This window comes from Balaenoptera acutorostrata, chromosome 2 (genome assembly GCF_949987535.1).
Source record: "Balaenoptera acutorostrata chromosome 2, mBalAcu1.1, whole genome shotgun sequence".
NCBI classification, from domain to species: domain Eukaryota; kingdom Metazoa; phylum Chordata; class Mammalia; order Artiodactyla; family Balaenopteridae; genus Balaenoptera; species Balaenoptera acutorostrata.
In genome coordinates this window covers 169,501,860-169,572,753 of record NC_080065.1, presented here as the reverse complement: position 1 = coordinate 169,572,753, position 70,894 = coordinate 169,501,860, and the positions used below count along the sequence as shown (strand labels likewise).

General features: G+C 44.7%; 4 protein-coding genes across 6 annotated transcripts; 2 read left to right on the top strand and 2 right to left on the bottom strand.

Annotated features, from left to right (window-relative positions):
• Positions 1–10,777: 10,777 nt before the first annotated feature.
• On the bottom strand, positions 10,778–11,116 carry H3-4 (H3.4 histone, cluster member). Its single transcript, XM_007169909.1, has one exon. The coding sequence runs from the start codon at positions 11,114–11,116 to the stop codon at positions 10,778–10,780; it is 339 nt and encodes a 112-aa protein (XP_007169971.1).
• Positions 11,117–35,452: 24,336 nt separating this feature from the next.
• Positions 35,453–36,618, bottom strand: LOC103000781 (histone H2A type 3). The gene has a single exon (XM_007169908.2). It carries the CDS (start codon positions 36,573–36,575, stop codon positions 36,183–36,185), a length of 393 nt encoding a protein of 130 aa, XP_007169970.1. The 5' UTR covers positions 36,576–36,618; the 3' UTR covers positions 35,453–36,182.
• A 249-nt stretch (positions 36,619–36,867) lies between these two features.
• LOC103000493 (histone H2B type 3-B) lies at positions 36,868–40,005 on the top strand. 3 transcript variants are annotated; one of them, XM_057538675.1, is made up of 3 exons: positions 36,868–37,266; positions 37,934–38,025; positions 39,299–40,005. In XM_057538675.1, exons 1-3 carry the CDS (start codon positions 36,890–36,892, stop codon positions 39,445–39,447), a joined length of 618 nt encoding a protein of 205 aa, XP_057394658.1. In that variant the 5' UTR covers positions 36,868–36,889; the 3' UTR covers positions 39,448–40,005. The 3 variants fall into 3 exon arrangements, 2 of the variants coding, with proteins under 2 accessions (XP_057394658.1, XP_057394644.1); XR_009006709.1 differs by lacking the exon at positions 39,299–40,005 and having other exon boundaries at positions 36,868–37,797; positions 37,934–37,970; XM_057538661.1 differs by lacking the exon at positions 37,934–38,025.
• A 7,289-nt stretch (positions 40,006–47,294) lies between these two features.
• On the top strand, positions 47,295–70,260 carry RNF187 (ring finger protein 187). The gene is made up of 5 exons (XM_057540442.1): positions 47,295–47,302; positions 66,751–67,453; positions 68,805–68,897; positions 69,107–69,328; positions 69,929–70,260. The coding sequence occupies exons 1-5, from the start codon at positions 47,295–47,297 to the stop codon at positions 69,929–69,931; spliced, it is 1,029 nt and encodes a 342-aa protein (XP_057396425.1). The 3' UTR covers positions 69,932–70,260.
• The last annotated feature ends 634 nt before the right edge of the window (positions 70,261–70,894 follow it).

Here is a 70,894-nt window from a genome sequence, read left to right as displayed (position 1 = left end):
AGATAGAGGGAGAGCAGAGAGCTCATTCTGTGTCTGTTTTATCTCAGTTGACTTCAGCTCAAAATATCCTATGGCAAAGAAGCATTGTGGTGTAAGCTCTGACAGTTACCCTTTCTTTTTGCAATGTAAGTGCCTGACTTAAACTTTGATTGCTGAGGCGTCCACTTCAAAGGGGGCATTCTGAAGGCTATCTCAGATAAATATACAGCCAGCCAAATGACTAGATAAAGAGCCAGAACTTGAGCATGCACCTCCTAACTCCCGCCCCCGCCCCCCAAGAGGCTTCTTTATTTTAGCGATCCTGGTTGATTTAGTTAACTGGCCATTTGGGTTGCTTGGGTTTTAGTTTTTTGGTTTTTTCCTTTTCTTTCTTTTTCTTCTTCCTGTGACTAAATTCTTGTTCTTATGTTTTAACTTCATCAATAAAGAGTGAACTAATAGAACACTAGGCCCCTACCCTTGACCCCAGTAAAAGCAGAACAAGGCCACCAGGCCATTCGTGTTCTCTCTCCACCACCCACCACATGCCTTCTATGCTCCAAGAACTGTAAGTAAAAAATTCTTTTTTTCTTCAAAGTTTCCTAATACTTATTGCTGAAGAGCATCTTGCAAAATCATAATAAACCCCACAAGGATTGGTCCAGTTGTAACACTGGTTTGGAAGGGGCTCTGTGGGAACCTCACCAGGCTCAGGGAGTGCCCCCCGCCCCACCCCCCGGCATTTCTAGCCAATAGCATTACTATTGTCAGGCTGAGACTGGCACAAAACAGGCATATTTTGGATGACATATTCGAATCCATTTCAAAGGTTATTGTCAAAGATAAAGCCGGACACTAGTTAAAGGTGGTAAAGACAGATTTCATCCAGTACTATTGTAAGAGGGGAAAGAGACCTCAGTATAGAACTGACTTCAACTCTGAATACTGCAAAGACAGCTGGGATTTGTAGCCGGTGAGTGGATGGAAAATTACTAAGAGGAAACATCAGTGAGAAGGGGGTGTTGACAGAAATAAGCAATAAGCAATCTATAATAATAGAAAAGAGCTTTATTTCAGCCAAACTGAAGACTATAACCTGGGAGATAGCCTCTCAGGTAGCTCTGAGGAACTGCTCTGGAGAAGCCTGTTTTTCAGCATAGTTTTATATCTTGTCAGAACAAAGAACATCAAACAGATAGGGGGTACATTCATTCAAGGTTTAAAAGATAAAACCAGATCAGCAGTGAGTCAGTAGGGCTTTGGTGCCTGGGAAGGGAGTCTTATCATTGAAGGAGTGCTTGTACTGGTGTCCTAAGGAAGACTAAAGATTAAATAATCTTTATCTTTTTTTTTTTTTTTTAATTATTTTATTTATTTATTTATGGCTGTGTTGGGTCTTCGTTTCCGTGCGAGGGCTTTCTCTAGTTGTGGCAAGCGGGGGCCACTCTTCATCGCGGTGCGCGGGCCTCTCACTATCGCGGCCTCTCTTGTTGCAGAGCACAGGCTCCAGACGCACAGGCTCAGCAATTGTGGCTCACGGGCCCAGCTGCTCCGCAGCATGTGGGATCTTCCCAGACCAGGGCCCGAACCCGTGTCCCCTGCATTGGCAGGCAGATTCTCAACCACTGCGCCACCAGGGAAGCCCAATCTTTATCTTTTAAATGGACATTCTTTACTTCTGAGCAATGCACCTTTTTTTTAAATGACTGAAGCAGTTGTACAATGTATGTTTGATAGACCACAAACAGGCTGTTCTAGTTAACATAAAATTCAAGTTAAATCATATATAAGCCAGAATGACTTCTCCGTACATCAGTATGTGAAAATTCCATCCACCAGGGGGATTCTTGCTTAATTGGCTGTCTTAGTCTGTTCAGTCTGCTGTAATAGGATACCATAGATTGGGTGGCTTGTAAACAACAGACATTTATTTCTCACAGTTCTGGAGGCTGGAAGTCCAAGATCAAGTTGCTGACAGATTTGGTGTCTGGTGAGAACCTACCTCGTGGTTCATGGACTGGCCTTCTCACTGTGTCCCCACATGGTTGTAGGGATGAGGGACCTCTCTGGGGTCTCTTTTATAAGGTCAGTAATCCCATTCATGAGAGCTCTACCCTACTGACCTAAGCACCTCCCACAAAGGCCCCACCTCCTCATACCAGCATCTTGGGGGTTAGATTTCATTATATGAATTTTGGGAGGCCATCAAGTGGTCTACATCACTGGCCTAGCAGGATTCTTGCTCAAGGCAGGACAAGGATGCATGTGTACACCAAAGGTGGGGAATGAAGAACTAGATCAGACATCATGGGTTGGGGGGTAGGGTATCTCTTACTAAACTGACTTAACATGATCCTTGCTAAGGGCACTGCCAGGATGAACACAGACGCCCAAGGTCCAGGCCTTGTTGAGAGGAGGGCTCAGAGGAGCCTGGCTGGAGTTTGGTCAAGGAGGAGAGTCTTTGTCATTAATAAAGCTTGAACTTGCTTTAAGACTTTGGGGGCACTGCAAGTTGCCCTCTGGTTTGTGGGAGCTGACGGGCATTTGCATACTTTGCAGTGATGTCCAAAATGACCGGGAGAACCATCAGCATTCCTGTAAACCTTAAAGTTGGTATTTTATGGAATATAATATAGGGGAAATTTTAAGTACATTCAATACCGCTTTGGGGTGTCATTTCCACAGAGCTGTGGGATTTTGGTCTACTCGCCTTGCAAAAGTGGAATCCTTTATGCAATTATCCTCAAGACAGGTACCCACCTCCTAGTGAACAAGATGTGTGTCTATCCTCCTTCGGGAATCTGGTGGGAATGAGCTTAGGTCAAGTGTCTGCAGCCCTGCAACTTCCAGGCCTGGTTCCAGTTTTGCCTTTTGAAATAACAGAGTAATCCTCTCCTTCTTCTGTCTCATGTAGCCAGCCCTTCAAATATCTGGAGGTATCCATTTTGTTATCCACCCCACACCTTCCCCACTGGCCCCTAACAAGTTGTCCATTCTTCAACCATACTACCTGCACTGCTGCCACCAATCTTACTTGGCCTGGTTTCCGGATATCTCACTAACATGATTGTTTTTCTCTGTAGTTACCACAGAGCCTGCCATATCTGTCGGGATTTTGTTATAATAACAAACTGCCCCATATTCTGAAGATACACCACAGCAAAGGTTATTTCTCACGTCCACTGCCTGTGCATCATGGGCCTTGTAGGGGAGGGGAAAAGAACGTTCCCCCGGTCCTCTTATGTTTTCCTGAGGTCTATGAATTAAACTGACATCAGGCAGATTAATAGAAGAAAAAGCATACCAAATTTCTTATGTTTTTAATTATGTATGGGAGCTTCCTAGAAAGAATTGAAAACACAAATTGGTGGTTAGACCCTGGGGCCATTATACCATTTTAACAAAGGACACTAAATTGTGGAGAAGCGACTAGACCAAGGATAGGGGGTCTGGAATTCTGGGGGAGGGGGGTTGTGGGAAGGTAACTAAGGAAATGTATGGGAGGCACTAATGACAGATAAAGGTTGTTTATGCAGACTCATCTCAGTCCCATCTCAGGTGATGAGTCCCTCTCCTTTTTTTGGTATAAGAGAGGGGGCACCTTTACACATGCAAATTTTCTTTCAAAATGGGAAACTTCTGCCCTGCTTATAGGCAGAGAGAGGGAGGACAGAGAGCTCCTCCTGTGTCTGTTGTTTCTCAATTGCCTCCAGCTCAAAATCATCAATATGCGAAAGGAGCATATTTTGGGGTGGCGCGTCCCAATTCCCTTCAGCTTCTTGGGGATTTCACTGCAATGTGTCCTCTTCTCAGGAGGCCAGTTCATGGCCTCTACCGTCTGGATCATTGCCAACTGCCAGGATGGGGATCACCAGCTCTCAAAGCCAGTTATTCCAGAAAATGCCAGTAGGTCACCCTCTGGCTTAACAAAGCTCTCAATTATTTTGAGCCACTGGGACCCGAGACACAGGGCTCCTTAGTGATGGCTGGCAGCATCTGTTGGGGCCTCAGCTACCTCAGGAAGTGGTGGCAACCCAGTGGACATCCCAGCCAGACAGGCTGAGAACACGGAGGATACCCCTGTTGTGTTTATGGGCTCATTGCAACAGCGAACTCCCAACAGAGGAGCTGTGCAGGGTCTCTTGGGCGAAAGGAAAAGACAGCAAGATGATACACAAACCTTCAGCCCATGACGGTCCAAAGTTGTTTTTATTAGACAACTAATGGATTTTCCTGTTTAGGGATCTGGTGTTACCCATTTCTGGAGGCTCTTCTTCACAGCTGAGAGCCACTGCGCCCCTCTGTTCAGTTTGCACTCTCTGTACCTGGTAAGTGATGAATGTGAGCCAGGGCTCCTTCCTCTGCTTTGTTCCAGTTTCTACCTGCATTCCTTCTCAAGGACCAGGCAGGTGGGCAATCAGAGAGGTCCTCGTGGGGTCAATTAGACAGGCAACCGATATGTCCTCATAAGGAGGTGGGCAGGCAGGGGGTGACCCATTGGAAAAACTGTTCTGCCTGAATTGCAGTTCCCAGCTTGTGGGTGCAGCTCCTGGGGAGAGGGAAGGGGAGTTGCCCATAACGTTCTGTGGGGGGGGAGATGCTGTTTAAGGTATAAACTTGTAACCAGTAGATAAATAAGTTCTAGAGATCTAATGCACAGTTTAGTGATTATGGTCAACAATTCTGTATTATAAATTTAAAGTTGCTAAGAGATTAGGTCTTTTTTTTTTTTAAGTTTTTTCGTTTTTTGTTTTTATTTTTTGGCTACGCCGCACGGCATGTGGGATCTTAGTTCCCCCACCAGGGATTGAGCCCCCTACATTGGAAGTGTGGAGTCTTAACCACTGGACCACCAGGGAAGTCCTAAGAGATTAGGTCTTAATTGCTCCTTCCACAAATAAGAACTGCTAATTATGTGATGTGATAGAGGTGTTAACTAGTGCTACGGCAGTAATTATATTGCAATATATAAATGTATCAAATCAACACCTTACACTTATGCACTGTTATATGCCAATTATATCTCAATAAAAATAAATTTAGAAGAAGATTCTATAAAGTCTCTGAAGTAAAAAGGAAGTAACAGTTCTTGATACTGGGCGGCATGTAACTCAGGAGGAGGAGAACCTCAGATTTTGGTCCCGAACTTGGTTTGAAGGAGGGCTTCATGGTGTAAATCATGCCTGTTATTTATTCTGTGACCTCAAGGCACAAGTCTTCTGCAGGTGCCATGGATGAGAAGTGGTCTGTGAAAGCTCAGGAAGACCTGTTGGCTGAGTAACCACTGGTGAGAGTAAGGGGAAAGCTGATTTTTATTTTAAGTAACTTCATGGTGTTGTCTGTTAGACATAAAACAGGAAAAGGAACATCTGATAAAGCAGACATTGGCCTTTTGTTTAAAAATGTACCCGGATCGGTTTTATTCAGGTAAAGAGTTCTGTAATTTTGAGTGATACTTACCTTGTAATAGTAGAAATAAGACATGTTTCAGAATTTACATTGCTGATGTTACTTAAATATTCTATTTATTTTCAGAAAGGAAACCATGGAAATGGTATAAAACTTACGAATTCCAAAAGGTTTATAGTTAAATTTGAGTCGCCCTCAATTGGGGGTTTTCTCAGTTCCTAGTTTCCCTTTTAAGATTGAATTCCTTGTATATTCTTCAAGAGGTGCATATTCAATCATCTAATTATTATTTTTATCTAAATGATGACATATTATGCATGCTGTTCTACAACTTGCCTTTTGTTAAACCTAACAACATATCAGGACATGTAAGAACTATCTGATTCTTCTTATTGACTTCACAGTTTTCCCTTTTGAAGCTATTAAGATTGTTTCCAATTAGTTTATCATGAAGGTGATATATTTCTCAGCCCAATAACCTGGGGCATCCAAATAGAGCATGAATGTCTGGGGCTGATGCAGCATTTTTACAAGTACTTCTTGAATATCCCACATCACGCTGGTATGGGGGCAACAGGCAAAGAACTGATGTATAAGGGAAAATACAAATTAAAAATAAGAGGCTTAATTCTGCCTGTTGAAATTAAGGGGACACTTCCCCCCTCCCCCCCCTTTTGTTTCGTAATTTTTCCCTCTGTCCTTTTCAAATGTATATAAATCTTTTCAGTGGCTAACCTTGCCAGTCTCACATCTCAAGAATGTTTCCCCAAGCACCTGGAAGCCATCTCTGAAATGTAATTGTAGAGGAGGAAAAAACTTTCCCTCTGCCCTCTTAGATTCAGTATCTGCAAACATGACAAAAGATAGATTAACAGGGGAAAAGGCATACAAATCCTACTGATGTTAATATTTTTATATGCTTGGGGGCACTCACAGAAAAGAAGTGAAAATCCAAGAAGTGGTTAGACTCAGAAGCTTATACACCATTTTACCAAAAGGTGTTAAACTATGAAGGCGAATAGGAAATGTATGGCAGATAAGTGTTGTCTAATGAGGTTTGTTTGTGCACTCATCTTGGTGCAACTTTCCATCTTCTTCATGCCCATAAAACTCCCCCAGAGAGGGGCTTTATGGCAGTCCTAATTTCCCAGAAGTTTCTGCTTTTAGTTAGATAAGGGAAGCTCTGAGAAGGTGTCTTTCTGCATCTATTGATTCTCAATTGCCATCAACTCAAAATAATCCACATGCCAAAGTGGCATATTTTGGGGTGGCATATTCTGATCCTCTTCATAATCATCAATGAAGATAACGTCACATCTCCCAACTTCCTCAGAGGAAATGAGCTTAACTTCAGCTATCACCTGGCTCCAAATTGCAAAATGTGCCTAAAGTATTGAATGGGTTGCATCTACTCAGCTCTGTAAAAGAATGAGATTTCTTTCTGTCTTTGTAGTCTCTTAGGTTGCTGGTGATGTACATCACGTTCTGGTTTTGTGCTTACTGAAGAGTAAACTGTTTTCTTTCTCTTCTCACTTTAAATTTGTTTTTAATTATATTTCTCCAACAAGTGCAGGTGTGCATGTAGTCAGAGTGGACTCTTAGCACCACCACTGCCCTTCCTTTCATGGGGCCCTCTAGGCACTGGCCACCAGGGCTCGCTGTACAAAAGTTAGAATGCATTTTAAGTACTTTATCTTGTGTAATTGTGAATCATTAGAGTAAACCAATCCGGTCACCGTATGTCACAATAAGGACAGTGCTATATTTCTTAGGACTCCTGGTTGCAAATGACAAACCCCAATTTGAACTGGGTTAAAAGTGTGGTACATTCATCAAAGGATATCAGAGCTCTCACCAAGCAGGCCCCCGGGAACAATGAGATCACAGCCCCTAGCACCAGCCTTCTCTGTCTTTCATCTCCCATCTCTGCTATTTCAGTGCCCGCTGCTTTATTCTGATTTTTTGCACATGACAATAAAAGCTGTGACCAACAGCTCCAGAGTCTCATGATTTTTCAGCTCTAACCACTAGAGCAAGAGTAAAAAAAAAATCTCTTTTTTCCCGGAAGCCAAAAATCCACCACTGGGTGGGAGGGAGAGAAATAACTAATACTAATGCTAATTTTAATTGTAATTATTATAATTTATTAGCCAGCTCAGGCTATGTAACGAATACCCCAGACAGGACAGCTCAAACAACGCACATTTATTGTCTCCCTGTTTTGGAGGCTGGAGGTCTGAGATCCAAGTGTCAGCAGCCCTGGTTTCTCCTGAGGCCTCCTCTCTCCTTGGCATGTAGACAGTAGTTGCTATGGAAAAACACACTTCTGTGTGTTTCCTTTACTCTCAATTCTCTAGCTCACCTCTGACACTTCTGATCACTAAATGATTGTGTGTGTGTGTGTGTGTTGGAGGGGGTGTTTCCGCACACCACCAAGCAATCCTCGACACCAGCTAGTGTCCTACAATTCAACTCAATTCTGATGCTATCCACCTGGAGATAGTATCAGACCCCATAGGTTAAGGGCTTAGTCCTACAAGACTCCTCCCCCTTCAGATGCCAATCAAAAGTCCAAGTTGTCACCTGTACTTCTGACCAACCGATGGAAATTCCCATGACCCCTCCTTGGGTTCAATTAATTTGTTAGAGTTGCTCACAGAACTCAGGAAATACATTTACTCACTAGATTACTGGTTTATTATAAAAGATATTAAAGGATACAAATCAACAGCCAGATAAAGAAATACATAGAGTTAGGTCCTGAATGCAGGAGCTTCTGTTCCCACGGAGTTGTGGTGCACCACCCTTCTGGCACGTGTATGAGTTCTTGTTAACCAACCTAGAAAATCTCCAGTAGTACTACAGGGATTATCATGGAGCCTTCATAACATAGGCACAGTTGACTGAATCACTGGCTATTGGTGGTCGAACTCAACCTCCAGCTGCTGTCGCCTTCCTGGAGGTCAAGGGTGGGAATGAAAGTTTCAAACCTCTAATCACAGGGTTGGTTCCCCTGTGAACCAGTCCTTATCCTTTCCAAAGTCACCTTATTAACATAAACTCTGTTGTGATTGAAATGGGCTTGCTATGAGTAACAAAAGACACCATTATCACTCTAATTACTTAAGAAATTCCAAAGGTTTTAGGATTTCTGTACTAGGAATGGGGAGGAAGACCAAATATATATTTCTAATTGTAAATCACAATATTATAACTGTCTTCTCCCTGTGTCATCACATGACCCTCTGTATGTCATAATCTCTTCTTTTAAGCGTGCCAGTCATGTGAGATTAGAGCTCAGCCCACCCTAGTGACTTCCTTTTAACTTGCCGACCTGAAACAAATAAACTGGTTTTCTCCAGCAAAGATGGGTTTATTCTGGATCAGCAGAGAATTGCAATTCTGGGTCTGCAACTGTGGTGAGCCTTGTGCAAGACGCCCACAAGGTAAGGGAAAGAGAATGCTTTTATAGAAAGAAAAGGAAGTTGGAAGGGTTATAGTAAAAAAAAAAAGAGTCCATGTCTTTTCATTGCCTGAGTCCTTGCTGGGAAAGAAGAGGAGTCTTTCTTTTTCCTGTTTGGCTCTGCTATCATCTCAGGGCATGAGAGCTCCCTGTTCTGGTCTCCTAACTCTATTTAATTGAGGTTTCAGTTTATTAATTTTTTACTTTACTCCCTTTTGATCAAGATCTTTCTCTGAAAACACTGCTCATCAAGCGTCAGGTTTTTTAGTTTCAGTGACTTTTTGTCTCAATGTCAGGAAGGACCGTTCCTGGGTCCTTTCTTTCACATTGGAAAGAAAGTGCACAGATTGGAAACCTATTAAGGTCACATTTGAGTAAAAAGGAGGGGTAGGAGGGAGAACTCTCAGGAACTTTTAATCTGAAATCCATATGTTACCAAGATCATAGACACTGGAGATAATCTGCAGTATGTCACCACCAAAGGCTTGGCGACCAACTTCCAACAGGCCTGGTCTGGATATCCTGGAAAAGCTTCAATTCCACATGTCATTCCAGGAAATCTTTACTTTCAGGTCACCAGGTGATGTGCAGATCCAGTCAGGGTTTGGTGCTTTCTTTAGGTGTGTCATATGAATTCAAGAGTCTGTTTCTTGCAAGATAAGACTTCATAAAGCACAAAAAAGGCACAGAGTTCAGGCTTGGGTTTATTTAAAAGGAGTCTAGTATTGAAAGTTAGAACTGACTTCAGAACCAGAACATAGCTGTCCCTGGACACTCTTGGCTTTTAGATGACCCTTCAAAGACTTGTCACCCATTAACTTACATATACTCTAAAACTTAAAAGATACTAGTTTCAACCTTCAAAAGTTTTGTGTGCATTGGGCTTCCCTGGTGGCTCAGTGGTTAAGAATCCGCCTGCCAATGCAGGGGACACTGGTGCAAGCTCTGGTCCAGGAAGATTCCACGTGCCGTGGAGCAACTAAGCCTGTGTGCCACAACTACTGAGCCTGTGCTCTAGAGCCCGTGCGCCACAACAAGAGAAGCCACCGCAATAAATGAGAAGCCCGTGCACTGCAATGAAGAGTAGCCCCTGTTCGCTGCAACTAGAGAAGGCCTGCATGCAGCAACGAAGACCCAACACAGCCAAAAATAATAAATAAAATAAATACATTTATTAAAAAAAATTTTTTTTAATAAAAAAACTTTTGTGTGCACTACTTTAATTGATGAAGATTTTGAATTTAAGTCTACTGGATAACAAACTGGGCTCAAAGAAACTTCAGAAACCCACTCTTGCATACTGACAACATTGAGCTATCACTAAAGCACGCTGCATGTTAACTGCTTCTACATACAGACGTCCTTCACTCAGCTGTAAGCATCCTGAAAGTGCAGACCAAACAGGGACAGTAGGGAATGGATTTTATCCCCTTTGTATGACTAGTGACCTGACAGTGCTTGGCTTTTATCAACTTAACAAAGCCTCAGTAAAAGCTTCCAAGCAGCACCAATGTAGGAAAAAAGCAATCTTTACACTCTTTTCCTCAAACCCATGCTCAGGTTGTCTCCACACAGCTCAACTATTGGGAGCATGGTGAACCACCGTGGTTGTAGGGTTTCTCAGCAAGTTTAGACTGTTCTACGGGGTTGGAAAACTTGTGACCAGGTGCACACAAAATGATCAGCTATTGTTCTGATGGTTAACTTGCAAGGGAAAATCTCCTCGTCTTAAAACACTAGGAACTAACCAGTGATTTCATATCAATAAACCCCAATAAGGGACTACGTTGATACACAGCTAGCTAGGCCTCTGGTTTATTGGAAAGAAAAGGCACCCGCTACTTGGTTTGTGCACAGTGCCCTTTGTGAGCAGGTAGTGGCTCTTAAAATAACTTTTGGGGTGAGATCAGCGGCTGCGTGTGCAGTTTAGGCACATAGGTTGGTGTCTTCAAAAAGACCCACCAGGTATGCCTCACAGACTTCCTGCAGTGCCCTTACAGCCGAGCTCTGGAAAAGCAGCTCCATCTTAAAGTCCTGCGCAATCTCCCGGACCAGGCGCTGGAAGGATAACTTACGAATCAGAAGTTCTGGGGACTTCTGGTAGCGACGAATCTCGCACAGTGCTACAGTGCCCGGCCAGTACCTGTGCGGCTTCTTCACGCCCCCGGTGGCTGGTGCGCGCTTCCGAGCTACTTTGGTAGTCAGTTGTTTGCGAGGTGCTTTGCCGCCGATGGACTTTCGCGCCGTCTGCTTTGTTCGTGCCATTTCTCCGCTATCCCGAGAACCCAAAGGGCTCTTACAGCCTCCTCAGTTGCTCCCTGAACGCGTTGTGGCGAGCCTGCCTACTTTTATAGAGGCTGCCGCCTTCCCATTGGCCAGGTGCCGGGCAGCGTGATGACAGGCTAAGCTCTGATTGGTCCATGGGGCAATCTGCTTAGGCGCCTGCCCCTTATTTTCGCTTTGCATGGGCTTGGCCCCACAGTCAGGTTGGCGTCCTGGAGCTCGCCGGTCAGCTCGCAGGCTGAGCTGGTCTGGGTTGGGGTGGGCGTCGGGTCTGGGTTCCGGTTGGCGTCATCGTGGGTGTTGCATCTCCGTGCGCAGCTCCCTTGTTTTTCCTCAGCACTCTCCTCCTCCTCCTCTATGGGCCAAGGAGGGAAGAAACTTCTAGAAGCTTGCACTCCGCATTTGGCCTGATAACAAGGATCCCAAGAGAAGATGACACTCAGTATGGGCGGATGGGGGTCCACCCTGCTACCTCACATCATCACCTACCTTGGAGCATCCACAGAATACATGAAGCATGAAAGTTCCTCTGAAGCACCCATTCTCCAATTTAAAAACTCTCCCAGCCAAGTTCCTTATAATGGGGTCTCCATTGTGTCTATATCCATTTTATGAGGTTCAGCTTGAGGTTATCTCCACTGTAGTGAACCCCCACTGCCTCAATGGTAAGAAAGAATTCTGTCACATCTTAAATACCCTTCCTAATGAGCCTTTGTAACTCTTTCTTTTTTTAGGAGTTTTCACTTTTGTTTAGTTTGAATAGATGGCAAGAATTTTAATTTTTTCTTTTTCTTTTCTTTTTTTGGTTCTATGAGCCACTCTGGTAGTTTGGTAAAGCTCAGAATATTTAAAACTATTTTTTAATGCATAAAGTAAAATGCCTCAGAATGTTTTTAAATGCATAAAATAAAAAATTGCAAAGAATCAATTATATTGAAATAAGTTATCAAAACATATACAAATTATCAATATATATATAAATTTGTCAGATAGTTATAAATGTACACTTTTATCAATGCATTAAATAACTTCTAATAGGGGAAGACTTGTAACTGCTGTCATTTGAGAGTGGTTATGGGCGTTAAGGATATTTAGAGATCTCTTTCATGGCTGTACTGTGATATGATTCCATACCCTATCCTCAATTTAGCATACCAATTATACTTCTTTTTAAGCTTTTTTAAGTGATTTCCTAGAGTTTGAAATATAGATTTATAACCAATCTCCACTTTCAAATGACACTATTTCACTTCTTGGGTAGTGCAGGTAACTTATAAACAGGAATAATAGAGTATTACCATTTCCTCCCTTCCATCCCTTATAACATTGCTGTCATTATCATCCAATATATTATTGCTGTTACTATTTGAACAGTAATCAGTTATTAAGAATAGAGAAATAAAGGATTTTATTTTACCCTCACTTATTCCTTCTCTAATACTCTTCCTTTCTTTATGTAGATCTGTGTTTCTGACCTTCATCATTTTCCTTCTCTTTGAAGAACTCCTTTTACCATTTCTTGCAAAGCAGGTCTACTGGTGAAATTCTATCCATTATTGTTTGTCTGAGAAAGTCTAATTCTCCTTCACTTTTGAAGAATAACTGCTGGATACAGAATTCTAGGTTGGTGACATTTTTTATATCATCATTTTACATATTTCATGCCACACATTTTTGCTTTCATGATTTCTGATGAGAAGTCTTATCCTTGTTTCTCTGTAGTTAAAGTGTTTTCTCCCCCTCTGGTTCTTTAAAGATATTTTCATGTTTTACTTTCTGTAGTTGAATACGATGTGCCTTGGTATAGATTTTTTTGCTATTTATCCTGCTTGGTGTTCTTTGAACCTCCTGGATACGTGGTTTAGTCTCCATCATTAATTTTGGAAAATTCTCAGCCATTATTCACATATTTCTTCTATCCCTCCTCTCTTCTCCTTCTGCTATTCTAATTACATGTATGCCACACCTTTTGTAATTATCCCACAGTCCTTGGATATTCTGTTTTCTATTTATTGTTACTATTTTTTTCATTTTAGATGTCAGTTTGGGAGGTTTTTATTGACATTTCTTCAAGCTCACTGATTCTTTCCTAGATCATAGACAGTTGACTGATGAGCCCATCAAAGGCGGTCTTCATTTGTTAGTGTTTTCAATTTCTAACATTTCCTTTTGATTCTTTCTTAGCATTTTCATCTCTCTACGTACATTGTCTGTCTGTTCTTGTATGCTGTCTACTTTATCTATTAGAGTCCTTAACATCTTAATCACAGTTTTAAAATTGTGGTCTGATAGATAATTCCAACACCTGTGTCACATCTGAGTCTGGTTGTATGCTTGTTTATGAATTTGGACTGTGTCTTTTTTTGCCTTCTGAAATGGCTAGTATTTTTGGTTGAAAGCTGGACATGATGTACTGGGTAATAAGAACTATGGCTAATTGGCTTTGAGTGTGAGGATTTATGTTTTTCTGGATTGGAGTGGGGCTGGACTAGAGTTGGGCTGTGTTTAGTGTTGATTTTAACTCAAGGCACCAGAAGCTTTAAATTCCCCTGAGGTCCTTATTTTTGTCTGTCCTGTTGTCTTTGAGCCTCTCTAAGAACTCTGTCTCAGATACAGTCTGCCTCTTACAGCTCTCTCAGACATGATGTGCTCTTATTATACTAGAGCCCTGTGAGGGTGGTGGTAGGCTGTGAGCAGGGGGAGTATGCCATAATGCTGTGATTAAATCTCAATCTCTTGGTGATCTTGTGTCCCTGGGATATGACCTTCACAGGCGTTTCTTAGCTGTTTTGCCTTCTTTAGGTGAGACAGGAGGGTGAGAGGGGCTGGAGTGAGAGAAATGCCCTTCCCTGGTGGGATAAAGCTCTGCTTAAGTCTTCCCCTGTTGTGGAGAACATTCTGAGTATATTTCTTGCTTTTCTCCTCCCTTGGCCAGAACCAGGAGGGGAGTTTTCTCCTATTTTCACGAAGAGAAATTGGTGGGGTCCCTGAAAGTAAAACCAATGAAAGTGTGTGTGATCTTATGATTTATTGTAAAAAGTATATATTTGGTCTTTGTTCCTGTTTCTGGCACAGAGCTCCTAAAACACCTAGAATTTCCTGTGATAAGAGCAATAAAGTTGTCTTTTGTTATCTTTATGAAGTGATTTTGGGAAGCCCCTAAGGATGGGGGCTGGTTGCCAGGGCAACCAACCATGTGATTAGAGGGTCCCACTCCCCCCACCTCAAGGGAGGGGAGAGGGGCTGGAGGTTGAATCAATTGCCAGTGGACGATGGTTTAATCAGTCACACCTAGTACTGAAGCCTCCGTAAAAACCCAAAAGGACAGTTCCAAGAGCGTCAGGGTTGGTGAACATGTGAAGATTTGGGGAGAGTGGTGCACTAGGAGAGGGCGTGGAAACTTTGCACCCCTTCCCTCATGCCTTGCCATCTGGCTGTCCCTGAGTTATATTCTTTCATAATAAACTGGTAATCTAGTTAAGTAAAATGTTCCTGTGAGCTCTGTCAGCTGCTCTAGCAATTAATTGAACCTGAGGAGGGGGTCACGGAAACCTCTGATCTATAACCAGTCAGTCAGAAGCACAGGTGACATCCTGGGGTTGTGATTGGTGTCTGAAGAGGGGGAAGTCTTTTTTAAGAGAGACGAATTTTTTTCTGAGCACGTTCCTGCCTGGTGCATTAGTAATAGGTGCTCGACCATCACTTCCAGAAAGGTGCAGACAGCATGCACCTGCTCCTGCCCAGCGAGCTGGCCAAGTACACTGTGTCTGAGGGCACCAAGTACACCAGCTCCAAGCAAGCATCAGAACCAATGGCTCTCTTCAGAGCTCCCTCCACTGTCAGGAGAAGAGCTGTGGCGCCCATCAGCTTTCACTCCAGTTTCCAGCAGGAAACATGTCAACATAGGTGGATTCAGAAAACAAGTTTTAAATTGCTTATTAATTCCTTCTCCATTATGGGTTGAATTGTGTCCCCCCAAATTCATATGTTAGAGACCTAACCGCCAGTACCTCAGAATGTGACTGTACTTGGAGACAGGGTCTTTAACAGATGTGATTAAGGTAAAATGAGGTCATTAAGGTGGGCCCTAATTTAATATAACTGATGTCCTTATTTAAAGGAGAAATTTGGACAGCTAGACATGCACAGAGGGAAGACAATGTGAGGAGAGACAGGGAGAAAATGGCTGTCTATAAAGGGGAGAGGCCTGGAACAAATACTTTCCTTGTGGCCCTGGGACGAACTGACCCTGCAGTCACTTTGATTTTGAAGTTTTGGCCTCTAGAACCGTGGGACAATAAGTTTCTATTGCTTAAGCCACCCAGTATGTGGCATTCATTATACAACCCTAGAAAACTAATACACTCCTTGATGGATTTCTACTTTAACGTGTCTCCTTTCTTATATATCGCCTATGGCCATCCTGGTGGATTCACCCTTTATCCCCAAAGGGATGTAAAATGGCCTCATCCAACACGCTAGCCAACACCATTTATGCAGTTTGCAATTGCAATTTGTTATTGTCATTTTTTAATGCATTGGAATCAGTTTGCTAATATTTAAAGTAGAATTTCTGTTTCCTTATTTATAAGTGACTACGGTCTGTAATTTTTTTTCCCCTTTGGTGGGTCATCTTTATTCATTTTAATAGCAACATTATATTTTCTTCAGAAGGCAAAAATAAAGGTTTTCTTTCATCCTTTATTTTGGGAGAATTTGTTTATCAGTAGAATTTTATATTTCTTAATAGTTTAGCAGTAATTTTCCCGGAGGCCTGGCATTTCTTCAATACTTCAGGCCTTAAAAATCTCTAACTCAGGGCTTCCCTGGTAGCACAGTGGTTGAGAATCTGCCTGCCAATGCAGGGGACACGGGTTCGAGCCCTGGTCTGGGAAGATCCCACATGCCGTGGAGCAACTAGACACGTGAGCCACAACTGGTGAGACTGGGTGCCTGGAGCCTGTGCTCCGCAACAAGAGAGGCCGCGATAGTGAGAGGCCCGCGCACCGCGATGAAGAGTGGCCCCCACTTGCCGCAACTAGAGAAAGCCCTCGCACAGAAACGAAGACCCAACACAGCCATAAATAATAAATAAATAAATTTTAAAAAAATCTCTAACTCATTTAAAATAACAATTTAGTTATGAAAAGTTTTATTACATATATATATATATGTCATGTAAAAGTTTTATTATAATCTTGCCGGAAGGCATAAGCTGTATCTCAAGCCAATTAAAGAATTTTCTTTTAAGAGAGATACTTAGAAAAAAAGATAGAATACAGCATTAGCCTAGATTAGAAACAAACAGTTTAATGACCGTCCCTAGGATTTTAAGTATAAGAAAACATCCAGATTGAAAAGGAAGAAATAAAACCATCTCTATTTGCAAATCACATGATCTTTTTTTTTTTTTAAAGTAGAGGGAAGGATTATTTATTTATTTATTTATTATTTATGGCTGTGTTGGGTCTTCGTTTCTGTGCGAGGGCTTTCTCTAGTTGCGGCAAGCGGGGGCCACTCTTCATCGCGGTGCGCGGTCCTTTCACTATCGCGGCCTCTCTTGTTGCGGGGCACAGGCTCCAGATGCGCAGGCTCAGTAGTTGTGGCTCACGGGCCTAGTTGCTCCGCGGCATGTGGGATCTTCCCAGACCAGGGCTCGAACCCGTGTCTCCTGCATTGGCAGGCAGATTCTCAACCACTGCGTCACCAGGGAAGCCCCACATGATCTTACATATAGAAAATTCTTATACTTTGAAAGAATTTTCCTGCCTTCTCTCTATTTCCTTCTAGAGAAACTTTATGACTTTTTTTTTCACATAACAAAGAAAATCCTAATGGGATTATGTTGAATTTATAGATCAGTTTAGGGGAAAATGGATTTTTTTCTTCAAACTTGTTTTAATAGACAAGGAAGCAGGTCCCTCTGTTTTATTTAAACCTTCTCTATAAACTTATCAACAAACTTTATATTTTTTGAGATCATCTTTGTTTATTTTATTTAGTATAATGAGTATAATGAGTGAAATTTTCCCAGTAGATTTTCTACCAACTCTCATCTGGAGACAGGAAAGATAATGTATTTGTCTGAATTTCTGAGTGAACCCTTTTGTTTGTGTTTGAGTTGTTTCTCTAGGACAGTGGCTCTCAAATGTTAACATTCATCCAAACATCTGAAGAACTTTGCAAAGCAGATGGCTAGGCCTCATCCTGTTCTTATTCAGTTGGTCTGGGATGGACCCAAGAGTTTACATCCGTAACAAGTTCTCAAGTGACATTGACGATGCTGCCTCAGACCACACTTTGGATATACTGCTTTAGGCTTTCCAGGTTTTAAATACTTTCAAATACTTTGAAGTGTATACCATTTGCCTAAAAAACCAAAAAACAAACAAACGAACCAAAAAAAACAAATCTTTTTTACTACATTCACTAATATTCTAGAATAAAGGTAATACTGGACTTCCTTGTCACTCAGGTAATGATTTATTTCACCATCATACATCATGCTGGGGCTTTGTTTGAGAGCTACTTGTTTTATCAAGATAAGAAATCATGAATTTATTATTATTTTACTAAATGCTTACTATTTATTAAAAAAGATAACTATCCAATATTAGTAAATATTTATTTTAAAGAGAGAACTATCCAATATTAGCAAAAATACTTCTGGTAACGTTAAAAAGCAAAATTCAACTGAGTAAATTTGAAGATCTAATTAGCATAGATTCATGCATCAGGCAGCATTCCATTTAGCAGATAGAAAGGAATTCCAAAGAGCTGTACAAAATGGAAGCCTTTTATAGGCAGAAGAGGGCGGGGCAAGGAAGTTATTCTAGCAAAGAGCTGATTGTTTCAGGCAAGGTCACCTTCCTTTGGGGAAAGGGAGTGGGGTGTCTATCAGGCAGATTACCTCACTAGTGCTGAACAGGTAATTCTTTTTTTTTTTTTTTAATTTTTATTTATTTATTTATGGCTGCGTTGGGTCTTCGTTGCTGCGAGCAGGCTTTCTTTAGTTGCGGCGAGTGGGGGCTACTCTTTGTTGTGGTGCGGGGGCTTCTCATTGCGGTGCGCAGGCTTCTCATTGCAGTGGCTTCTCTTGTTGCAGAGCATGGGCTCTAGGTGCGCGGGCTTCAGTAGTTGTGGCTCACAGGCTCGGTAGTTGTGGCGCACGGGCTTAGTTTCTCCATGGCATGTGGGATCTTCCCGGATCAGGGCTCGAACCCATGTCCCCTGCATTGGCAGGCGGATTCTTAACCACTGCGCCACCAGGGAAGCCCTGAACAGGTAATTCTACATTGACTGGTTAAAGGTCACATTCTTGGGACAGGCTGAAACTGCAATTAGGTTAGGTAGTAAGTCTTAGTTTGTTGACATGGGACTTAGCACAGGTGACTCCATTTGGGGCTTGTTATTTCTTTTTTAACCAGTAATGATTATGAACTTTTTTCATCTATCAACACCAAGTCATATTTACAGATTTCCCCATGTTGAAAAGTCCCTGCCTTCCTGTGCGTAACCCAGCTTCATTCTGATGGCAAGAGTTCCACGCAGGGGCGCTATTTGAAGGGCCTCTGGAAGTATCTGTGTTCTGATTGGCTGACATCCCTAGCTGTTTTATCCAATTAGAGAGCAGAACTGTTCATGCTCATTTAAATGTTCTCTCAAATCCAATCAGATGTTCAATTTATCCAAGTCCTCCAAGTCCTCATCTGAATGTAAACCATATAAATAGGACCTTCCATGCCATCCACTTTTTCAAGGACCTGTGCTGTCTCCACTGGAAGTACATTTCTGCACCTAGGAAGGCTTACCAGTGAGATGTGACTGCTGTTCCAAAGAAGGAAAGAGCAAGGCCCAGTGACTTTGTATCCCAAAGTACTCAGATATCCTCCAGGTTCACCAGCTGCAAGTGGACTCTTATTTCTAAAGCAAAGTAGATTCCAAGGGCCTCTCTATTAACCCAAACTCTCCTAGTTATCTTTAAAACAGACTTCATATTAGTTTTCTGTTGCTGTCATAACAAATTACCTCCAATGTAGTGACTTCAAACAAAACCCATTTATTATCCTGAGGTTGTGCAGTTTGGAAGTCCAGGCACACCTCACTCCTCTGTTGAGTCTCATTAGCTCAATTCAAGGTGTCTGCATGTTTCTTTCTGGGGGATAATTGTGCCCCCAGTCTCACTCGGTTTGTCCGGATGAGGTTCATTTCCCAGCTGACTGTGAGCACTGGACTGTCTTTTCCCCTAGAACCTGCCCACATTCCTTCTCCTGCTCTCCAGGTAATCCTCTCCACCGAGGGCAGGGCAGGTCCTCCTCCAGCTTCCAATCTTTCTGACTTCTGTGCTATATATATCTTTCTTTACTCCAGCCAGAGATAGTTCTCTGCTTTTAAGGGTTCCTGCAATTGAACTGGAAAATCCAGGATAATCTTTTTATCTTAAGGTTTGTAACTTTAATGACAGCTACAAAGTCCTGTTGGCTGTGTGACAGAACTTACTGACAGGTCCTTGGGACTAGGACATGGAGATCTTGGGAAGCGGGAGGTTGCAGTCTGCCTACCACAGACTTCTTTAGTCAAGTTTTCCCTTAGGACCTATTTAGTTGTCCATTATTCAAATCACCGAGGATATGCAGTAAAAATGAAGCTCATTCTTCCACAGGTGGTAGGGTTCACATTCTCATCAGGGACATTCACAGATGGCTCGACAAAAGGGGATATAACAAAGCTGGACGTTTCTTTTTGAAAAAAAATCACACATTGAAACTAAGTTGTGCCAGAGAACACTAATGAAGGAGCAGAAGGTATTATTATTTCTCTGAGTTTTTTGAGGGCAGGGGATTTTTGCCTGTTTGTATGAATGAATATGGCCATCACTGGAAACCTGTGGGAGGCTGGAGTGAGTGAACATTATGGTTACACAGGGATACAAACTATGTTCAAGGCAGAACTCATCTACTCTCAGTGGAAAGAAATGAGGACAATAATAAAATTACACACTCCTAGAACGAATGCTAAACATATAGATAGCCATGACTTTGGTTATGACCATATGATCAGGGTCAGGCCAAGTAGGGTGACCTCAAAGTCTTTGTGGCTGAGACTCAAGAAGAACCAGAATAATGTGTTAAATAGCTGAGTTCTTTTCTTTAAAAAAAAAAATGAGAAATTTCAAATATGTGCCAAGGTAGACAAAATAATAAAATGAACTGGACTTCAGCAATTATCAGCCTAAGACTAATTTTGACTCATTTATACATCTGCCCTCCTCTCGCTTAGATTATTTTGAAAAAAAAATCCAAAATGTTGTATCATTTCATGTGTAAATATTTCGCTGAATTCTTAGACCGTCCCAGTCAGCTGAAAGAATTTGGTTTAATATTTCAGGGACATAATTAATCATACTCATCAACAAAAGACAGATCCTGTCTTCTAGGTGTTTATCACCCACAAAACTTCTCAAGAGTATACTGCACAGAACTTATAAGCATGAGTGTTTTCAAAATGGCAATAGCAAAGCAATTTTATGAAACTGTTACCAGCAGCCGAACGTCTACCCAGAGTCCTGGTATATTAATTTACTAGGACTGACAAAACAAATACCACAGACTGGATGGTTTAAACAATAGAAATTCATATTCCCACAGTTCTGGAGGCCAGAAGCCTGAGATCAAGGTGTGGGCAGGGCTGGTTTGCCCTGAGGTCTCTCTCCTTGGCGTGTAGACTTCTTCTTCTCCCTGTGTCCTCACATGGTCGTCCCTTTGTGGGGGTCTGTGTTCTAATTTCCCCTTTTTTATAAGGACACCAATCATACAGGATTAGCCCACCCCAATGACCTCAGACTTCCTTGAGACTGGACCTGCAACGCCAACTCTTCCCTGGTCTCCAGCCCAGCCTGCAGATTTCAGATTTGCCAGCCCCACAATCATGTGAGCCAATTCCTTAAAATAAATCTCTCTCTTTATATAGGCCGTTGGTTCTGTTTCTCTGGAGAATCCTGATTGATAAAACCTGGAATCAGCATTCTCTCTTTTCTCTTTCACCCCTAGTTGTAAACGAGCCAAGGTCTTTTCTAAGCTTATCTTTTTATTTATTTATTTTTGGTAAAACCTTACTGAATGCAGCTAACAACATCCACTTGTGCTATTAACACTCTATATCAAAACAGGCAATGGTATCACTACACAAGGAGAAGTGCTGGTTTCCAGCCTCTATGAAGTTTCCTGCCATATGAGGTGGGGACCACTTTCCCTGCTCACCATTTCTTCTGTGATAATGCTGCATAAAGACAGCCTCGGTGACTTTCAGCAGCAAGCTCCAGGGCTGCTGGGCACCGTGGCTGCTGGCTCCAGGTTGCAGTTCCCACTCACTTGTTCTCTTTCTGGGCTCAGGAAGCAGATCCTCTCTGGGATGTGCAGGTCTCGGGGTGCAGGATAGAAATGTAAGGCTGGTGGTAACTCATTGCACCAGAGGCCCTTGCTCTGGAAGTGGGCACCATCCCTTCTAACCTGCCATCGCCCAGTGAGGGCCCATGATGTGCTAACTTCCTGAGGCTACCCTGACAAACTACCACAAATGGGGAGCTTACCACAGGAATTTACTCTCCCAGTTCTGGAAGCCAGAACCCAGAAACTCTAAGTGTGGGTCTTCCTGCCTCTCTCAGCTCCTGGTGGCTCTAGGAATCCCTTGGCTTGTGGCTGAATCACTCGAGCTTCTGCCACCATCGTCATCTTCTCCTTGTGTGTGTCAGTGCTCCCTCTGCTTCTCTCCTATAAAGAGACATTTAGGGCCCACTTGGATCATCCAGGATAAGCTCCTCCTCTCAAGACCCTTGATTTACTCATATCTTTTCCACACAAGGTAATATTTACAGGTTCTGGGATGAGAAAGAGAATATTTCATTGAGTGGCCAGTTTTTGAGCCCCATGTGGCTGCACCCAAGGTCATGGGACAGGGCAGTTCACCTCTGGGAGTGAGGAGTGGGGCACATGATTGGGGAACGTTTGCTGAACTCAAACTAGCACAAGCAGATTTAGTGCAAGGCAAACCCACCTACTATCATGACCAGAAACTAAAAGAAGGAAAAAGTACATTGGTGTCCTTTCTTAAATTTGTGTTGCTAAATGGAGTAATTTGGATGGAAAAAAAAAAATGCATGTAACCCAGCTGGCTATGCCAAAGAGAAAGACCATATAAGAGTTACATGGAAGGAACTTCTCTGGTGGCTCAGTGGTTAAGAATCTGCCTGCCAATGCAGGGCACACGGGTTTGAGCCCTGGTCGGGAAGATCCCACATGCCGCGGAGCAACTAAGCCTGTGAGCCACAATTACTGAGCCTGCGCTCTAGAGCCCGCGAGCCACAACTACTGAAGCGCGCACACCTAGAGCCGTTGCTCCGCAACAAGAGAAGCCACCACAATAAGAAACCCGTGCACCACAACAAAGAGTAGCCCCCGCTTGCTGCAACTTGAGAAAACCTGCGCTCAGCAACCAGGACACAACGCAGCCAAAAATAAATAAATAATTTTTAAAAAGAATTATGTGGAAGAAAGGAATGTTCTTATCATCAGTGGTGACACCAAAACCCACTGTCAGTTCATGTTGGGTAAAACCGCATGGATGGCAGAAAAACTACCAAAGTTGCAGTGGTTTTCATGAAATAATGCTAATATATTCTCTCCCTTGAATCGTTTATTATTCACGTGTGGAACAGTCGCCAGAACCACTAGGCAGAGTCAAGCTCATGCTTTTAGAAATATTTCTCCTTTGTTTCTACAATGTCCTCACTGAGACAATCAAAGGCCTGGAAATTATGGAGGACTGCCAGTGATCACAACGACTCTGAAGGTCAATCTATCTCCACAGGATGGACACATACATAACCACTGAAAGAACCATGAACAAGAGAAACAAGATGGCTGAGTCCCAGCTCTCCACACACAGACAGATATCGCAGACAAAAGCAACATTTACTTCCCTTCCCCTACAGCCAACAACATGTGTGTGCCCAGCTCTTCAATTCCGACCGTAATACTAATTTTCATGAAAAGCAAAACAAATTATCTATGGCTTGAGTGCAAAGAACAAAAACAAAATAGTTGAATTCATGTCTTAAGTCAAAAAAACCAAAATCCAATGTGTGTTTGCTAAGGTCACCAAGCAGTTCTGCAGTTCTCAGCGGACACTGAGTGTCCCACAAATTTAACTCACTTCTAACATCATCTACCTGGAGATAGTGTCAGACCTCACAGATTAAGGACTCAGATTAAAAAAATTAATTAATCAACAGTCAATGTAAGAAAGAAATAGAGAATTTTATTGAACCAACCTGAGGATTATAACCCAGAAGACAGTCTCTCAGAAAGCTCTGAGGACTGTGCCACCCATTAGAGGTCAAAGCACAATTATATAAGTTTTTGAGACAAAGTGTTATACATTAAAGAGTTATACATCAAAGTGATACATTGACAGTTTACACAGTTCAGCAAGGCAAGTGATGGGTCATTGCGACCCCTTACAGGATTAAGGAAGGAATGTTACCTCCTAAAGAGTTACCTTGGAGTCTGATTCCCCCAGCTCCATTTTTCGTTCTCAAGATTGCTTTGGCTATTCGGGGTCTTTTGTGTTTCCATACAAATTGTGAAATTTTTTGTTCTAGTTCTGTGAAAAATGCCAGTGGTAGTTTGATAGGGATTGCATTGAATCTGTAGATTGCTTTGGGTAGTAGAGTCATTTTCACAATGTTGATTCTTCCAATCCAGGAACATGGTATATCTCTCCATCTATTTGTATCATCTTTAATTTCTTTCATCAGTGTCTTATAATTTTCTGCATACAGGTCTTTTGTCTCCTTAGGTAGGTTTATTCCTAGATATTTTATTCTTTTTGTTGCAATGGTAAATGGGAGTGTTTTCTTAATTTCACTTTCAGATTTTTCGTCATTAGTGTATAGAAATGCAAGAGATTTCTGTGCATTAATTTTGTATCCTGCTACTTTACCAAATTCATTGATTAGCTCTAGGAGTTTTCTAGTAGCATCTTTAGGATTCTCTATGTATAGTATCATGTCATCTGCAAATAGTGACAGCTTTACTTCTTCTTTTCCGATTTGGATTCCTTTTATTTCTTTGTCTTCTCTGATTGCTGTGGCTAACACTTCCAAAACTATGTTGAATAATAGTGGTGAGAGTGGGCAACCTTGTCTTGTTCCTGATCTTCAGACTATATTACAAAGCTTCAGTAATCAAGACAGTTTGGTACTGGCACAAAAACAGAAATATAGATCAATGGAACAGGATAGAAAGCCCAGAGATAAACCCACACACATATGGTCAACTTATCTTTGATAAAGGAGGCAAGCATATACAGTGGAGAAAAGACAGCCTCTTCAATAAGTGGTGCTGGGAAAATTGGACAGGAACATGTAAAAGTATGAAATTAGAACACTCCCTGACACCATGCACAAAAATAAACTCAAAATGGATTAAAGACCTAAGTGTAAGGGCAGACACTATCAAACTCTTAGAGGAAAACATAGGCAGAACACTCTATGACATACATCACAGCAAGATTCTTTTTGACCCAGCTCCCAGAGAAATGGAAATAAGAACACAAATAAACAAATGGGACCTAATGAAACTTAAAAGCTTTTGCACAGCAAAGGAAACCATAAACAAGACCAAAAGACAACCCTCAGAATGGGAGAAAATATTTGCAAATGAAGCAACTGACAAAGGATTAATCTCCAAGATTTACAAGCAGCTCATGCAGCTCAATAACAAAAAAACGAACAACCCAATCCAAAAATGGGCAGAAGATCTAAATAGACATTTCTCCAAAGAAGATATACAGATGGCCTACAGACACATGAAAGAATGCTCAACATCATTAATCATTAGAGAAATGCAAATCAAAACTACAATGAGATATCATCTCACACCGGTCAGAATGGCCATCATCAAAAAATCTAGAAACAATAAATGCTGGAGAACGTGTGGAGGAAAGGGAACACTCTTGCACTGTTGGTGGGAATGTAAATTGATACAGCCACTATGGAGAACAGTATGGAGGTTCCTTAAAAAACTACAAATAGAACTACCATAGGACCCAGCAATCCCACTACTGGGCATATACCCTGAGAAAACCATAGGTCAAAAAGAGTCATGTACCAAAATGTTCATTGCAGCTCTATTTACAATAGCCAGGACATGGAAGCAACCTAAATGTCCATCGACAGATGAATGGATAAAGAAGATGTGGCACATATATACAATGGAATATTACTCAGCCATAAAAAGAAATGAAATGGAGGTATTTGTAATGAGGTGGATGGAGTTAGAGTCTGTCATACAGAGTGAAGTAAGTCAGAAAGAGAAAAACAAATACAGTATGCTAACACATATATACGGAATCTAAGGGAAAAAAAAAAAAAAAAGGCCATGAAGAACCTAGTGGCAAGACGGGAATAAAGACACAGACCTACTAGAGAATGGACTTGAGGATATGGGGAGGGGGTGGGGTGAGATGTGACAGGGTAAGAGAGTGTCATGGACATATATACACTACCAAATGTAAAATAGATAGCTAGTGGGAAGCAGCCGCACAGCACAGGGAGATCAGCTCGTGCTTTGTGACCACCTAGAGGGGTGGGATGGGGAGGGTGGGAGGGAGGGAGAAGCAAGAGGGAAGAGAAATGGGAACATATTGTATATGTATAACTGATTCACTTTGTTATAAAGCAGAAGCTAACACACTATTGTAAGGCAATTATACTTCAATAAAGATGTTTAAAAAAAAAAAAAAAAAAAAGAGTTACCTTGCTGGCACCAGGAGGAAATTGTTTTTGTTGCTGTTGTTTGTTTGTTTGTTTTGGTGAGTAAGCATTCCTGTGTTAAGGGGATCTAGTTAATGTATAACGCAGATGCATAACGCACACTAAAGGGGAGAGAACAGGGGCTCAAATGGCAGAGAGATTTTTATGTTAAATTTTTCTTGTCCTGTCTCAAAATAATTTTGTTTCATCACTGCCCTCACTTCAGAAGCCAGTCGCAAGTCCAGGATGTCACCTGTGCTTCTGACTGACTGGTTATAGATCAGAGGTTCCAATATCCCTCTTTCGGGGTTTGATTAATTTGCAAGAGCAGCTCACAGAACTCAGGGAAACACCTTACTTACTAGATTACTGGTTTATTATTAAAGGATATAACTCAGAACAGCCAGATGGAAGAGATGCACAGGGCAAGGCATGTGGGAAGAAGCACTGAGCTTCTGTGCCTTCTCTGGGCACACCACTGTCCCCAAGCCTCCATGTATTTACCAACCTGGAAGCTCTCTGAACTCATCCTCTTGTGTTTTTATGGAGGCTCCAGTACTAGTCATGATTGAGTAACTCCTTGGCCACTGGAAATTGAGTCAACCTCCAGGCCCTCTCCCCTCCTGGAGGTGGGGGTGTGGTGGGGGGACTGAAAATTCCAACCCTCTAATCACTTGCTTGGTTCTACTGGCAACCAGCCCCCATCCTCAATGAGTTTCCAAAAGTCACCTCATTAATGTAACCAAAGACACCTGTATGGTTTTCATCACAGGAAATTCTAAGTATTTTAGGAGCTCTGTGCCAGGAACAGGGGACAAAGACCAAATATGTAATTTCTTATGTCACGATATCACACAAAACAAAACAAAAAAAACCCAAATCAAAATTCCTTGATGGATCTGAAATAACTTGCTGCTGTCAGAAAGCAAAGATGCTTTCAACAATATCAGGGGCTACCCTTAAAGACAAAATAGCTGTTTTATTTGAAAGGGTCTCCCCTGGGCCACAGTTGAGAATTTGAGAATCACACAACGATAATAATGGTTAATTAGATTATGTTTAGTTTATAAAAGAAGAAAAGTTAATATATGCAATTACAAGCATACGAAAATTAAAAGACGTAAACAATATTGTGTTGAATTTTTATGGATTTTGGTTAAAGAAGAAAGCCGTTGACATATACGGGTATTTGGTCTTAGGCATATGTCTGTTAGTAACGTTTAGATGTGGACGTGTGTGTATCCCTTTAAGTAGGAAAGAGCGAACAGATATCTAAGACACTGTCTAGAACAGAGATCGCTTGGGGGCCGAACAGCGGGGAGGCGGAGATAAATGCCCTTGGGATAGCGCGAGAGGAGAGCAGGCTTTGCTGATGGTGCTGAGGGGGTACTTGGGGTGCTCCACTCCAGCGCGCACATGAACAGCGGCGTCAAGTAAACCGTCACCAGAGAAGGGAGAATAGGCCGTAGCCTTTCTGTCTCGGGAATGAGAGACCCTGCGAGAAATCGGTGACATCAAGTGTGCAAAATCCAGAGAGTGTCCGAGATTCTGAGCCCGGGGAAGGATTGGAGAGGCGGGGTTCTCGGGGCGCAGGTCAGTGGCCGCAGCCGGAGGACAAGAGGTTGGATGCGTGACCAATGCCGTCAGGCCGGCGGTCTTTGAACTGACCAACCGGAAAACGTTCCCGAGTGCAAACAAGGGCAGCAAAGGCTTTGCTGTTTTATGTAGCGAGTGCTGACCACAGCACGCAGGAGCCAGAGCCTCCAAACCCACCATCCTCCCCACCGCGGGCACCAGAAGCCGCCAGCGACTGTTCCCAGCACCCTCCACTTCACTCACCGCGGTATCTCCACCCCTCCTCCCGCATACTTTTGCACCCCTGTATCCCCGCCCCCCGTAACCTGCACTCCTGCATCCCCAGCCCCTATAATCCCCTCCTCCGTACCCCCCACCACCCCCGCATCCCCGAAGCCCTATATCACCTCCTCCGTACCCCCGCACCCCTGCATCCCCGCGCCCAGGTAATCCCCGCCCTCCGCCCCGTACCGCCGCATCCCTGCACCCCCATGCTCCAGTATCCCGCACTCCTTTACCTCTGTACCTCTGCACTTCTGCGCGCCAGTATCCCCGGCTCCCTTGCATCCCTGTACCCCTGCACCCTTACCTTTGAACTCGTGCGCACACGCACCTTTTTATCTCCACCGCTCCTCTCCCCGGCCCCGCCCCCCTCCCCCCCCCCCCACCCGGAGTCGGCCGAATCTCCCTCTCGCGCTCTGCCCTCCCAGGGCCAGCAGCATCCCGTCACCTAGGACCCAAAGAGCGAGCCCCGCTGCAATGGCGCCGCTGGAGAGGCTCTGCAGAAACCTGGCTTGTGCGCCGCCCTGCCCGGCGCGTCCACTTTGCGCCCAAGGACCCACAGCTCACGCGCCGCAGCCTCCGGGAACTGGCCGGAAATTGCGACCAGAGATCCCCAAAGACATCAAGTCCACGTCCCTTTTTACGTTTCAACAAAAACAACTCTCTCCCGGGATGGTCTCTGAAGAAGCCGCGGCTTCAAAGTCCCTGCGGGAGTGTGACCCTCATCCTTGGGTTCCTAATTTTCTTTTCTTGGTAACTTCCTCTCAACCAAACCCGAAGTCGGCTCAATGACTGTTGTGGAAAAGGACACCCGGCAGCGGGTGGCGCCCAGAGGTGGGATGACACACTTTCTCCCTGCTCTTTGGCTGTGTAGCTTTCGGAGCTCAATTCCGTTCTTTCTCTGACTAGAGGGAGAAGCACTCCTTTGGTTTTCTTTTTTCCTTTCATTCATCATATATTCATTTAGCACCTACTAGGTGCCTGGCAGAGCTCTGAGAACTTGGTTGAAAAGTGCCTTCCTGGAGTTATATCTAGTTGGGGAGGTGATGACCCGTAGAGGGGAGATAGTGTCGTAGAGATTTACACGCTGAGCAGAAATAGAGCACCATTGGCTTGGGGCGTGTTGCCCAGGACCGTGGAGACTTGAGAGGAAACTTGGAAGCCTTCGGAGTGGGAACCCGCTGCTCTGGGATGGTGGGACGCCTGGGTTTGGAGGGACAGAGACTAGCTGAGGGTAGGAGGAGCTGGCGCGGGGGAAGGAGGCGTGGTCAGAGGTAAATGGAAGAGCGGCTCCTGCTGTGCTCTGAAAGATTGGGGCTTTTACTTGGAGGGCACCGCGCAGCCGCTGCAGGGCCTGAGTGAAGTGACTGCCTTCAAGGGCTTTGCGCCCCTTTAATTAAGGCCTCTGAGGCCACACATGTGACGTTTTAAAGTGGAATTTCTACAAATAGGAGGGTGGTGAGTGTATCACACACAGCGTTCATTCGTCATCAGACTTGGTGTCCAGCACACCTGTATGGGCGCTGGCTAGGCTGCTCTATTCCAAGTGTGCAGGTGTCCTTGGGAATCAGGCCAGCCATGGTTTTCCTGCCCTCCAGGAGCTCAGCTTGAATGTCACCCCCCAATACCCAGCAGTGAGAGGAAGCAACCGAGCTGTTCCGTGGAAAGTAACCCGTCTGTCTCACCTGCCTGGGGGTAGCCTCCTACAGCTCTCAGGTGGAGGTATTAGAGGACATACCCTCCAAGGTCACTACAGGCCATGGTGCAGATGGGCTCACAGGCCACATTAGAAAGCTCAAACCACGTGGTTTATTAAATTAATTTAAAACAGGCAACAAGAAGTAAGGGGGAAGAGATGGGGTGAGATGGGGTGACACAAACATAGGTGTCAGTGAGGAGGAAAGCCACACCACCTGATCCTGGGCACACGTGGACATGTGTGTGTCCTGTTCTCCCTGCCACCTAGCCTCCCTGCTGATGGTGAGGTTATGAGGAACAGGGTCCAGGAGACACCAGGGGTCCTGGGCCAATGCATACAGGTGCAGCCACACAGGGACAGGCTCTCCTGTGGAGAGTCCCAGCAGTGGCTGCTTATGATCTGTGGAAATTGAGTGCCTCAGGGGTTCTGAATGCTTAGTAGCTATTGTATACTTAGTGATCATGAATCTTTAATGCCTCTTGTATACTTAATGATCACAAATATTTAGTGACCAGATGCCTCACATTTACTTACCTTTGTCTTGGTGTTTCCATCCCATCCATCAATTTGTGGATTATTGGCATCTTTGCTATGTTGAGTCTTCCAATCCACGAACACTGTATGTTTCTCCATTTATTTAGATCATCTTTCATTTCTTTCATCATCATTTTGTTATTTTCAGCAGCAAGTCCTGTACATGTTTTGTTAGATTTATACCTGTGTTTCATTTTTTTTGGAGTGATTTTACATGGCAATGTGTTTTTAATTTTGGTTTTCACATGCTCAGTGTTTATATACAGAAATGCAATTGATCTTTGTGTTGATCTTGCATCCTGAGACTTTACTGAATTCAGCTATCAGTTTTTGGGGTTGTTTCATAGATTTCTTGGGATTTTCTGTGTAGACAATCATGTCATCTGCAAATAGTTTTATTTTTTCTGTTCCAATCTGTATGCCTCATCTTCCTTCCTTCCATTCCTCCCTCCCTCCCTCCCCCCTTCTCTATTTCTTCTTTTTCTTTCCTTTCTTTTCTCTTCTGGTCTTTTCTCTCCTTTCTCTTTCTCTTTCTTCCTTCCTTCCTCCCTCCTCTCTCTTTCTCTTTCTTTTCTTTCTGGCTTATTGCACCAGCTAGAACTTCCAACACTACACTGAATGAGTGGTTAGGTGGACATCCTTTCCTTGTTCCTGATCTTAGAGGGAAAGCATCTAGTCTTTCACCATTAACTATATTGTTATCTGTCAATACTTTTTCTATGCTTTTTCTGCATCAATGGAGATGATTACATGATTTTTCTCCTCCTTCTTCTTTTTTCCCTACCTGTTGATGTGGCAGATTCCATTGAGTGACTTTTGGTAGATTTTATTCCCAAGGAGGGAAACTGAATTTTTGAGAATCTCACTTATGCTGTAGTGTTGGTAGCAGGAGATTAGTACAGAGGCAACTGAAGTAGTTCAGGTATGAAATGATGGTGTACAAGTTTCCTGTAGCTGCTGTAACAAACTACCACAAGCTGAGGTGGGGAGGGGGTACTAAAACAACAGAAATATTTTTCCTCCCAGTTCTGGAGGCCAGAGGTCAAGGTGTGGGCAGGACTGTGCTCCCTCTGGAAGAGGCAGAAAGGGGAGGATCCTTCCTGCTTCTTCCAGCTCCTGGAACTCCAGGAGCCCCTTGGCTTGTGGCCACTTCACCCCAATCTCTTCCTCTGTAGTCATGTGGCCATCTCCTTGTATCTCTGTGTTTTCTCCTCTTCTGTCTCTTGTAAGAATAGTTGTCATTGTATTTAGGGCCCATCCTAATCCAGGATGACCTTCTCATCTCAAGATCCTTGATTTAATTACACCTGCAAAGACTTTTTCCAAATAAGGTCACAGTTGCTGGCTCCAGGCCTTAGATGTGGACATATCTATTTTGGGGGGGAAGGGGGGGAAGCAACCTTCAGCCCACTACAGGTGGAATCCAGGACTAGGGTGGTAGCAGCTGACATAGACAGAAAGATCTGTCTTCCTGATGTTTACCAACTTGCTATTGATCTCCATGTGAGCAACCATGGAAAAGAACAAATGAAAGGCAGATCTGTTAGTGTATTTAGTTTACTTGAGTCGCTGGAGAATGGCAGGACCATCTACCTGACTGGAGAATGATGGGGAGGTGGTAGTGTGTGGGGGGGTGTCAGGCTCAGAGTGCAGTCCAGCCATAACGAGTGGGTGGAAATCCCCAGCAGGAGCATTAAACCTGGCACTCTGGGAAGACATCTGCCATCAATGATGTTTGGACATCACTGAAGCCCATCTCATCCATGACCTGGATGAGACTGTGAGAAAGAGGAAGGCTCTGGTCAAACCACAGAACCCGTGGTGGATGGCAACATGGCCAATTGCCACTCCTAGCATTGAGAGTGGAGGCTACTGGTCCACACATAGGGTCCAGTAGGCCTGGTGATTCGCCGAATCCCAGTTTGGGGCCTGAGCGCAGTGTGCAGGCCAGGCCTCAGGGGTCCTGAGCACTTTTTGTATTCTTGGGACTGTGTAAGGAAGCTTGAATTAGCCATGGGGAGAGATGGTGAGAAGAACCAAAGTGTTCAGATATGTGAGAGAGGATGCCAGACCAGCACCTTCCCAGGGACCCTCCCCCCACAATGACCCATGACTGATCGACCAACTGACCCCCCCAGCTGGCCCCAAATGCCTATGAGCCAGCCTTCAGCATGTTCACTAACCACCAGCTTTCTTGGGGGTCCAGCTCAAACTGCTGACCTACAGGCATTTGGGGCTGATCTGCCATCCTGTAGGAGAGAACAGGAAGGACATGACCCAAAGAGGTCTGCAGGTGACTGGGAGTGAGCTGAAGACAGGGCAGCTGGAGATAGAGGTGGCCTGGAGGCCCAAGGGCAGTGCTCACAGGAGGGGCTGCTGCGTCCAAAGTCGAGAGGGAGGTGAGAAGCACCAGGACCTGGTGTCCCCAGAGACCTGTGCAGGAGGCAGTAGAACTGAGCTGACCAGGAGGTGGGAGGGAGGGGAATGGGCAGAGAAAAGGATGCAGTTTTAGAGCTTTTGCTGGGCATGCATTGGAGAAAATAAAAGCCTTCATGAAGTTTTGTGAGCAATGCATGGAAACAAGACCCTGGCTGGGGGTAGGGGAGTGGGGGGGGCACTAGGCAGATTCTGATGACCAGGGCTGGGGCAGCCATGTAACAGGGTGACATAGGGGGAGAACAGCTCAGTTCAGCCCAGATCCTACGGCACTGGGAGCCGGGTGACCCAGTTCTCCAAGTTCTCATCCAGGGTCTGGGGGAGCACAGAAACTCGGGGAGAGGGGGAGGAGTCCATTTGCTTTTTCACTTGGGAGATTCTTGAATATGTTGGTGAACATATGGGAACTGATACAGTAGGGAGGAGAGATTAGATGTGCAGCAGGGGCTGGGTGCAGGCCATGCCCAGGAGAGAGGTGAGGTGGGCTATTTGACTTGGGCCAGGCTAAGCTGAGAATTCCAGAAACTGAGGACATTTTATCTGCAGGGGGCATGGATGTTTCTGAGGCTTCCCAGGCTGCATTCTTCCTCTGGGATCTCCCACCTCCTTTCTTCATCTTTCATAGAGACATGGGGAGAATGACCAAGATAATTCTGGTGAAGGGAATGTGTGACATGTGGCAGTTGGCTGGAGAAAGGGCTTGAAGCTCCATCGAGGCAGGCAGACGGAAAGGCTGTGGCCACCCAAAGGGACACCTGCCCCTCTTCCCACATGGTCTCTAAGAGATGCTACCGTGCAGCCAGGCCAGCCCCTGTCCATCCCACACTCCACCTACTGGATAGAATCGACGGAGACACCCAGTCTCCTCTTCTTTTTAGTGCATATCCATGTATTAGGTTCACAGTTCTTTTTAAATCAAGGTGAAATTCACATAAACATAAACCATTCTAAAGTGAGCAATTCAGTGACATTTAGTACATTCACAATCACCTCTTTCTAGCTCTGAAACATTTTCATCACCCCAAAAGTGAACACTCTGTATTCCTCCCTCTACCCTCCAGCCACTGGCAACCACTAATCTACTTTCTGTCTCTATGGATTTGCCTGTTACGGATGTTTCATATAAATGGGATCACGCAATATGTGACTTTTTGTGTCTGGCTTCTTTAACTTAGCACAATGTTTTTGAGGCTCATCCATGTTGTATGCACCATTCCTTTTTATGGCTGAACAGTATTCCACTATATGGATAGACCACATTTTTGTTCATCCATTCATCTGTTACAGCATTTTGGGCTATTTCCATCTTTGGGATGTTACAAATAATGCTGCTCTGAATGTGACATGGATGTATGGGTATCTGAGTCCTTGTGTGTATCTGGGGGTGGAATTGCTGGGCCATGTGGTGCTTTCTTCTTTAAGCATGAGTCTGATGAGCTTTCTCTACCAAGGCAGGCAGCTCTGCATACTTTATGTTTCTGAACCTGATAACCCTGAGAGATGATCAGATTTTAGACCAGAGCTACCCAACAGAACTTTCTGTAATGATGGAGACCTTCTATCCAATGGAGACCTACCTGTCCAATGTGGTAGCCACTAGCCATGTGTGGCTAGGGTGACTGAGAAACTGCACCTTTGTATTTAATTTTAATTAACTGAAAATTAAATAGGCCCTGTGGCTGTATTAGCTCAGCCTTAGAAGTGCCAAAAGAAGAACTGACTATCCCTTAGAGCACCTCCCACCTCACGCTTTTTAAAATAAGTAAATAAATAAATAATTAATTAATTGGCTGCATTGGGTCTTCCTTGCTGCCCGCGGACTTTCTCTAGTTGCAGCGAGCAGGGGCTGCTCTTCATTGCCGTGTGTAGGCTTCTCATTGCTGTGGCTTCTCTTGTTGTGGAGCACAGGCTCTAGGTGCTCGGGCTTCAGTAGTTGCAGCACGCAGGCTCAGTGGTTGTAGCACACGGGCTTAGTTGTTCCACGGCATGTGGGATCTTCCCGGACCCGGGCTTGAACCCGTGTCCCCTGCATTGGCAGGCGGATTCTTAACCACTGTGCCACCAGGGAGGTCCTCATGCCTCCATCTTAACACTCCACTTGAGGAATTGAAAATCTGGAGCTCCATGATGATACTTGGAAAACCCAAGATCCCTGCTCCCGAGAAACCTTTCTTTCTTAAATACTGCTGAAGGAGTTGAAGATATACAATGACCTACATGAATATCAATGCAAAGATCAAATTTAAGCTAGAATTGAAGGCTGTCACTGGAAACATAATGTATACCTCTCCAGAAGGCTCTATAATCTCTTCCTTAATTCCTTGCAATTTGTTTCACTGAAATGGGTCCCACTGGGTAATGTGGGTCCTGCTATCTCTACCTACACTGCAGGGGAGTCTGGTGTTTTTTCCATCCACATTGATAGTTCCTATCAATTTTTGGTGCGAATAGTCTCAGTGCTAGGATATTTTCTAAAGACTAGCAGATACGTGGTTAGCTCCAGATAGTGTCTAGGGAGCCCTGGTTTGAGTACATGTAATTTTAGTAAGATAACTATTTATTGTATAATATTCCTAAATTATTTTACTGGCCTGTATTTATGGTTATAATAAAAAAATTAATGGAATCACTAAGGATAATGACAGCAGGAATAGACAACATTTACTGAGCTCTTATATTGTGTTAGGGATTTTTAAACAAGGGGATTAGTATAGATTAGCTCATTTAATCCCTTCACCGCATGAAGTAGGTGCCATTAACATTCTCATTTCTCAGTTGATTTTGCAGGAGCATCTCTGGGACACTACAACCCCTATTTATAACAGAATGTGGAATCCATGAAGTCATCTTCTGAAATATCCACATATATATTACTTAATCTGGTCCTAACAATGTTCACTTTAAATTTACTATATTCACAAACGTAATTTTCCTCATAAACTCAAGGTACAAATTATTTTATTGACTTTAGCGATCAGTTTAAGGGGATCTCTGATTAACGTTTGACCAACCCAAACTTAACAATTTAAATTCTGTTAAATAATTATTCTATTTACCATGAGATTTCCTTTAGAAACTTACACCTACTTTCGAAATATAATTTGACATTTTCAAATGCTGACAAACCCTTCCCAAGATCTTAGAATTCCCAGTACATTATACAATTCTGATCGCATCTTCTCTAAAAAACTAAGTCATGCATTCATACATTTTAAAATGGAAATGTTTACCTATCAGAACCTCAAATGGTAAAGTTTCTTTCAAGATTAAACACTTTCAATACCAGATCAATCTACCAGATTTTCCCTGGGATAAAAAAACTACGTATTTGGTGTCTAAATCTCAGTGATGATACTTTCCGGAATCAGAGTAGCTTGTCACCAGTGATAACAAAGACACCTTCAGGATGAGTGGGATTGAAACCCCATGAGCTTGGTGGTGGCAAAACTCAAAACGGCCACGTGTCAGACGGCATTCCCTGCACAAAATTAACACAAGCCCACTGTGCCCCTAGGCGCACCCAAATCATGCCTCGGGGTCGGTTTCCCGCGAGCCCTGCCTCGCGCAGGTTCGCACAGGAACGCGCTCAAAAGGACACAGCCCTCGACCAGTGCAGCTCTTTTCTAGAAGATATGGGTGGCTCTGAAAAGAGCCTTTGGTGTCACGGGGCCCCCGGGGCGCACGGCCGTTGCCGGCCCGCCTCCGCGGCCTCACTTGCCCTTGGCCTTGTGGTGGCTCTCCGTCTTCTTGGGCAGCAACACGGCCTGGATGTTGGGCAGGACGCCGCCCTGCGCGATGGTCACGCGGCCCAACAGCTTGTTGAGCTCTTCGTCGTTGCGGATAGCCAACTGCAGGTGGCGCGGAATAATGCGAGTCTTCTTGTTGTCCCGCGCCGCGTTGCCCGCCAGCTCCAGGATCTCAGCCGTCAGGTACTCCAGCACGGCGGCTAAATACACAGGCGCACCAGCGCCCACACGCTCAGAATAGTTACCTTTCCGCAGCAGCCGGTGCACTCGGCCGACAGGAAACTGCAGGCCCGCGCGCGACGAGCGCGACTTCGCTTTCGCGCGCGCCTTGCCTCCCTGTTTGCCTCGGCCGGACATCTCCCAATCAGGCACAGGAAAAAAAGACAAGCCAAAAAACAGAACCCCAGGCAACGAAACTGTAATACTCAGGGAGTCCTTATATATGGTCTTGAGGTAGTGGAGTCGGCGCCTCCCGATTGGGTAGTGATGGTGGCCAATCAGAAAGGGAAGCCGCCATCCCCTAATTTGCATGCGCCTTTTCCAGTGATGACGTTGCGCTGCCCTTGATCCTATCAGAAACTAGAAGCTCTTCATTCCTCATTTGAATACAGGACGTATAAGTTGAGTTGCTGGAGGGGTATCGTTTTTTCTGTTTGGAAGGGTCTGCCGTAATGCCTGATCCGTCCAAATCAGCTCCGGCACCGAAGAAGGGTTCTAAGAAGGCAGTCACGAAGGCGCAGAAAAAGGATGGCAAAAAGCGTAAGCGCAGTCGGAAGGAAAGTTACTCCATCTACGTGTACAAGGTGTTAAAGCAGGTGCACCCGGACACCGGTATTTCTTCCAAGGCTATGGGTATCATGAACTCGTTCGTCAACGACATCTTCGAACGCATTGCTAGCGAGGCCTCTCGTTTGGCACACTACAACAAGCGGTCTACCATCACGTCCCGGGAGGTGCAGACGGCCGTGCGCCTGCTGCTGCCCGGTGAGCTAGCCAAACACGCCGTGTCCGAAGGTACCAAAGCCGTCACGAAGTATACCAGCTCCAAGTGAGGCACTCCCCGGCTCCCGGGAACCCAAAGGCTCTTTTCAGAGCCACCCACAAGATCGAGAAAGGGTTTCGAACACGTGAAGGGTTGTTATGTAAACGCATCCGATGTGTGCTCCTTAGCGGTTCCTTGGTTACTGGGAGGACGTTCTTGTTTTCCCTGCTCCCTGTAGACGTGTGTGCGCGTGTGTATGGGAGCGGAATGGGAGAATATCTGCTTCTTACGGAGGTTGGGTATGGAATGGCGACCCAAAATAATGTGGGAGGCAATCAAGAGACCGGGTGTCCACCCTCGTCTTTGCTCAAGGTTATTGACGCTTCACTAAACAAAGTAGGAACCCTGAACTCAAGTGTCCTTAGCGTGTGGAGAGTGCCATTTCCGGGGCTTGCGGGCATGGACTCCATGTTTAGTTTTGTGTTCGTGTGGTGTGAGCCTGTGGGTGAGGAACGCAGGTCACCTGCCCGCAGTGGGACCTCGTGCCAGTCTCTCCACCTCCGTGTCCATGATGGGTGAACCCGAAGGACGCACTTGGTGAGGCCCTGGGGGTTGTCGCGCAGCTCTGGCGGTGGCGCCTGACGCTGCATCCCCGCCTAGACCAGACACCTTTATCCTAAGGCAATGAACATTTACGGGAGGATGTTTGCATGTCTGCATCCTTCAATCGCAGGATATTTGACAACCGAAAGGAAAACGGAAGCGTGGTGGAACGCAGCGCTCCTTGCGCAGGAGCCGGATGTAAAAAGCCGACCCCTGCTGCAGGTAGCTTTAAGGGGGGGTGGGGAGGAGGGCAATTTAAGAGAAAAATAACGTTTTTCGAAGCAAATGTAGTTTTCACACTTCAGCCACGTTATTTTCTGTGACACACTAGTGACGCAGAACTTTCCTTTTTCTCTGAATTCATGGCATTCGTTTGGAAAGTGTCATCTTAGTTCAAGGGAAAGCGCTTTGGCATGAAGAGTCTTCGCTCTGAAGAAGACATCGCCTACCTTTTTTCTTGCCTTGTTTTTTCTCATTTTTGTAAGAAGGAGATTTCAAATAATCACTTCCTTTACCCGTTTTGAGAATTAGATTGAAAAGTCGTGTCATCATCTCAGGCAAGGAACAGACGTTCAGTTAAAGGCTAATAATAGTGTTTTTGTGAATTATCTCCAAAGGAAGTGGGTTGCATGCCTGGTCCGGCTGGGCGGGCGGAGCTGGGGAGGAAACGTCGCCACCCCCACCGAGTGTCCTCAGCCACGGCGGCTGGAAGCCCATCGGCACCCCCCCTCCCCGCCCCATTCCTTTTCCTACGTGGGTCCACTCTAAAAGAATTTCTAAAACCCCACACGTTTTAAAGTTGGCGTCCAAACTATTTTATGGCTAGTTCAAATAGTTGCAAGGATGCAAATCCCAAGGTAGGACATTTTACAAAACAAAATGGTCTCACATCAATCTTTTAAAGGTATCTATTGAAACAGCAATTCGATACCATAACCATAGCAACTCATGAAATACACTATTAAATTATTCGTTAACACTGAGCGATTTTAGATAATTTTTTCACCTTGAACTCATATCTCCATTCAACTTCTGCCTCAGAATTTCATCCTAATGTAAGATACATATTTTTTACACTGTTTTATCTCTCTCCTTTCTCTACAAAAAAGGATATTGAAATTTAAAAACACTTGTAGGTGACCAGAAGTGAGTGTTTAAAAATCATCTTGACAGTACACAATTGTTTAAACATAAATAAGTTTTGATAGGTATATATAAAACCGAAAATAAAACTTAAGTGACACCTGCCTCATTTAAAGAGATGGATAGTGGTCCCGCCCTCCCTCCCTCTCCCTCCTTTCTGCCTCAATTAGTTTGTGCATCCATGGGCATGTATAGAATTATTATGGTTACAGTGATAGCAGTGTGCAGCAGCATTTCTTTTCCTTTGTTCTCTTTTATAGATACGAGCTCTGATAACAGTATTAACAAAAATTAAATACCTGGAAATGGGAATTTTGTCACAGCAGTTTAACTCATTTCTTTGCCTTCCTAGTTGTAATACAGAAATTAAACAGTGGGACTTCCCTGGTGGCACAGTGGTTGGGAATCCGCCTGCCAGTGCCGGGGACAAGGGTTCGGACCCTGGTCCAGGAGGATCCCACATGCCGCGGAGCAACTCAGCCCGTGCACCACAACTACTGAGCCTGTACTCTAGAGCCCGTGAGCCACAACTACTGAAACCTACGTGACAGCTGCTGAAGCCCGCCCCTTGAGCCCGCGCTCCACAACTGGAGAGGACACCGCAGGGTGAGGCCCGTGCACCTCAGCGAGGAGTGGCACCCCACTCACCACAACAGGAGGGAGCCTGCATGCAGCAGCGAAGACCCAATGCAGCCAAAGAATAAATAAGTAAATAGATAAGTAAAATAAATCTATTAAAAAAAAATTAAACAGCGATCTGTCATCAACAAGTCCACACCTTTAATTTTCTCAGTAGCTATCTGATTCATATTAAAAACTGCAAAATTCAGTCCTCCACTTTGAAATGGGGATCTGCTGACTGGGTCCAAGCCCTCAGCCTCCTACCAAAGTAGATTGGGAGTCAGTATCTTAATGAAAACTTCTAGTCACATGAAAGTAGTCTTACAGATTCACGTGATTCTTTACCTTAATGAGCTTAAACCATAGGTCTAATAAATGAAAACTGTCTCCAGCAGAGAATGTGATAGTGCTAGCAGTAGGCAAAAGCACTGCTTAGTACCAAAAATAAAAGAAGCAAAATGAAGATTTTACAATAATTTGCAAATACAATTCTTTAAAAAATAAAATTTTCTGCGAATAATGCAAAATATCAATTAATTTCTCAGTATTGTTGACTCCTTTGGCACACAGAATTATCTTGAAGTTAAAAACGGCTGCCTCTATTTGCTGAACAGTCCAGCAGAGGTTGTACACACAGCCTCAGGTGCAGACTGGGCTCGATTTGGCCGTCTACTAGGAGGGGAATCTGTTAAGGAAGAGGCAAGGTGATACAGACTCCCTGCTATTGAGATGTTATGATTGAAAAAACTGAGAGAAATTGTATACAGAAACCATGTCAATCATATTGTTACAACAAAGAAATACATGTTCTGTTAAGTTGAAAGTTAAACTAGGGCAGTTAACCAAATACTTGAGAATACATAGAGGCAAGGAGAACTAGGACTCAGCACAATGGAATCATTCTCTGGATCTGAAATAACCAAGGTAAATGCTTAAACTAAGGACCTGGAAGGAACTGGAAGAATTTTGCAGGTATACAATCTGAAATGTATCTAGGAGACTCCTTTTTCATATCAGAAATTTCAAGTCAAATTTGTTAATTATTACGGAGTAAAGAAAGTATTTTGGAGGGGAAAATACTGTCTTTTTAATAAGAAATTACAAATGCAAAACAGTATTTACTGTATAGGAGGTTAAATATTGATTAATGAGTGGCAGGCCCTGGAAATGATGTGTGTGAGTCCCTGAGGGAGGATTCAGACAGCCATTGTCCACCTGAGGGAACACAGCTGTGAATCCAAATCTCACATAGCATTTTGGCTCTTGGAGACTGGGTTGTTCTCTGAAGGTGTTCTTCATGGTTTGGGAGTCACCAGCACTATGAGATATTTTTTAGAGTGAGAACAGCATGGGCCCAGTAAGGCCTTGCATACCTTAGTTGTTATTAAATGTGTTATGTATTTTGCATATGGTTAACTGAATTTTTTTTTAAAGTGCTACGTTTGTTTTATTGAAAAGCTTCTTAAAAGGAGCATAAAGGAGAAGTTACAACAGACATCACAGAATTACAAAGGATCATAAAAGATTACTGTGAACAATTATACACCAATAAAATGAAAAACCTAGAAGAAATGGATGAATTTCTAGAAATATACAATCTTCCAAGGCTGAGTCAGGAAGAAATAGAAAATATGAATAGACCAATCACCAGGATTGAAACTGGGTAAGTAAAAAAACAAACAAAGCCTCCCAACAAACAAAAGCCCAGGACCAGACATTTTCACAGGTGAATTCTACCAAACATTTAGAGAAGAGTTAGCACCTATCCTTTTCAAACTATCCCAAAAAATTACAGAGTAAGAAATGCTTCTGAACTTATTCTATGAGACCAGCATCACCCTGACACTAAAACCAAAGATATCACAACAAAAGAAAATTACAGGCCAATATCACTGATGAACATAGATGCAAAAATTCCCAACAAAATATTAACAAACTGAATTCAACAAGACATTAAAAAGATCATACACTATGATCAAGTGGGATTTATCCCAGAAATGAAAGGTTGCTGCAATGTCTGCAGATCAATCAATGTGATACACCATATTAACAAACTGAAGAATAAAAATCATATGATCATCTCAATAGATGCAGAAAAAGCTTTTGACAAAAGTCAGCATCCATTTATGATAAAAACTCCCAATAAAGTGTAGGTATAGAGGGAACATACCTCAACAGAATAAAGGCCACAAGCTCACAGCTAACAAACAATCATACTCAGCAGTGAAAAGCTGAAAGCATTTCTTCTAAGATCAGGAACAAGACAAGGATGTCCACTCTCACCTTTTTTATTCAACATAGTATTGGAAGTTCTAGTGACAGCAATCAGATAAGAAAAACAAATGAAAGGAGTCCAAATTATAAAGGAAGAAGTAAAAATGTCACTGTTTGCAGATGACATGATACTATACATAGAAAATCCTAAAGACACCACTAAAAAAATTACTTGAACTCATCAATGAATTCAGTAAAGTTGCAGGACACAAAATTAATATATAGAAATCTGTTGCATTTCTATACACTAACAACAAACTAGCAGAAAAAGAAATTAAAAGAATCCCGTTCACAATTGCCTCAAAAAGAATAAAATACCTGGAATAAATCTAACCAAGGAGGTAAAAGATCTGTACTTGGAAAACTATAAAACACTGATGACAGAAATTGAAGATGACACAAACATATGGAAAGATATACTGTGTTCATGGATTGGAAGAATTAATATTGTTAAAATGACCAGACTACCCAAGACTATCTGCAGATTCAATGCAATCCCTATCAAAATACCAATGGCATTTTTTTCACAGGACTAGAATAAATAATTCTAAAATTTGTATAGAAAGTCAAAAGACCCAGAGAATCCAAAGCCCTGTTGAAAAAAAGAACAAAATTGGAGGTATCATACTCCTTGACTTCAGTTTATGGTACAAAGCTACAGTAATCAAAACAGCATGGTACTGGCACAAAAGCAGGCAGATAGGTCAATGGAACTGAATGAATAGAGAGCCCAGAAATGAACCCACAATTATATGGGCAATTAATCTGTGACAAAGGAGGCAAGAATATACATTGGGGAAAAGATATCTCACACCATAGACTAAAATAAATTCAAAATGGATTAAAGACTTAAATGGATTAAGACCTGACACCATAAAACATCTAGAAGAAAACACAGGTAGTACACTCTTTGACATCAGTCTTAGCAGTATTTTTTTGAATATGTCTCCTCGGGCAAGGGCAACAAAAGCAAAAATAAACAAATGGGACTACATCAAACTAAAAAGCTTTTGAACAGTGAAGGAAACTATCAACAAAATGAAAAGACTGCCTACTGAATGGGAGAAGATGTTTGTAAACAATATATCTGCAAGGGATTAATATCCAATGTATATAAAAAACTCATACAACTCAACATAATCCCCCCCCAAAAACCCAATTAAAAAATGGGCAGAGGGCTCTAGAGCCCGTAAGCCACAGCTACTGAAGCCTGCACGCCTAGAGCCTGTGCTCCGCAACAAGAGAAGCCACCGCAATGAAGAGTAGCCCCTGCTCGCCACAACTAGAGAAAGCCCATGTGCAGCAACAAAGACCCAACGCAGCCAAAAATGAAATAAACTAAGTAATTAAAAACAAAACAAAACAAGTTCTTACTGTATAGCACAGGGAACTATATTCAATATCCTGTGATAAACCCATAATGGAAAAGAATATGAAAAAGAATGTATATATATGTATAACTGAATCACTTTGCTGTATAGCAGAAATTAACACAACGCTGTAAATCAACTATACTTCAACAAATTAAAAAGAAAAAAGAAAAAAAAAATGGGCAGAGGACCTGAATAGATGTTTTTCCAAAGAAGACATAAAGATGGCTAACAGGCACATGAAAAGATGCTCAACGTCACTAATCATCAGGGATATGCAAACTGAAACCACAATGAGATATCACCTCAAGCTGTCAGAATTGCTATTATCAAAAAAGACAACAAATAACAAGTGTTGATGAGGCTGTAGAGAACAGGGAACCCTCGTACACTCTTGGTAGGAATATAAATTGGTGCAGCCACTATGGAAAACAGAATGGAGTTTCCTCAAAAAAATTTAAAATATCAGTAGAACTGCCATGTAATACAGCAATTCCACTTCTGGGTATTTAACCAAAGAAAACAAAAACATAAATTCAAAAACACCCTGATTCTCATTTCAGCCTTATTTACAACAGCCATGATATGGAGGCAACCTAAGTGCTCATCAGTAGATGAATGGATAAACAAGATGTGGTTTATATATACAATGGAGTATTAGCCATAAAAAAGAATGAAATCTTAACATTTGCAACAACATGGATGGACCTACAGGGTATTATGCTAAGTGAAATAAGTCAGACAGATAAAGACAAATACTGTATTTCACTTATATGTGGTATGTAAAAAACAAACCAAATGAACAAACATAACCAAATAGAAAGAGTCATCGATACAGAGAACAAATAGGTGGTTTCCAGGGAGAAGGAGGGTTGGAGGAGGAGAGAAATAGGTGAGGAAGATTAAGAGGTACAAGCTCTTAGTTACAAAATAAATGAGTCACAGATATGAAATGTACAGCATGGGGAACATAGTCAATAATTATATAATATGTTTGTATACTGACAGATGACAGCTAGTTTATCATGGTGATCATTTTCAAATGTTTAGAAATATGGAATCACCATGTTGTGTACCAGGAATTAACATAGTCTTGTAGGTCAATTACACTTCAAAAACAAACAAACAAGCTCATAGAAAAAGATCAGATTTGTGGTTACCAGAGGCAGGGGTGGGGAGGGGATGGGAATTGGATGAAAGCAGTCAAAAGGTACAAACTTCCAGTTCCTTAAACGTGTACAATGCTGTATGTCAATTACACCTCAGTAAGACTGAGGAGAAAAAAGCTCTTAAACCGTTTATGAGGCATATATTTAAAAAGTATACACTTTTTTTCGGATAAAAGAATACCAATCTAGTTTGAAGGATTGTAGCTGAGTATGAGAGTCTAGACCAGTACCTGTCCTCCTGCCGTTCTGATATTTCAAACAGGAATAGCGTTAGTGCTTATAAGGAGCTGCTCAAACTCAGTGCTGCTTAAATGTTTCGAGCAAGAAGCTCATGATGCTTTGCCTTGCAAACGCGGGAAGGACGGCCCCAAAAGTCGCTGCCTGGTCTGTGTTACAACACCCAGAGCCTCACCCAGCGTCATGTCCAGCACACCGAAGCCTGACCCACGAGGGGGTATGGGTAGAGGGAGAGGTTGGCATTAAGCCTTCTTGGAGGTGATCCGTGCCCCTCACCCGCAAGTCTCTCGCCACACGCAGACAGAAAGGCCTGGACTGGGTTCAACAGCTCAAGCGTCAGGGCTACACCGTCTCAGGCTTCTGGCTGGGGGCCAAGACTAACACAGCAGGTCTCTTTTTGGTGAATATGCCATTAAGAAAAGAAGCTTAGCTTTACTTCAGGAGCGCACTCCATCTCTCCCATAATCCCAACTGAACAGCAGTTCACGACCACAACAGGTGGCACACTCTTTTTCTAAGCACGGAGGCGGCTGTGAAAACAGCCTTTGCTTTCTGGAGCACAGTGGCCCGCCTCACTTGGAGCTGGTGTACTTGACAGTCTTGGTACTTTCTGGCACGGCACACTGCTCATGGGGCTGCAGCACGTGTGCAACTCTCTGTGTCTCCCCGGACCTACAAGAGCGCTTGTAGCGCGCCAGGCAGCCTCGCTGAAGCGTGAGCTGTAAGGTGTCCTTGATCCACGAGTTCATGATACCCATGGCCTTGAAAGAGATATGTGCGTTGGGAAGCACCTGCTACAGCACCTTATAGGCGTAAATGGATTAGTTCTCCTTGTGGCCGCGCTTACTCTTTTGGCCGTCCTAAGCCTCCCTGACTGCCTTCTAGGAGCTCTCCTTGGGCTGCGCCTCTGGCACAAATGAGGCGGCGGACATCACTATTTATTTTCCCCATATTCAAATGAAGGCTCCAAATCTCTAGAATCGGATTGGACAGCCCGCCCCGCTCTGCCTGGTCCGCAAAGAATGTATGTAAATAGTAGATGCCGGCGCTTCTTTCCTATTGGGCAATAGCCCAACCAATCCGAAGGCGCGTCTGCTGTGCTCATGGAGTCAGGTTGAGCATTTTTGTTCAAACCCTTTGTTGTAACGGGAGAGGGGTGTCTGTTTAGTTGCCAGTCTGGACCTGGGCAAAAAAATGAAGAAGGTAATAAAAACCCGTTTTAATCCCGTGTCTCCATTTTTTCTGGATGGGAGACAAACGCAAGGGGACATTTCTTCCTTAGCTAAAGAGCTAGGGATGGGAAGCTTGTGCTTATTCAGCAGAGGGGTATGGCAGCTTCCAAGTGCCATTCCAATCATTTATTTCCTATCATTCCCCCCCCCCCCAATGGCCAAGTTGATAATTCCTTTCAGAATTCAAGAGTAAATGCGAACAGTTCTTTCGGAAGTACAGAAAATAGTACTGAAAACATACTAAGGTATACTAAGGTACTTACATTGGAAGCAACAGGGCAGATTTTTAACTGGAGGGAGGAAATGAATGAGTTTCAAAGGAAACACTAGTCCTTCATATTGTTGTTATTGTTAATACTGACTAGACAAACCCGTTTGAAGTGACAGCTATATGCTAAGTGTTTGATATGTATGATCTCATGTGGTCTCCTAATAACTCCAAGAGTAAGATACTATTATTGTTCTCTACTTACCTATCAGAACGTAGGTTATGGAACCGTTAAAGGATAAACTGAGGTATATTAAAATTTTAAAGAGTTTGAGCAAAAATCGATTAGAATTGGGCAGCGTCCAGTCTAGCTAATAGAAGGGAGCTCAGAGGGGCTGTACAAAATGAAAGACTTTTATAGCCAGAGGGAGCAGGAACAAGGAAAATACACTAGGCAAGAAAGCAGGTGTTACTCCAAGGTTACTTACCTGAAGGGGATGGCAGGGGTCTATGAGGCCGATTACCTAACAACTAGTGCTGATCAGGCGATTCCTATTGACCTGTTTAAGATGTTATTTCTAGGAAATAAGTCAAGTCTTGGTTTGGTGATGGAGAGCTTAGCATAAGAGACTCCATTTGGGGCCTGTCTTGTTTTTAACTGAAGTCACCAGTCCCCAAGTTTACTCCTTATTAAATTAATTCCTGTATATGCAAGTATGAATTCACATTTCTCACTTGTTTCAGCACAGGAATACCTGGGGAGCCCATTAGAAATGCAGACGCTTGGGCCCCACCCCAAATGTATTGAGTCCGAATCTGCATTTTAAACAGATTCCTATGCACATCATAGTTTTTGAAGCACGGTTGTGGAGGTCATTTCCTGGCAACTTTTTTTTTTTTTCATCCAGAGCATTATCCAAACAGGCTAGGAAACTTAATGACACCCACAAAGACAAAGTGGCTCACTGCATTCCGAGAATTTAGCAAGGTGCTTTCAAGATACCTACACAAGCATAAGTTTGAAGAAGCCCAAATGGGATCCTATTTGCCTTAGAAGGTTTGGGTGTGAAGAAAGTGGAGGAGAGATGCCAGGGGGCCACTCTTTAGATAGCCTGTGCTTAGCTCCCTACCTGGGGCTAATAATTTACCTTATCTGCCCCTCTACCTCCTCATCTATAAAGTGAGGATATCAATCCCTACCTAATAGGATTGCTGTGAGTGAATGTGTGTCAGGCAGATGGCGAGGTGTGGGCATATATTTAGTGCTCAAGTTCTCCTGGCTCCATTTCATCCTTTCCTTCTCAGAAGAGACCCAGCCACAGCCGGGGCTGCCTCAGCTGAGCTCCTTCTGAGCCATGGGCAGCTCCATCACATAAATATGGAGCATAAGGCTATCTCTTGCCCACTGGAACATGGACTAAGCTGTAATCACCAGGGCAAGAGATGTGTCTTTCACTTCTAAATCTCCAAGGTGGAACATAGAGCTTGGCACATAGCATAGATACAATCAGTGTTTGTTGAATGAATAAGTGTTTGTTGAATGAATAAGCCCTGTGAGCTGAGGCAGTGCCCCCTGCTTGCAAATCTGTCCTCTGAGGTCCATCGGACATCTTGAGATTGTGTGTCCCCTGAGCTGCTTTGGGTATGCTCAGTATTAACTATTTTATCTGTTTACCTTAAAAATATATAGTTGATTTAACAAACGTTTCTGGAGAGCTCATTATGATCTAGGTAACCACTTAATGGATACTTAGTTCAATTTAGTGCTCATAACATCCCTTCCACGTATACACTGTAATTAACTTCATTTTGCAGATGGGTGACAAAAGGCAGAAAAAAATACGTCTCAAGTGAAACAGCTGATGAGGTGGGGAACTGGCCCTGGAAGTCAGGCCAGTGGTACCAAGCTCTGCACTAACCACACCTAGATATTTTTGGTTTTGGATATTGAATTTCATTTTGAAGAGAGAATAATACATATGATGTGATGTGTAGGGAAAAAAATATTATCAAAATCAAGATGCATTGCTCTGTGTTTAAATGTAAGTTTCTAGGGAAAAACACCAGTCAGATATCTTAAAATTTCTACTGCAGTAGAAAGCTGAAAGTACTGCAGATGAAATTTCACTCAATTCCACAATCTCCAAATCAATTTTTTAAAAATAGTCTTTGAATACAAGGCACCTTAATAACAACTGTGTGATTCTGGATCATTTATTCAAACTGTTTTTGTAACCATTATTTTTTTATACCAGAGACTTAATTACCAATGTATATAAATGATTGGTCCCACCCTGACCCCCAGCACCATTAGAAGAGGTCTGAAGCTTGATCTTGCACAGGAGATACACTCAAAGCAAACACCTCTTTCCTTTCACCTGTAGATCTAGTTGGCACAGACTTCTCTGACTGCAAGCTGCCTTTTATTCTTAAAATTCAGTTAAGGCTCATTGGTGGTAGTTATTGAAGCTGTTAACACGTTTGTAATGTTATGGAGAAAAGACTTTCCTTCCACTCTCTTGGGTTCAATAGATGGGTCTATGAAGTAAACTGACAACAAGCAGAGTAACAGGAGAAAAGTTATACAAATTTATTCATTTTTACATATTATGTGCATGGGGGCATTGCAGGGGAAAAAAAGTGAATACCCCAAAAAGCGATGAGATTTGAGACCTTATATACCATCTTAATAGGAAAAGGGGAGAAGTAGTCATCTTAGAGGAGAGTAAATGATATTAGGAAAGATGACTGGGCCCTTAGGAGACTAGACAGGAGATATGATATCAATAGTTTGTGACAAAGTCTGTCTGGGTGAGGCATTGACTTCTAGTCTGCTCTCCTGTGATGAATCAATCTTCCTCTGCTGATGAAACTCTCAGGAGGGAATTAATGGCAGTTGAATTCATTTTGAAAAAACTGTTTTTAGGCAGATAAGGGGAGTTCAGAGAAAGTTTTTCCCGGCATTTGCTGTTTTTCAAGTGACTTCAGCCCAAAATACTCAATATGCCAAATGCGGCATATTTTGGGGTGGTATGTCCGGAACCCCTTCAGTAGCAAAAGTATTTATCCCAGGCATCTGGCATAGAAAATCTGTGACTTGAGGTTTGGGTAAGATATGATTTGGGTATTTTGCGGAGCCAGCAACATGATTTCCAGGGCCCAGAGGAAAATGAAAATGTGGGTGCCTTGTCAAAAAACTGTTAAGAATTTCAAGATGGACACAACAGAGCACTGAACCAAGCACAGAGTGCTTCTCAGGGCTGCTCTAGTGTCAGCCCAGGTCACTGGATCATGAAGCTGTCTCTGGATGGCCCTTGGCCTGCAGGCCATGCAGCAGTTTGTACAACCCACAGTCCCCTCACCTCGTCTGGTTGCTGCCAGCCCCTGGAAAGCTGGTCCTTGCACTGGGTCCTGGTGAGGTTTCTTGGCTTCCTTGCAGCATAGGAAGGCTTGGAAGAAAACTTGGCGTGGGATAGGAAATGAGCATTTCTTGGAAGGGGTTTGGGTAAGAAGTTGTCTTTCCATGTAGGTGCTAAGGTTTGGAAACTGCTGTCCTCCCACATAGAGGCTGGTTAATGCCAGGAAATCAGAACCAGAATCTCATGGAATGAATGTTTGTGTTCCCCCTGAATTCATATGTTGAATGAGAGTAGAGCCCCCATGAATGGGATTGGTGCCGTTTTGAAAGAGACAGGAAAGAGCTTTCTTCCCCTCATCTTCCACCTCCCATTCTCCTCCTCCTGTTTTCCTTCTCCTTCTGCCTCTTCGTCTCCCCATCCCCTTCCTCCTCCCCCACCCCTCCTTCTGCAATGTAGAAGATGGCCCTCACCAGAAACCACCCACACTGGCACCCTGATCTCTCTATTCCCAGCTTCCAGAACTATGAGAACTAAAAGTCTGTTGTTTAAGCTCTCCCAGTCTATGGTATTCTATCATAGCAGCCCGAATGGACAAGAGACAGTCCTCTGGATCAAGAGCAACATTTTGTATTGACAGATGGAATACTATAGTGCAGGCTTGAGGTTTTCCAGAGATAAGGAAAGAAAGAGAGAAGGAAGGAAGGAAAGAAAGAAAGAAAGGAAGGAACGGAAGGAAAGGTGAAAAAGTGACTGAAGGAAGAAAAGAGAGGGAAGGAGTGGTGGTGGGGGGGGGGGGAGAAGAAGGCAAAGAAAGAACAGAAAAAGAAAGAAAAACAAAGAAACAGGATCTCCAGCTTAACAACGAGCGACAGACAGTGCTTGGGCATAATCGCCTGGAAGAGTAATTTACAAAGGAGTTTGGATGATTTTTAAAAACCCCAAAATAAACACCTTTTTTCCCCTTGTTATCATTTCTAGAGTACAGTGCCTAGATTCCATATATACATTGAATAAATTGTTGCATGCATGATGCCAAAATCTTGGCTCTCTGTGCACTGATGCCAAAAAGAAATATGGAGACAGTTTTGGAGGAATGAGAAAAATGGCTTTAATCTTTGCCTGGCAAAGGGGATAACACAGCAGGCTAGCGCCTCAAGAACTGTGCCCCCCTCCCTGGGGAATAGGGAAAGGTTATATAGCCTGGGCCTCATGGTCTGGGGTAGGTGATAAGGCTCAAAGTAATGAAGGTCTTGCATTCCTTTTCTTCTGCAAATTCATGGCCAAAACTGGCGTCAGGCGTCAGGCGTCAGGCGTCAGGCAGCAACCGGGTCTGGTGTCCCTGAAGTTATCGGCCCGTGACCTTCTTTCTGAAATGAAGAGTGCTACAAGGGAGTGTAGGGGGAGAAGAAATGCCAAGTGCAAAGGGGAATTCTTATGGAGTCAGAGAGTAATCAGCTTTGTGAAGACAAGACTAGCTACAAGTGTTTTTTAGTAGTAACAGCTGAAGAATAACCAAGATTGCTTAACTCTTTCAGACCTGTGTATGTTGTTTCCCAGCCTGTTCATTGTTTCCTTATTTTCCTTGTTTATCAGAAAAGTCTCATTTCTATTTTTGCTGCAACAAATTCCCCACTGCTAGTTCATTCCCTCCCTATTAATGGAGGAAGGGAAACGGGCTTCGTTCTTGTTTTGTCCATTTGACAAACACCAGCTCTTTGGCCCAGGGGCCCATCTGTTTCCTACTTCATGCATGAAATGAGCACGTTTGTTTTTTTTTTGTTTTGTTTTGTTTTTCAAAGATCATTCACAGTTACTTTTTTTTTTTAAATTTATTTCTTTATTTATTTTTGGGTGTGTTGGGTCTTCGTTTCTGTGCGAGGGCTTTCTCCAGTTGCGGCAAGCGGGGGCCACTCTTCATCGCGGTGCGCTGGCCTCTCACTATCGCGGCCTCTCTTGTTGCGGAGCACAGGATCCAGACGCGCAGGCTCAGCAATTGTGGCTCACGGGCCCAGTTGCTCCGCGGCATGTGGGATCTTCCCAGACCAGGGCTCGAACCCGTGTCCCCTGCATTGGCAGGCGGACTCTCAACCACTGCGCCACCAGGGAAGCCCTGAGCACGTTTTATCATCCTGGATTTTTGTGATGCACGAATGAAGCCATTCTTTTCTCCTAGGGGAATGTGCAGTAAGCTCCTCATTCAGGCAAGAAGTCAAATCACTTTAAAATTCTCACAAACAAGCATTTCATATAACTGAAACATTGCAATGGCAAACACATATATTTCCCCCCCTCCCTCAATAGAATGCTGATTCTTTCCATATCGGAATTGTAACACTTGCTATATACAGAGCCTGCTGGGAGGCAGGGACGAATCTGCCTGGAGACAGCACCCCGCAGGTACAGAAAAGACAACACGGAGGCTTATTGAAGAAGAGTTTTAATTCTTTAGGGTTGAGCGCTGCAGGAAAGTGAGTAGTTGAAATTACAGGGCATGCCGTGGAGCTCTGCAGAGAAAAAGTAAACCTCACAGAATGCAAGATTGAAAAGAAGGAAAAGACGGTTTAGGCAGCCTTTGTCCTTCAGCACAGCTTCCAGCGGACACCCTGAGGACAAAAGCCATCCTCCTGCCATCACCGAGGGATGCCCCGCGTGGCAAAGGGCTGGGGATCCCAGTCTCCAATGCCTTGCCCTCCGATGCGCTGGCATCCAGGGCCCTTCCGGCCGCGCGCGCGCGCGCGCAGGACGCAAGATAGGCAGATGCTGGCCCGCATCCTGCGCAAGATAACTGAGTGGTCTTTTCCAAACACCCGTGTTGGCCAAATGACTTCTTTGCCCATTTTATTTCAGCAAATTAGAAAAGAGTAGGGCTGCAATCTAATCCCAGAGCCAGGTGTGAATGAAGGACAGGCGACCACAACTGCAGAAGTGAGATAGGACCGCGAAACGAAACCTGAGAAGCAGCAATGGACGCACAGCTTGCAGACTATGTCATTTCCATCTCAGCGCCCACGCAGACACACAGACACACAGAGGCAGGGCACGCTCGCCCATCGGCTTCTGAGCTGCGACAGTCACACCCGGATAGACCGTGCGGACGCAGAAGGCGTCAGAGGCAAGGCTGGGGTCAGTGGGCACAGAAGGCACCCAAGCCCCCTCCCCACCGCCAGCTCGAAGCTGCACCGGTACATGGGCGGTTCTAGTTGTTTGTTCTTCCAGGGGAATGTCACCCCTCCCCATGCATACACCGTGTTTTTCTCTTACTTCCTATTTAACTACATTCATTAAAAGATCTTAAGGGGTGTTGAAAGTGAATCTAGCAACTTCCAGCAGTATTGAGAAAATACAGAAAACACAGACGAAATTTTATGACCATAATTTTCTTTTTTTATTGATATATTTTATATTTTTGGTATTTTCAGGAGACCTAGTCGAAGGGAAGGTGACGGAAGGTGACTGGGAGATGGGTGGGCAGACGGTCTCACCCCTGACACACACAGGGAACATCCCAGGGCTGGTCTGGGTGGTTTTGTCCAGCCCCTCCCCCCCGACCCCTCCAGCCCCCGCCCAAAAGCAGCAGCATTTCTGTGTTACGAGCGTGTCAGGAAATCACGATAATATCCAAAGACAGGGGTGAAAACATTAAGGCACAAATGTGCAAAAAATACAAGAAATTCCAAACTCACACGCCAAATTGAAGGACGCCGCAGAGGTGGTGGAATAATAGAAAGCCTTGGAAAGCTCGAGGAGGCGCCTTAGCCAATAGGTTTGTCGTGAGGGGCGGGCAAGATTGAGTTTGAACCAATCCAGATGAGCCCTTTCAAATAAATACCGGAGGCCACCACTCTTTCCGATCCTGCGCGGGCAGTCCCCAGACTGTAGGCGGGAGCGGGTCTTCAGGGAAGGTTCCCCTCCACCTCCACAACCCTACCCCCCATCTGCGTCTTTGCACGGTGTGTGCCGCTTGCCATCCCTTTGCGTCCTGGCACTGCGGCACTCCTACGCCCGTGAGCTCCTCTATCTAGCACCCTTGAAATCCTGTGTCCGCGCGTCCCTGTATCCCGCACCCTTGCACTGCTGCAGCCCCTGAGCCCCAGCGCCCTCCCGCGCGCTACTCTTTCTGTGTCCGGGAAGCCGCGTCGCGCAGGATCCCAGCGCCAGGACGGCCTGGGTGGGTGGGTGCTCTGCGGTCACCCTCCTGTGCACCATCGCCGCCCGTCGCGTCCGGGTCATGCCCAAGGACCCTCATCGCGCGCGCCGTATCCGGGTGCTTGGGCGTGAAATGGAGTCGCTAGCAACGCGACTGGCTGTTCTGAGGCCACCCGCGCGCGGTGTCAAGTGACTTGTGGGGGTTTTCCGAGTTCCCTTGGCTCTTCTTTCGTTGTGTTGGCGGGGAGGGGGGCGGTCCAGAATTTTGGGAGGCACGGAGCTTTTCCCACACTTTAGGAGGCGAAGAGCTGGGGGGTGGGGAGCGGAGCTGGGATGATGGCTTCGAGTTTGGAAGTCTTCAATCGCAGGCCTGGATATGGTAATGAGCTCACCACCAGGTCTCCCTTAGAGAATCCTTCGAGTCAGGACCCGAGACCCCAGGCTCATCTTCCTTTGGTGTTGTCTGCAGCCTTAGATTCTGTGTACAGCATCCTTCCCAGAGTCCTATGCTGGAACACCAAATAAGTCCTCATACCTCAGCGCAAACTCTCTTTTCTAGAGAAGCAATAACCTCCTGTAATATTTTCCAATGTGGAATGGGCTCGAAAAAAGATTTTCCAGGCAGGCTGGGAGTACAGTGTCCAGTGGCTGTGTTGGGTGGTGCCTTTGGTTGGCTATTTTAAACTCCTGTTCCAGGTACCCACACCTGCATGGGTTTATCAAAGGGCATATGCTACTACCTGCCTGTCCCTCTGCTTCTCATTCCACTTCCCTTCCCCATGTAGAGTAACAGCTTTCCATGAATTCTTCCTTATTAGTTATACAGGTATTGTTTTTGTGTAATTGTTTCACAATATGTGATTTTGATATGCATAGATTTACCTAGTCTTTCTTAAGGCCTCCCTTCAGATTTTCTGGGAAAGCTCTAAATCTTTTCCATGAGTGCATAACTCCTGGCTACCCAGCATGCATTCTATTGAACTCAACCTTTCCCCTGTAGATTGATAATTCACTTTATTTACGTGGTTTTGTTTCTCCACAACCAAGAATTGGTTTTGCCTTAGAAGTAAGCAGTTTTAATGCTTTTTGCAACTTCCTCAGATTCTAGAAAGGGGCTGGGTGCTGTTGCTCCTGGAAAAATGGCAGATAAACTTACTCTTAGCCTCCCTTACAAGCCGGCATCTGAGCATTGGGATATTACGGAACCTGGTCACATCCCCCTTCTGTGTAAGCCCTGGTTCTGCACACAGCCGCTGATGTCCACCCATAATTAGGAACTTGTCTCCCAGCCATACCCACTGCTGCCTCTTGCTCTTGGCTTTGTCTCACTTTTAAAATACAGCCAATTTAAAAAATTATTACTATTGTTATTCAGGTATGGTGAGGCCAACAGATCAAGACATGACTGCCATTGAAAAGATAGCTGTTATACTCACAGTTCCCAAGAGGAGGGGCACAACACACCTCATAAAGCCACACTGAGAAACACCAGGGTCTGCTAGGAAGCCGGGGGAGCGAGGGGAAAACTTGAGCAAGACCCTTGTTGTTTCTACAGGAAAGACAAGGTAAGGTAGGGCAAGCAGACTCAGGATTGCCTGGTTTGAGTAGTTTCAGCTTGCTCTGGGGCATAGGGCCTGTCCCTAGTTGTGTGGTACCTGCCCTGGTGTGATGAGGGCAGGTGGACAGTGGCCTGCCCATGAATGTGAGAGGAGATGCTTAGGGTGTGGGCTCTGGATTGGTGAGCTCACATATGAAAGGCGTGGTGCTCCTTGGTGAATTGTTTCTGATCTCTAGGAAACATTCCCTTCAGTGCCGTATCATTCTTCCCTTCAGAGCCCTGGGAAAGAAACTCCTATTTGCTTGGGTTGGGATGATGGAATAACTTTATATGAGTTGTACATAGTGACTCGAGCCCCTAGAAATATTCTTAATATTGCTTTAAGCTTAGAAATACCATTGGGATATTTGGATTTTTTAGGATATTGAATTATTTAAAAGTTTTGACTAAAATAGCTAAAAAAGTTAGCACTATATTTGCAATTTAAACATTAAATTGAGTCATTAGTTTTGACATGATTTTTGAGTTGAAAAAGTTAAAACATTGTCCAAAGTTTGTTGTTAATACTGGAGCATTAAAAGAAACTTAACATTTTCTATCCGTAAGTTTAATCATTAATTTTACAAAAGTTATTCCCTTCTCCTGGAGGGTGGAGGTTGCAGCGAGCACGTTCTCCAGGAGCATCCTGGCAGTGATATGGGCTCTGGCCGTGGCTCCTGGGTATGGATAGTGGTCTCTCCTCACCTGGGTTATCTCCTGAAGTTGTGAGGTCATCTCCAAGCCCGTCAACTCCCCAGCCTAGCAGGTGACTTCGTAGGCCTTCCACTGTTCTCTTACTCATCTCCTCTCTTTCTTCCCTTGGCCTCCTGGCTAATATGTGGCTCAATGTGGTCAGGGCTTGCCCAGAATTTACTGCCTTTCTCTGGCTGGTGCTGGTCCCAGCCCCGAACGGGAGGTTTGATCGCTCAGGCCCTTTCCCTGGTCATGGCGACAATCTCAGTGACCAGCATGACACCAACTCTAAGCGTTGGTTGAGGCATTTGGAAGAGAGGGACTCTTGTTTACAAAAGGATTCTGACTCCAATTCCAATGTGGGGTGGGATTGGTTCTCCATACCACCAAGCAATTCTGCAACACCAGCTGGGTGTCTTACAATTCAACTCGATTCTGACACCATCTACCTGGAGATAGCATCAGATCCCACAGGTTAAGGGCTCAGTCCTGCAAGACTGCCCCCCACCACACACACTTCAGATGCCAGTGACAAGTCCAGTTGTCTTCTGTGCTTCTGTCCCACCAAATCAGGGGTTCCCATGACCCCCTCCTTGGGTTTGATTAATTTGCTAGAGCAGCTCACAGAACGCAGGGAAGCATTTCACTTCCTAGATTACTGGTTTATTATTAGAGGACGTAACTCAGGAACAGCCAGGTGGAAGAGATGCACAGGGCAAGGCCTGGGGAAAGGGCTTCAGCTTCCATGCCCTCTCTGCTTGTGCCACTCTCCCCAAATTTCTACCAACCCAGAAGCTCCCTGGAACCAGTCATTCTGGGTGTTTTGGAGCCTCCATTACATAGCCATAATTGATTAAATTATTGGACATTGGCAGCTGATTCAATCTCCAGCCCCTCTTCACTCCCTGGAGGTCAGGGGGTGGTACTGAAAGTTCCAACCCCTTGATTATATGATTGGTTCCCTTGGCAACCAGCTCCCATCCTTAGGGCCTTTCCAAAAGTCACCTCATTAACAGAGCAAATGACACCTTTATTGCTTTTATTATAGGAAATTCCACTGGTTTCAGGAGCTCTGTACCAGGAGAAGGAGGAAGACCAAATATGTATTTCTTATTATAGATCACAACAGCACAGTTTTCTAGGCTCAGATTGCTTTTAGTAGAAGCTGAAGGCTGCCGATAGGAGACACCTGCCTGGGGACTCCACCAGAAGGAAGAGCTTGGAGAGAAGGCATGGCATATATCCTGAAGACATTCGGCCATTAGAGCTCTGCTGGACAAGAGCTGGATGGCACAACACCCTTTCAGGAGTGCTGTGGTGTGAATAGCACTCCCCGCCAAAATTCATGTTGAAATCCCAGGGTGATAGTGTTAGGAGGTTGGGCCTTTGGGAGGTAATTAGGTCGTGAGGGTGGTGCCCTCAGGAATGAGATTAGTGCCCTTATAAAAGAGCGCTCCCTTGCCCCTTCTGTCATCTGAGGACACAGTGGGAAGTCATCCATCAATGAATCAGGAAGTGGGCTCTCTCCAGAGCCCAAATTTGCCAGCACCTTGACACTGAACTCCCAGCCTCCAGAATTATGAGAAATAAGTGTCTGTTGCTTTTAATCCACCCAGTCTATAGTATGATAGCAACCCGAGTGGACCGAGATGAGGAGCCAAGGAATGTACCTCCTCCATTTTCAGTTCTATGGTTCAAATTAGTTTCTGTCACTTTTGGTCCTGATACATCAAGATGAAATGGATTTCACTTCCTAGAAAATTTACTTGTGCCATTTTATTAAAGTATTACACTGGTATTTACTTGAGCTGATGCAAACTGGCCCATTTTTTTCATCCTAGATTTGAGAACCCCATGAGATAAGGCAGTAGTCATTCATTTGACTTATTTTAGTTAAGCAAGAACAGACTTGAACAATGCAATTGAGGTTTTAAAAAATCCAGGAAGAAATTTCAAATTTTATTTATTTTATTTTGGTAAAAAACACATGAAATTACTCTCTCAAAAGATTTTAAGTGTATAGTACAATATTCAATTATTATTTATATTTTGCTATTTGTTCAATGATTAAGTTACTAACCATACTTCACAGCTCAAGGCTCATTACCATCATTGGTCTGTGTAACGATCATCTCTTGTTTATTTACATATATTCCCAAATATCTTCCCTGTTATGCCCATTTTCCTTGCTTGCCTGCTTTCCAGTGCACTTTTTACAAAAGTCTAATGAAGTACTGGAAATATTTTGAAGGTGTGGTATTGTGATGTATAATAAGAAATATATATTTGGTCTTTCTCCCTATTCGTAGCACAGAGCTCCTAAAACCCCTGGAACTTCCTAAGTGATGAGAATCATAAAAGTATCTTGATATTCAAAATGAACCTCTGTCGACGACACCAGACTTTGTGTTAATGAGGTGACTTTTGGAAAGTCCTTGAGGATGTGGCAGGTTGCCAGGGGAGCCAACCTAGTGAGATGGGGTTGGAAGTTTCAGTCCCACCCTGACCTCCCAGGAGGGGAGAGGGGCTAGAGGTTGAATCCATTATCAATGGCCAATGATTTAATCAATCATGACTATGTAATGAAGCCTCCATAAAAACTCAAAAGGATGGGGTTTGGAGAGCTTCCAGGTCAGTGAACACCTGGAGATTTGGAGAGAGTGGTGTGCCCAGAGAGGGCATGAAAGCTCTGCACCCTTTCCCCATATCTTGCCCTATTCATCTCTTCCACCTGGCTGTTCCCAAGTTATATGCTTTTATGATAAACCAGTAATGTAGTAGGTAAAATGTTTCTCTGTATTCTGTGAGCCACTCTAGCAAATTAATGGAACCCAAGGAGGAGGGTATGGAAACCTCTGATCTATAGTCAGTGGCTCGGAAGCATAGGTGACAACCTGGACTTGGGGAGGAACTAAAGGTTCTTGACTTTGTTTTATGGCTAAACTATTATTTTGTCTTGCTTAACTGTTTTCCTCTGTTTCTGCATTTTCTCATTTCTCTGATTAAATTTGTTCTTTGAAACTCGGGGGAGGCCTAGGAGGCTAAAGCTTTTTTACAAACAAGAGGCAGGGGACACAGGGGTCAGCTGGTGTCTCTCTCTGGGAAGGCCCCGCAGAGTCCTGCTGGGTTTCCTAAATAGAGTTTGGAGACCAGAAGAGGGAGCTCTCATGTGCTGCAATGACAGCAGAGCCCAACAGGAAGAAGAAAGAATGCTCTTCTTTTCTGGCAAGGACTCAGCCAATGAAGACAAGGACTCTTTGTTTACTGTGGCCCTCCCAACTTTCTTTTCCTCTCTATAAAAGTGTTCTCCTTCCCTTGCCATGTGGTGATTTGCATGAGGCTCACCATGGTTGCAGACCCCAAGTTGCAATTCTCTGCTGATCCTGAATAAACTCATCTTTGCTGGAGAAACACTAACAGTCTATTTGTTTCAGGTTAACAGACTTCAACACTTCTTTTCATATTTTTGCTGGACTCAATTCAATCCATAACAAATGGTTAGTTCCTCTCCCCAGCCTCCATCCCCATAAATGAGTTTAAAGAAACATTTCCTTTAAGTATGGCTTATTTGGGTCCCACGCATTTCGATGTAGTAATTTCAATATACATGATTTCTAGGTATTTCTGATATTTCTCATTTTCTATCATGTTTATATCTTAGGATCTAAAAAAAGTATAATTTGAAGTAAAAATGATCATAAATGACAAAGATGGACATTACATTCTGATACAGTGAACACTAGATCAAGTCAACATAATCATCTTAAGCATAAATGCACTTCATATCACTTCAAAATACCAGCTAATTGCAATCCTTGTGGAAATGGGTAGATCACCATTGTCACAGATTTTTAACACCTATCACACACAGACGCTGAGAAATCAAATACAAACTAAGCAGTGATATATTTTTTAAAATTAATTAATTAATTTATTTTTTGGCTGTGTTGGATATTCGTTGCTGCATGAGGGCTTTCTCTAGTTGCGGCAGGCGGGGCCTGATCTTCGTTGCGATGCGTGGGCTTCTCATTGCGGTGGCTTCTCTTGTTGCAGAGCATGGGCTCTAGGCACGTGGGCTCAGTAGTTGTGGCTCACAGGCTCTAGAGCGCCGGCTCAGTAGTTGTGGCGTATGGGTCTAGTTGCTCTGCAGTATGTGGAATCTTCCTGGACCAGGGCTCGAACCCGTGTCCCCTGCATTGGCAGGTGGATTTTTAACCACTGCACCATCAGGGAAGCCCACTGAGCAGTGATATTGAAGAGCTCAATAATACAATTAATAACCTCAAGATTTTGGAACTATAACCAGCAAGCAGAGGACCCACTTTCCTTTTGAGCACACAGGCACCATTTGCAAAAATAACCCATCCATTCAGTCATAAGAGGAGAGCTCATTAAATTCCAAACTGTCGTGTTCTACATCTGTAGTGTAGTAAAGTATAAATTATTAACCAAATTGTAGTTACAAATTCTGTATATTTGGAAACTAAATAATGTATAGCTAGATAATATTTGGGTTAAAAAAGAGATCATATGGGGAATTAAAAATATTTAGATCCTAATAAAAAGAAATACCACCTAAAAGAATATATGTGATAGAGCTTAGCTGTACTTAAGAGTGGATACAGCTTTAAATGTATCAGGAATAAATACAGGTTTAGAAACAAGTTTTCAAGCATATTATTATGAAAACCTAGAAAAGTCTGGAAAATTATTCTCACAGATAATACCATAATTGCAACTTATATTTGCCACTCACCTTTTTTCTTTCAATACGTATAATTTGTTGGAAACCAACAAATACCCCACCCTGATTTTTTTCCCTCTTCAGTTCTAAAATGAGACAATAATTTTCTTTGAAGCAGAAAAATACAAATGAAAATATGAAAGAGTCCTTATTTAAGGCAGTCTGGTAGTTTTGTGGAGGTACCACCCTGACGTGTGTGGCTTTCAGCCTCTTTAAGTCAGACATGGGATGGACTGAACCATCCTGAACACCAATCTCAGCTTTAACACTCCGTGATTCTTTTTTTTTTTTTTTCATTAGAACATGGAAAATTTGGAGGAATATCATTCCAAATCTGACACCAATTCTGATGTTTGTGTTTTTCTCACAGGCAGTTAACTCAATTCTGTCACTACCTAACTGGAGATAGCATCAAGTCTCACAGGTTAAGGGTTCAGTTCTACAAGCCTGTCCCCAATTCAGACTCCAATAGAAAGTTCAGGTTGTCACCTGTGCTTCTGACTGACCCCACTATAGATCAGAGGTTTCCTTGACTTCCTCCTTGGGTTTGATTACTTTGCTAGAGCAGTTCACAGAACTCTGAGAAACATATTACTTACTAATCACCAGTTTATCATAAAAGGATATAACTTGGGAACAGCCAGGTAGAAGAGATGCACAGGGTAAGGTATGGGGAAAGGGCACAGAGCTTCCATGCCCTCTCTGGGCATGCCACTCTCTCCAAATCTCCAGGTGTTCATCGACCTGGAAGCTCTCCAAACCCCATCCTTCTGGGTTTTTATGGAAGGTGGGACTAAAACTTCCAACCCTCTCTTACTAGATTGGTTCCCCTGGCAACCTGCTCCCATCCTCAAGAACTTTCCAAATGTTACCGCATTAACACAAACCCTGATGTCACTGACAGAGGTTCGTTTAGAAAATCAAGACAACTTTATGATTCTCATCACTTAGGAAATTCCCAGGGTTTTAGGAGCTCTGTGCTAGGAATAGGGAGGAAGGCCAAATATATATTTCTTATTATACATCACAATATCATAACCATAACGACTTCAAATTTGCCTCCTAGTAAGTTGTATTTCTTAGTCCTATTTCTGTCTTTTCTGAGAAATAAAAATTGCTTTCTATTCCTTTTCCACATGCCGGACATGAAATTTCCACAGAGTTCTATCTTCTTAATCTCAACACCCTCATCTCTTCAATCATTTCTCCTACACACGTAGTTGAAGATCTCTTTACCATCCCCTTTTGTTTGGTTTGTGAAAACAGAACTTAAAATAGGGCAACTCGAAATGCAATAAAACACACATCAAATCATTAGGTTGATGTGCGATTACGACTTCCTGTAATGAAAACTTAAGAGAAAAACTTTTCTCTCTTCTCATCTTAGTTTCATTGGCTGAGGCCCCATAAATTAGACTGACAAAAAAAAACAACTCATCAGATCAACAAGAGAAAAATAGTTTATTAATGCATGTGGTGCACGTCACACGGGAGAAATCTCAGTGATGAGTAACTCAAAGGGATGGTTAGAACTTGGGCTTATATAACATCTTAACAAATAAATCTGTAGAGAAGTGACAAGAGAAAGGAAAAGTGTCTTAGGCTTCCAGGGGTGTCAAGCTATGGGAAGGTAAATATTTGGGGGGAAACCAATGGAAGACAAGTGTCATTAGTGCAGGTCCATCTTGGCCCTGACTTTCCATCATCTTCACAGCCAGAAGACTTCCCCAGAGAGGGCATTTATGGCAGTTTTCATTTTTCAGAAGTTTCTGCTTTTAGTCAGTTAAGGAAACTCTGGGAAGGCATCTTTCTGCAACTGTTGATCCTCATTTGCCTCCAGCTCAAAATAATCTTTATGCCAAAGTGACACATTTTGGGGTGGTATATTCTGCTACCCTTAGAATCCTTTAATTCTCTTCTAGTGGTCTATTTTTTTGTTACCTTAAAAAAAAAAAACTGCTTTGTCACACTTGTAGAAAATATTCAGATTTTTTCATTGTTACTAATTTAATCTCAAAACTTTATACTAATCTGTTTAAAATACAATATTGAGAAATATGGAATATGGTTCAGAATCAGCAAAACTGGGAATTCTGCCCTTTCATGGTGAGGCATTCTCTTATTTAGTTTTGTTTTTGTTTTTTTTTTTAAATAAAGCTTTGGGGTTTTTTGAATTAATTAATTTATTTATTAATTTATTTATTTTCGGCTGCGTTGGGTCTTCGTTGCTGCACGCAGGCTTTCTCTAATTGCAGCAAGCGGGGGCTACTCTTCATTGCAGAGCATGGGCTCTAGGCACGTGGGCTTCAGTAGTTGTGGCACAGGGGCTCGGTAGTTGTGGCTCGTGGGCTCTAGAGCACAGGCCCAGTAGTTGTGGCGCACAGACTTAGTTGCTCCGTGGCATGTGGGATCTTCCCGGACCAGGGATTGAACCCATGTCCGCTGCATTGGCAGGGGGATTCTTAACCACTGCGCCACCAGGCAAGTCCCTTATTTAGTTCTTTGATGTCTTTGATGTCAGCATCAAGATGCTCAGAGCCTGCCAAGTGTCCTACTGTATCAGTGGTATTTATGAAATGTTATTCTGAGCAATAATTCAGACCATCACCCACTCTTATTCTGCCTCCGACCTGAAAGTGGGAGTCTTCAGTTCTCTGGATGGTTCAAGAAGCAGATGAGGGAGAGAATGTACATCTCTTCTTTGCCCTCTCTTCTCCCATTCCTTGTCTCTCATCTGTAGGGTACAAAGGAAGCTGGAGGGAAAATGCCAGTTTGAGTCTGTCTTGGAGAATGGGAATTCTGCACAACACAATTTTGATTCTGCTGGTCTTAATGAAGGATAGTGTGATACCGTGATGAGACCCTCTGGTCTATAGACATTTGTGATACTATAGTATCACAGGTGATGCTTGGATTTGTGATTGGCAACTGAAGTTGCAGGGGGGCAGTCTTGTAGCACTGAACCCTTAACCTGTGGGGTTTGATGCTATCTCCAGGAGTGTCAAAATTAAGTTAAATTGTAAACACAGAGAATTGCCTGGTGTGGGGAAAAATCCACACATTGGAGTTGGGAGCAGGTCATGGATGGGTTCTAACAATATTTGCCATTCCTCATTTCCAAAAATCTTTCATGCACACATCTTCAAATTGATGGCTACTATAATTTGCTGAGTCATTCCCCTATTATTGGACTTTAAGCTTCCCTCCCTCCCAAATAGTGATATGACAAACATTTCTCCAAACCAAACCAAATGATGATTTATTTCCACTTTGTGTTATTTTTATAGAACATATTTTGAGAAAAGGAATTCCAAAGGTTATGAAAAATCTGAAGATCCTTAACACATACTGCTACATTGTCTCCCAGAAGCAATATCTGCAAAATCAGGGTGTTTTTGGTTGAAACCCAGCAGGAGGGACCTCCCAGGTACAAAAGCCCCTCCATATCCCCCATTTTTTGTTTGTAGAAAAAGGCATTAGTGTCCTAGGCCTTCCCTGAGTTTGGAGGAGCAGACTCAGGCTCTAATTAGGGAAGTGATGGAATGCAGAAACAAAGGAAAAGCATTAAGCAAGAGAGCTTGAAAAATAGTTCAGCAATAAAAGAGAGTCCTATTTCCTCCTCAAGGGACATAATAATAATCTGATGCAAATCCTTGAGTTGTTCTGCAGAAACTAAGACCCCCCACTCAGGTGGAGGATGGTGACTACATGCTGACAAGCAGGTAGACCCAAGACTGGTTGGAACCAGTGTTGGAACCAGATGTTTAGGATTCCTGAAACATCACCTTGTTATCTCATCACCAGCCAGCCAGAAGAAAGTCCACCAGCTGCTTACCCCAAATGCTGCCTTTAAAAACCTTTCCCTAAAATCCATTGGGGAGTTTGGGCTTTTTGAGCATGAGCTGCCCATTCTCCTTGCTTGGCACCCTGCATACTTTCCTTCACCACAACTCAGCGTCAGTAGACTGATTGGCTTTGCTACGACATGGATAAGTGGACCCAAGTTTGGTTTAGTAACAGGGTCTGCCAACTTAATAGTGAAAAAAAAGTCTCACTTTATGTTTCTCTTTCTTGGTAACTGGTTAGATTGTATATTTTTTCTCATGTCTATTCAGCATTTGCGTTTTCTCTGTGCACTGACAAATTCCATGGGGGCAGGGGGTATTTTTCCGTTGTACTTTTCTGTTCCAAATTTTATGAATTCTTTGTATATTTGTGGCTGACATTTTCCTAGTTTGGTTATTTGCCTTTAATGGTTGTGCCTGCTTATTTTTCACACTCACTGGATTATCATGGCCTTTGCTCATTGATTTTTTTTTTCCCCCACTTTTCTCTCCACTGTGTTCCTAGTCTACCCAACAAATCAGCTAGGCTCAGCCTGACGTGCTTTTCTCCTTCTAACCATTGCTCCACAGAACTAACCTCAGTTTGCCAGTCACACTTCCGACTGCCCATTTAGTGCATTTTCAAGTCTATGCCAATGTAAACAAAGAGAATAAAGAGTGTCACTCATCACCCTGTTATAGAAAGAGGTAAGTTGCAACTCACTACAGTTGCCCACTGACAGTGTGCCCTGAGGGGAATTCAAGATGGGGGAAAAAATGATGAAACATTCTGCACTTTGGATTTACCAGGCCCCCAGACAGTTAAAATGCATATCTAAGGAATAATTTCAATGACCCCGTATTCTTGCATCTTCCCATAGATAGAAAAACACTAAAATCAGTAACTTGAGATATCTGTTCTTTGTGATTAGCAGTAATCTTTTACCAAGATGTATGCTTGACTACAAGTATTTCCCAGCCAAAACAATTCTTATATATACTGGCTCCTCCACTACCTCTTTGGACCAGTCCCTTCAGAGGTAAGGAGAGGCTGTGTGGATAAAGACAACCAGCTTGCCTTATCAGTAAACAAAGGATGTTGTGGCACCGCAGCCACCCCAACTGTGCACCCTGAGGGGATTCAGAAAGGAGAAAAACAGGGTACTGGCCCTAGATAGTTAAGGTCCCTATCAAAGGAATGATTCCAATAAGCCCAGACTATTGCATCTTCCCATACATTAAAAAAAGCACTAAATTCATTAAGATGTCTGGTTTTCTTTAACAGTAACCTTTTGTTGTTCCAAACCTGGTTTTTGTTGCCAAAACTCCTATATACCTGGTTCCTGAGAGGCTCTCTTCCTGGCTTAGGTCCTTAGCAAGTCTGCCAAATAAAATGTAACACTCAACGTTTAGGTTGTGCATTTTCTTCAGTCAACAGCTATTTCCTGGCTACAGGCCTCAGTAAGGTCCCTGAATAAAACTTAACTTTTACGTGTTTTTTGTTAAGTCAACATCAGATTTAAAAAAAAACAAAAAACCCCCCAAAAAACCAAAGAGCAATACCTAGGAAGATTTTGCACTTATGCGGAATAACAGATTCACTCTTAAAAAATTAAAAATTGCATTTTTTTAAAAACCACGTGCTTGGTTGTTTAAAACAACAGAAACAAAAACAAAAACAAACCACCAGACCGCACCTTCCCTAAACCTTTTTTGTTTGTCTTTTCTAAAGAAATGCTAACGAATTTCCTGGTATGGGCCTGGTGACTGGTAGCCCTGGGTCTTATCACAAGTCTTCACTCTAAATCAATGAGTTTCCTCGCCGCTGGATTCCCCGTGCCTGAGGCTCAGGGGCGAACTGGGGACCTAAAGCCTGGGCTCCAGGTCGGACGTTGGCCACCCACGTGGGGTGGCCCTCACAGGACGTGTTCCTCTGAGAGTCCACGCCAGACCTACGCACGCGGGGAAGGCCCACGCGGTTCGGTGCATACAGAACGATTTCACGTGGGATGGTGCACACGAGGGGTCCCACGCAGGCCGTATTCCAGCCCAGTCCCCACCCCGCGTGGGCGTTGCGCCCCGGAGGAGGTGCTTGCAGCTCAGGTCCTAGCAGCTTACAAAAAAGATGTTTAAAATGGACTTTTCAAATAAAACTGTTTCCCTTTCTCACACGAGTCACTTATGGGAGAAGTGACAATCCCTGTAAGATTTCAGCGTGCAAGGACGTGGGTCGGCCCGCGAGTGGGAGACTGAAGCGCGCCACTGTTAGCTGGGAGGGAGTGGAGTGTACACCGCTGCCAGGACCCAGGCGGAGTGTAGCGGCCTGTCAGGATCCGGGAGGCTGGAGTAGACCGCTGCCAGGACCTTGCGTGGAGCACACCGCTGCCAGGACCCTGTGTGGTGGAGCACACCCCTGCCAGGACCCTGCGCCGGGCGCCCAGCCATCCCAGTCGCCATTCTTGTCCTTCGTCCCTGCTCTCCATCCTTGTCCGCGCATCCCCGTCCTCGGCTCTCCGGCCGCGCTTTTCCTGCGTCCCGGTCCCCGGCATTCCCCCGTGTCTCCGGCCTCGCCAGCCCAGCCACCTGTGCTCCCCGGTCCGCGTCCCTGTCTGCGCCCTCCTCGAGGGCCCCGCCGCCGCCGCCCTGGCGCTTCCCGCGGGCCCAGCCGAGGCCGCCTGCGCCCTGTGCCAGCGCGCGCCCCGCGAGCCGGTGCGCGCCGACTGCGGCCATCGCTTCTGCCGGGCGTGCGTGGTGCGATTCTGGGCGGAGGAGGACGGGCCCTTCCCGTGTCCCGAGTGCGCCGACGACTGCTGGCAGCGCGCTGTGGAGCCCGGCCGCCCGCCGCTCAGCCGCCGCCTGCTGGCGCTCGAGGAGGCTGCCGCGGCGCCCGCGCGCGACGGCCCGGCCTCTGAGGCGGCGCTGCAGCTGCTGTGCCGAGCCGACGGGGGCCCGCTGTGCGCCGCTTGCCGCATGGCCGCGGGGCCCGAGCCGCCCGAGTGGGAGCCCCGCTGGAGGAAGGCGCTGCGCGGCAAGGTGCGCGCGGGCGGCGTCCCATGCGCTGCCCTTCCCCGGAGGGTGCCCTGACCCCCTTCCCATCCCCAGACTGCGCCCTGTTCCCCCTCCGTATTATCCGGTTGGCGCCCTGGTCCCCAATCTCCATCTTTTGGACGGTGCTCTGACCGCCGCCGCCCCCCCCAACCCATACCCCAGTTGTTGCCCTGTCCCTTTTGCTTTCTCTGTACGGTTCCCAGTACCCTTTCTCCCATCCCTGGACGGTGCCTTGTTCCCCCATTCCCTACCCCCAGAGGTTGCTCCCTCTCCACTCCCCTACCTTCGGAAGGTATCCAGTCCCCCTTTCCCCATCCCTGGACAGTGCCCTTTCTCCCCATCGTCCCCCGCTTCCCCCCAGGATGCCCCTGCCGCCTTCTCAGTGTTGTACTGCCCTGCCCCACCCCCCATGGGCAGACAGTCCTGCTGTGGGCCCCGCCCCCATGCCTTGCCCCTTTTGTGTTACTGCCCTGCCCCTGGCATGACGTCACGCTATGGTAGCCCTGCCCCAAGGAGCAAAGTCCCCTCATAGGGGTCGGGACCTGAGGCTATCGGCCCCTCTGGGGTCCTGTGCACCCCGCTCCCATTCCGTCTTCTCCCGAGTCCCTTAACCTACTTTGTTCTGGAACCTTTTCCACTGTGCTTTCAGCCGTTACATGTGGCACTTGATTCTGGGTCGGAACCCGCCATCGGAGAGTCTGGTCAGAGCTGGTGTCTCGGGATGTGTGTGTGGGGCTCAATTTTATTTCTTAGAGAATAAAGACAGCCAGGCCCCGGGAGTGGAAACAGTGTGGTCCCTGCCCACCACAGGGGAGAGAGTAGCACGTTTGAGGGTACATGTGTCAGGGGTTGGGTCCTGGGGTCGCCTGGGTAAACAGTGGAGTGTAGCATCCAGGGGCTTTCTTGGGGCTAGAGCATGTGGCCAGGGGACTGGAGTTGGTCTCTCCTGGTGAAGGACCCCACCTATCCAGTCAGTGCATGGAGCTGGGCAGGCCCTGGGTGTGGCCATCCTCACCCCAAAGAGACCACCCTCCATCCCTGCGCTGGGGAGAGTAACACTAGGGACCCCAATGGATGGTCTTGTGTACAGTTACCCTGTTGGATTCTTAGCACAAATATTTCTCTCAGACTGGAGAGAGCATAGTGGGTCACTAAGACCCCCCTCTCTGGCGCCTGCAGGGTTTTGAGGTGTCTGGTGGGCCAAGACCATGAACTGAGGCCTCTGGACCGTCGGATAGGGGATTCTGGTGGTGCAATGTCCCTCTGGACTGGGCTTAGGTGGGCCCCAGACCTTCAGAAGTGGGCCACACACCCCATAACCAGCATCTCTTTCCAGGAGAACAAGGGATCTGTGGAGATCATGAGGAAAGATCTGAACGATGCTCGGGACCTGCATGGCCAGGCTGAGTCCGCCGCTGCTGTGTGGAAGGCAAGTGGGGTGGGGTTGGAGTCCATGTGAACAAGGAAATGTGGCTGTGTACCCTGATCCTATTTGGCAGGGCCTTGGACCACAGCTGAGCACTGTACAGTCAGACGGTCAGGGGACTTTCCTCCCCTGAGGTGGTCGGTGGTGGGGCAGGGGGTCTCGGGGTAGCCCGAGGACACGGGTATCCCTCCTGCCACCCACCCATCCTGTAGGGACATGTGATGGACCGGAGGAAGAAGGCCCTGACTGACTACAAGAAGCTTCGGGCCTTCTTTGCCGAGGAGGAGGGGCGCTTCCTGCAGGAAGCAGAGAAAGAGGAAGGGTCCTTGGACGACGAGGATGAGGACCCAGCGGAGAGGTTCAGGTCCCTGCTGCAGGCTGTGTCGGAGCTGGAGAGGAGGCACCGCAACCTGGGCCTCAGTATGCTGCTCCAGGTGGGCACCCTGTCCTGGTGGCCAGGGGAGTGCAGAGGGGGCACAGATTCAAGAATTAGCAAGGTGGTAGCTTACCAAGAGAGAAGCCTTAAGACCGCTGCCTGGCTTCCATTTGGGGCTGAATTTCAGGAATGAGTAATCCAGGAGACTCTCCAGCTTCCATGTGGGAAGGAACATATGCAGAGAGGGGGAACTTGCATCCCAATATTGAAGCACTGGGCCCCTGCCCTGTCCTGGGGCTCTACAGGTAGGAGCCGGCTGTGAGGTCAGGAGAGGCAGGGATCCTGGCGAAGATGGTGGTTGCCATGCCCTCATCCTGAATGTCCTCCTTTACACTGTGCCCTGAGGCTTTGCCTAAACCTGGAGATTCTGGGCTCTTTGCAACCCTGAGTCTGAGCCAGGAGCCAGGAGCCAGCAGCCTCTGTCTTCCCTCCTCTGAGCTGAGAGGTGTCATTTCACTTCTGGCAATACTGGTTAATCAGCTCCAAGTGGGTGGTGACTGTGGGTGAGGAGACGTGTGGGTCTGGTGGGGCTGGGTTCTCCAGTCACCTGGCTTCCAGGATAGAACCTAACTCACTCCTTCCCTCTCTTCCCATGCAGTGATGTGCTGCTTGCCCAGGCACCGGGCAGAGGAAGCTCGTTCCATCCCTGGCCTGAAGCAGCTCCTCCATCCACCTCCTTCTGGACCCCCCTGTCATCCTTCAAGACACCCCAACCCTGAGTGTCTTCTCCTAGGTGTAGATGTGGGCTGCGAACTCTAAGTGCCCACCTTGAGTTGCTGAAGACAGTGCTCCTCAAAAGAGTGTTTGTGTTCCCTTTTCCTCTAGGTGTTCATGTTTCTAGGCTATAAACATTTCACTGTAGAGATCTGTATTGGGGGTAAGTTAACCTAAGTGTATCCCAACTCCATAAAGTTCTTTTCGCTGCCCCAAGTCTCGTCAGATTTGCCGGGGTCTCCATGAGCTGCGGTCGTCATCTCCAGGAGGCCTGGGCTGTCCAGACCTGACACCTGCCCCATTTAAATGCAGCCTGTAATGGGGCTGCTCCACCGGACATGCACACCCAGGCCCACAGACCCCCACCCATGCATTGGGCATAGCAGTTAAGGTTGAATTTGGGGTGAGTGTCAAGGGAAAGGAATGTTCAGGGTGCCTGGGTGAGGAGGGCGGGCAGATCAGACCTGTCACCTCTGCTTGCGGTCTTCCAACAGCATATGTTGCACAAACCTACACCAACAGCTTGAGGTCTATCCACAGAAACATGAGAACCTTGAGGTCCTCATGGAGTCTGTGTGTCAGGGTTAGTGCAGACTTGCTGGCCATATCCTCCAGGCTCTGTCCCTGCTCTGTCTCCGAGGGTGTCTACTCAGCCGGCTCTCATTTCTCTTCTCCATCTTCCATCCCTTGGATGCCAGTGGTTTCCCAGGAACCTGCCTTAGCATCACCCTCTATCTGCCCTGTCCGCCTGCCTGTCCCTCACTGACCCAGGAGTTTTTCCTGGGGCAGGAGGAGCAATCTCAGGCTCAGGCCATCCCCAGGCTTCACCTTGGTGTTTCATTTCCCTGTA

Bases quoted from the DNA above. Each gene is read 5' to 3' on its own strand.
- H3-4 (XM_007169909.1), bottom strand. From the start codon at position 11,116: ATGGCACGAACAAAGCAGACGGCGCGAAAGTCCATCGGCGGCAAAGCA.
- LOC103000781 (XM_007169908.2), bottom strand. From the start codon at position 36,575: ATGTCCGGCCGAGGCAAACAGGGAGGCAAGGCGCGCGCGAAAGCGAAG.
- LOC103000493 (XM_057538675.1), top strand. From the start codon at position 36,890: ATGCCTGATCCGTCCAAATCAGCTCCGGCACCGAAGAAGGGTTCTAAG. The intron at 37,267-37,933 runs GTGAGGCACTCC...CTTCAATCGCAG, and splicing joins ACGAAGTATACCAGCTCCAA to GATATTTGACAACCGAAAGG. The intron at 38,026-39,298 runs GTAGCTTTAAGG...TTGCCTTCCTAG, and splicing joins AAAGCCGACCCCTGCTGCAG to TTGTAATACAGAAATTAAAC.
- RNF187 (XM_057540442.1), top strand. The intron at 67,454-68,804 runs GTGCGCGCGGGC...ATCTCTTTCCAG, and splicing joins GGAAGGCGCTGCGCGGCAAG to GAGAACAAGGGATCTGTGGA. The intron at 68,898-69,106 runs GCAAGTGGGGTG...CCCATCCTGTAG, and splicing joins CCGCCGCTGCTGTGTGGAAG to GGACATGTGATGGACCGGAG.